The sequence below is a fragment of the Prinia subflava genome, chromosome Z (genome assembly GCF_021018805.1).
Source record: "Prinia subflava isolate CZ2003 ecotype Zambia chromosome Z, Cam_Psub_1.2, whole genome shotgun sequence".
Taxonomy (NCBI): domain Eukaryota; kingdom Metazoa; phylum Chordata; class Aves; order Passeriformes; family Cisticolidae; genus Prinia; species Prinia subflava.
Genome location: NC_086283.1, coordinates 38769498 through 38841586, shown reverse-complemented (window position 1 = coordinate 38841586; position 72089 = coordinate 38769498). Strand labels below are relative to the sequence as shown.

Sequence of the window (72089 nt, the reverse complement as noted above, 5' to 3'; positions counted from 1 at the left end):
TTCCTCTCCTTGAATCTCCTCTCCTTGAATCTCCTTGAATCTCCTTGAATCTCCTCTCCTTGAATCTCCTTTCCTTTCCTTTCCTTTCCTTTCCTTTCCTTTCCTTTCCTTTCCTTTCCTTTCCTTTCCTTTCCTTTCCTTTCCTTTCCTTTCCTTTCCTTTCCTTTCCTTTCCTTTCCTTTCCTTTCCTTTCCTTTCCTTTCCTTTCCTTTCCTTTCCTTTCCTTTCCTTTCCTTTCCTTTCCTTTCCTTTCCTTTCCTTTCCTTTCCTTTCCTTTCCTTTCCTTTCCTTTCCTTTCCTTTCCTTTCCCTTCCTTTCCTTCTTTCTCTCTCTCTCTCTTTCTCTCTCTTTTAATTAGAAAGTAAATGTTTAAAAATCATTTTTGCAAACTCTTTAGTCTTCAGATATGTGAGGGTGAAATGCAGTCTCTTTTTCCACAGCAAGGCAGTGAAGTTCCTTTCATGTGAGTACAGGGGTATGGTGGTAGAGCTGCACTGATCTCCCTCCCTTTTGCCTGGACAGGCTGAGGCTGCCTGTGGGATGCTGCTGCACACCAGAAATATTTATACAAGCTGAGGGAGACTTACAGCAATAGCACCAACATGCAGATGGGAAAAAAAGACAGGAAAAATTGTATTTATAGGTTGTACATATGACCTTGCTAAGAGCCCTACAAAACTTACTACAACACTGCTGGAGTCACTCACAAACTGAAGCACTCTACAAAACCTGTAGCTCTTCAATAATTCTGAATTGGTGTGAAACCCTTGTGCTCCAAACACTCATGCTCTATAAAGTATCTTTTAACCACTGTAGATTTATAAAAGGAATATTGCCAAAATTATGGTAATTCAACTTTCAATTGCAGGCATGAAATGAAATGGTTCCATATTTTTCTTTTATAGTTTTTGCTATTCACCAAGTAAAAAAGTAGACTATAAGATTAAAAAAAAATACTTTTCTGTATTAAAAAAAACCCTCAGTTATCTTATACAACATTGGCTAAGCTCTCATGAAATCTTTTTCTTTAGTTAATATCCACCTCACAAGCAAAAAAACCCAAACCATGAAAAGGTTGGGCAGTCTTCAGAGATTTTCCTTTAGTACTGAATGTGTTTTATGGTCAGAAGATGTATACTTGAAGCATGTTATGCTGGGAACTGAAAATATATTAGCAAATACATTAAGCTTACCACTTATTTTTCTATTACTCACACTACACAGCAGAGAGCAGCACTGAATTGTCTAGATCAGACATTTTTACCTAGGAAGTTGTGTGAATAAGGGTTTAGCTAGTAAAACAAAAGAATACTGGTGTGTGGGAGGAAAAATTTCAGAATAACTCAAAAGGACAGGAAAATTTATTCCACTTCAACTAATAAAACAATTCCAAAAACAGCCCAAACTCTTATTTAAGGATGGGAATGGAATAATTCACTTCTGCTTTGTAAAAAAAAAAATTAAAATATTCAGAAAATACATGTTTCCCTACAGTTACTAATTTAATTTACAAATATCTTCATTCCTTCAAGAGAGTGCTCTTTTGGATTTTGATTTTAATAAAACACCACTTGCTCTCATGCTGCTCACTGATGAAGTATAAACTTATCTTCCCAAGAAAATGCATTTTTGTTTACTCTGTTATTGCAAAATCTTCCTGTCTCTGTCCCAAGAAGAGCCCTGAAGAGACACATTTGCTGGAGCTGATTATCATGCAGTGGCATGGTGTATGAGCATTCCCACACTTAAAAGATGTAAAAAACCAGAAAAGGCTGCAAGAGAGAAAAATGAGTGCGTTGACAGAACTAGAAGTAACAACTGTTTTCTTTTTTGTTCCCCCCGTTTTTTTTTTAATTTTTTCCTCACTCCCCTCCCCATGTCAACTAAATTAATCACAAAAACTGGGTCAGCACAAATAAACAAGGTGAGCCAGCTGCAAACAAAATGGGTAAAATAGCAACAAGTGAGGTAGCTGTGAGGGCATATGCCCCAGAGTTGAAATTGCCAGGGAACAGCTTCATGCAGTTCTAATCAATTTTTAAATGTGTTTTGTTTTTACAAGTGAGTTTAAAACCACATATTTCACAACAATTTCTGAAATAGATCTTGAATCAAACAACATAATAGACCAGTCACTAAACTGCAAAAAACTTAAAAATTAAGTTTCTTGTCTCTTTCAAATTAATCAAAATCCATTTCTTCTGATTCAGCAGGGACTAAGAGAGCATCTGTCCTGGTCTGAAAGACAGGTGTCTATCAAGGAAGGCAGGAGTCTCCCCTGGAATGGAAAATGTAACCCCCTTCCCTCTGAAGTACTATAATTTTGAAATTAAGGGGCTTTCAGGCAGAGATAGGACAGTAGGAATAACAGCTCTTTACTGGTGTGTGTAACAAGGCAAACAACAGCAGCAGTGGCAGTGACAATCATCAGAACCACAAACGCAGTGACCCCTCCTCGGCCCCAGGCGCTCTTCCCTGGTGCAGTTCCGCTCACGGCCGGCAGGGGCGCTGGTGGCGCCCGGCGGGCAGGGCGGGTGCGGTGATTCCCCCGCGCCTGCAGGGGGCGCTGTGGGCAGGCGCGGGGAGCTGCGGAAATGGCGGACGGGCTGGGATGGGAAGGGGTGGAGGAGAGGCTTTGCTTCACAAACGCCTGGGACAGCTGATCCTAGTGCCCCAGTAGGACCCTCGGAAACAGCAAGCTGGGATGGCAGGAATGAGCAAAACTCCTGGGGTGGTGGACGAGATGTATCCGGAGCTCTGGAGCTGTGGTGGCAGGGGTGGAGCAGCGGCAGCCCGGCTCCCAGCAGGGCAGGGAAAGGCGGGCTCAGGATCCCTGGGTTTTCTCCTGAGGCACCCGAGCAGATGGTGAAAAGTCCCTCTTCTAGTGAGGTAGGGTGATCATAAGGTCCCAGTACAAAGGCAGAGCTCCACTCACGGTAGAAGAAGGGCAGCAGGAGATGGAACCCTGCAGTGCTGATGAATTCTCCCCACAGCGCCGCAGCCTCTCCCCTCTGAAAGCTGAGCACAGGGCAGCGAGGGGCTGCACCCAACCCCATTTTCCCAGTCCAAAACTCGCTGTACCTCCGCCGTTCACCAGGAGCCCCAGGTAAAGAGAGAGGAGCCAGCTGCAGCCCTCCCCTGAGCTGTGACACCTTCAGTTGTCTCTCTTAAGTGTCCAGTCATTATTGTCTAGCAACACTTATGGGGGAAATTCCTTAAGAGGAAATAAACAAAAGAACTCCTAAAACCCAACAGCATCAGTGCCCAGATTCCCTTAAAAACTTTCCACATGTATAGTCTGAAAAGCATGTATATTTACCAGTGAAATACAGGTTAAAAAAAAAAAATCCCAAACAAATAAAACTGCTGTCAGAACATGCCAATTCTCTTAAAGAGTAAGAAAAAGTACGGGATAAAGGAAGACCAGAACAGGAATCTTGCAGAAGGTTGCATACAAAAAGAAAATGCTGGCAAAAATAAACTACATGACATTCCTCAAGAGTTCAAAACCAGTTCTGTGAAAAAGGAACCACATGTGCTACATGAAATAGAAATTAAGTAACTCTCATGTAGTGATGGATTTCATACCCATTTCCTGAATTGTTCCTCATCTTTGGGGACATGCCCAGCCCTCACCTAAAGGGTGACTTTTCATGGGGGAAAACAAAGGAGAATTCAACTGTGATTTGCAGTGGGCTAAACACTGTTACATCTAAATCCAGTATCCATGTCCCTCTACTTAACCAACAGAAGACCAGTTAGACACAGCCCCAGTATAAGTTTTAGCAAAACAAGACCAGCGTTGGTCACAGGTTTAAGAGCTCACTCTAAGGTGGACAGGCTTGAACACTTCACCTTGTAAAACTCTCTCTCCATGTTTCTACGTACATAATGCTCTAACATTTATCCACTAAACAAACTATTTACATTGCTAGTTCAGATTCATTGCAATATTGCTTGTTAAGGAAGGAAACTTAATTTTAAAACCTTTTAAACTGAATGACCTGCTAGAAGTAATTTCATTATTTTAAAATTTCTTAAAAGAAAGGTCATTTGCATAGTGATAATTTTTCACATGCAAGACCAGTGGCCATTTTTCAGCAGTTTCCATCCCTTCCTTGCCACGTTACATTTAATTTTTACACCTGGTAGCAGACAGGTTTAAGAGACATGACAACCATAAAATATAGTCAAGTAACTTTAAAAAGAGTTTAAAACACAGTTTAAAAGCTAATTTTATTTTTAAAGTTGATGAGGCACTATCACCGTGGAGGCCTAGCCAGAAAACAGAATGGGGACACAGATCTGGGTGCAACAGAGCAGCAGGGCAGAAGCCCCGGTTTATTTACAAAAACCTACTTTTATACTTTTCCTATGAGGCCTGTGGATTGGAGGAAGGAATTCCCACCTCCCCACCACACTGGTTAAGGGGACTGTCACACAGTCTTGTTTGTCCCAGCAGGGAATGTAAAAACAATGGCTATGTTTATAGAACATAGCTGATGTTTACATTAAAAGAGCATGAGAAGGTACGGGCTTCTCCTTTAATATGAACGCTCAGCCAACCAGGAAAAACTCATGGCAACAGAGGCACTTTTATGTTGTCATTTTCTCAGATGTAAGATATAGTACATTGCATATATATCTATAAATAGACATATACATGTATATATATGTACAATATATATATATAGTATGTTGTCATTTTCTCAGATACATATATATGCTTCTCCCAATAAAAAGTTTGCCAAAAAGAAACCCTTTACTCTTCTATGTAGTTGAAAAAGGTACAGAAGATAGAAGTAAAAACAGGATTGTAGAGATTGAATGCAAATTGAGGCAATACATTTTATTTCAGCAGCATATCCTGCCCACTTCACAACTTTGTCCTCAGTATTTCAGGTTGATGTTTATCATAACATAATTTGTTTGTTGAACAGCAGAAATACTACTAAATCCACTTAAGCAAATAAAACAACTTTCAGGATACTTCTTTCTGCCCTGCTGAAGCACTGATCTATTTAGCATAGCTCTGCATGGCAGGCATCAGCTGACTTTGGGCACATTTGTTTCTATTTAATGTGCATCACAGATACTGCGTCCTTGACAAATGCTGCCTTCCTTAGTACAGCTCTGCCATGGAGAGAAAACATGTCCAAGATTTTTGCGTTGATTAGCAAGTTACAAGAACACAGGTTGAAAGCGTTGTGTTAATCAAAATCTGGTAAAATAATTGTAAAGCATGACTGAAGGAAAGTATTAATCATGTAACAAAAATCCTTTTTTTGCGAGTTTGGAATAGCTGTGATTTGTATAGATGCAAACATCAGGAACTCATGGAGCTGCCACAGATCAGATGTGTCTACAAAAGGCAGCAAACCTCGACCTTCTACAGTTTTCCCAAATGACAAATTCACTCTGCGGGGTGACAGGTAGTTTTTAAATCTTGCAACCGCCCTTTCTCTAAAATGTCTAAGAAAAGTAACTTTCCTACTGGGAGTGAAGAGAAGTGATAAATAACAGTAGATAGCGTGAAAAATGTGAAATGATTAATTCATGTTCTTATGGTAAATTGGAAAATTATAAAATTGTATAAAATTGCATTGGGTAAAAGTCTATGTTTTAGGAGATCTTGCAGCAGATGGTGAAACTAACAACCCTGAAAAAGCAGGCGCCTCCATTCAGAAAAGAGACAATAGGCTTACGGGAAACGGAACAGCCTCCTGGAGCACCGGCAGGAGACCCATCGAGATGAGGTGGCAGAAACATCAACGGTTCCTGACCACTCCCTCTCCGGTCATCACCCATATCTCGATCATTCATCAACCATAAGGATCCATAGAAATTGGACATTAACATATGAACTGAGAAAAGAACTCTTTCCAGCCTGGTCAGGGAAACTCCTGAATTTGTATAGCTGGTCAGGAAACAATGGGAAATACGGGGAAATATTGCCGAGGGCAGAATAAAGTGTATAAAAACCAAGCCCCGAACCGGGCGAATCTGTGAACCGTTGGGGGAGATAGCAGGCTGCCAGGCCCTGTATCTCACGGTTCACCCTTGGCATCTCCTGGGAAAACTATGTCAAGTGTCTCTGCTGTTGGTGGGTTTTCGAAATTCTGTGATTTGATCTTTATTAATAAACCAAATTATTATTTTGATTGGAATATTGTATTGGCATTTATAACAATAGGAAAAATAGTAACATGAAGAGAATCAGAACAAGAAGAGAGCTGGATTTTGTTCATAACTAAACTCAACACAAAAGCAGACAAACAGCACACAAATAAGAGAAAGCATAGAAAGAATCTACAACAGGAAGACAGGGAAAAAGCCAAGAAAGCTGAGAATGTCTAAGGGACAACAAAAGTAAGAAGGAAATTTTGTAGCTGTCATTAAGATGGAAATTAAACAAATATGCTGCTGTGATGACAGGATGTTTTTTTCCCTTTTCTTTCATATATCTTAATATAACTTTTATGTATCCTGAGTACTCTTAGCATGCATACTTCTTATTCCTTAAGTCTGATAACTTAGCATAGTCCTAGTATTTTGTTAGGCCAGGAGACCAAACATCCTAGAGGCCTCATAGTAGGAGGCTGGAAAACCCTATGCTATCTTGAGAAACCAAGATCTTCTCTAGAACATATGCTGCAAATCAGAGATTTGGCCCATCCAGGGGGAAATTCCTCAGGTGGGGGAATATCACACCGTTCATCCAGGCCTCACATTGGGACATCTTTGTTAGATATGCTAATTTGCAAGGTCTATAAATTGTATAGGTGATTGATCGTGTGGGTGCATTGCGGCACACCTTGGCGAAACTGTGCACCACAAGGATCCTTACTAAAATACCAAAGTAAAACCCCTTACCCCTTTAATGGCTCTCAATTATTTAAGACTGGGAAAAGGCATCAGCTGGAATACACTCGTGTGTTTTTCAAAATGGCAGGCCAGGATACAGGAAAAAAGACTAGGGAATATTAAGACAAATTAGATGTATAGATATAGTCAGGAATGCTTGAGCAAAGTCACTGGCTACCATGGAGCTGATGGTTATATATAAAAAGACATACATGCAAACTTACGTATAATACATGTGTGCATGCAATTCTGTGATAGCAACACATTTCAGTGTTTTCCTTAACAGCTTGGAGGCTGCACTAGAGGACCATTAAAGGTCCATTTTAGCCCAAATTATTCTATGACTGTAAGATCCTAGCATGTTTCTGTAGAAAACAAGGAAGTCTAACAGATCCAAATTAAAATTAGTCTGAATTGAAGTAACTTTGATGCATTGGAGAAATGGTCTAAAATTAGTATTTTTTTAAAGGAAGTACTCAATAAAGTGCTAAGTACTACATTTGATAAAAATGAAAACACATATACATACAAAAATATGGGAAACAGTTGTTTTGCAATTAGTACTGCCTAAAAGGAGCTGAGAATAATCAAATATCCAGGTAAGAATTAGAGCTGCACAGTTGTTGCAAAACAACAAATAAAGTTATGATTTGCCTTAATAAGGCTGCCTAATAAGCACTTGAGAGGTTATTATCTTGGCGGTAGCATAAGGGGAGGCCTGAAAAGACCACATAGTACTATTTTGTATGAGTATACACAGGGTGAGTAATAATTTTGTAAATCTGTAATTACAAATTCAAGTAGGAGCAATAATGCCTGGTGGCCTCTTTGTGGAGGAGGATAACAAGGGTATGGGATGCAAAGAGAAAGGGTAAGCAAGTGCCTGGACTGCCAAGCCCACTGCATCCATGGGAGGACACAGCTGTTACCTTTGGAGGTTGCTCCACTGAAAACACTCCTCAGCTAAAACTGTGTTCAATGGAGTTCAATTCAGCAGCATTTAGAAAATGAATTTTCATAGAATAGAAAGTTTGCCTTTTAAGATATTATTGTCTTTAGACAGAGCAAAACATTTGTATTATCTTACTTTATTTTCAAATTTATATTACCTTTTTACTAGATGTCAACAAAATCTTTTACCACTAAAACTTTCTGAAAGCATTAAAAGCAATACAATATTAAAAAATTACATATAGTCTGTGTTAAAGAAATTAGATTTGTGCCTTTAAAGTGGCAAACCAGCCAGCTATGCAAATCCAAAAGTTCCAAAATTCCCACTCTAAGAATAAAAATTGATTAAACAGTAGTTTAGTTGTTGGTCCCTGGTGCTCTAGTTTTCCCAGGTTTCCACCTGAAAAAACCCCACACCACCTCACCTTGCAGTTTTATGAAATTAATTGTATATGTTCTGCAGTATCATCTCCAGCTTGCCCCTTTTGTTTTTTAATGTGATACTCATTCCTCATACAGAGGATAGTGTCTAGCAGTATGCATTGACATGACAGAAAACACATCATATTTTCCTGTCCAGAAAAACTGCTTTGATTTTGTAAATTGCAGCTCAAATTCCTTGATATACAACTCAGCTGGAGTCCCTCCCATGTCCCCTTTCCCAATTCTGTGAGCTTGTGCTGTCTGTGAAATGACAGCAACAGCTTAATCCCACTCCATGAAGAGGAAATGGCAATCCAGAATAGATAGAGATACTTAGGCTGAATGTTTTTATATTTTACTCTTCTTGTCAGGCTGATACCAAAATACATGTTCACTCAAGGACAAAAACAGGTTATACAACCAAAACTTGGAGATTTGTCCTATTCACAATATAGCCCAAATGAATTAGAAGCAAATGGACATTGCTGATGCTCGAAGACCAACCGAACTCCAACTAAGAGCCTGGATTCTTTTAGTTTCTGACAACGCACAAATGCTACACAGTATACACTATGTATCTATAGAAATGACCACTTTGGGAAATTATACAAATTTCATACTTGTTAAAAACCTGCTTTAAAATTTGACAGGTGAGAGGAATGTGACAGGGGTTGGTTATCCAGAACCACTGAAAGTAGCTTGTAAAGCTCATAATTCAGAGAGAAAGATTCTTATTTTCCTGTTCTCTCTTTAAAGAGAGACGTGTCATGGTCTCATTTCATGAACTGAAAAGCTGACCTTCTGTCAGACTCCTTAGTGCTGCAACCCTGAAAAGCAAAACTCTAATCTCAACTCCAGAGTAAGTATAAAAAACCTACTTTCTTTTAATATGGAGTTAGATGGAACATGAATTTTCCTCTAAAAATTTTCTGGTCCATTTCACAGCTCAGGTAATAGCCTATTAAAGAGGCAAGCAACAATAATTATGTTGGATATTCTTTGTAAATTTGTCATAAAATCCAATCAAACCAGCGACATCTTCAACATTTTCTCAGCCCTACCTAGACCTGACAGCACTGGACAGGTACTAGATTCTTACCCTCCTGTCTGGAGGATACTTCCAGGCTTTCCTTTCCCACTGCACATACTCAGCTAAAATAGACATTTTAAAAAATTGAGTACTCCCTATGGACTGCACTGAATCATGTACGTTTCCACATGACAACAGAGGTCAGTGGAAGACCTTTTAAGTCCTTTGAGTTACACAGTGTGGACTTGGTGAATTTAAAGGCAAGGTTTCATACAACCCCTGAAATCCAAGGCTTGCTTTCATTCCAGAAGCATACTACCAAGGCTTTCATCATCGTATTTTGGGTTAAACCATTCTACTGCAAAGTCCTGGGGATTGTGGATTAAAGGCAGCTTGAAGCTTCGGGCTGCATGGAGAAAACAGGTAAGCTGCCTTCTGAGACATAGGCAGATGTCCCACTATAGCTCCTTTCTTTCCTCTTAACCTTTACTTTAAAGCTCACCTTTGTTAACACTTTCAGGAAGGGGTCCCCAGGTCAAATGCCTTGTAGACTTTCAAATCCCCATCCCAAATGTCACGACTGGCTTTTCTCAGCACCATGCTACACTTTGTTTCTGCAACAAAACTGATGGCCACTGCTGAAGGGGTCTTTGGTACCACTCTGGGTTTAGGCTAAAGGATGTTTTCTCAAGCATTTTTTCTACAGCTGTGGACCTATCTGAGCAATTTTGGCATAATTCACCTGCATTTGTTGCACACGCAGAATGAAAATGCAAGTGTAACCAAATCAGATATTCCAAAAGTCAAATTCAAGATCGTTACAAGATGTCATTAAGTATACACCTTCTTAGTGCTGCTAGGATGACACGAATAGGAGAGACCATGTAATGCTTTTAAACACATTTCTTTTTATAAGAAGCAAACACAACCCTTTCAAGTGATTTCCTGCTAGGAAGGGTGACAGATCCTCTGAGTGCAAAACTCAGAATTGCCTCCACTTACCGTGGTGCACAGCAAATCTTTCTCCGGAAAAGGTTCAAAAATTTTAATAGTGAAATACACAAAACTGAAAACACTCACATGAAATCTCTAATGGTTCTTTGTGGTTAAACTGCTGTTCATGTGAATAAGACACTACCTGCATTTATACTCAAAAATTATTTAGTCTGCTCCACCCAAAAGAAGGAGGGAATAAATGGTCTACTCAATTATTTCAAAAAGTAAACAATTTAGACTAGTAAAAAAACTGGTAAGAAGCCTGGTTATTGCATGCTCTTTGGAGATTTTGCAATTGATAAAAAGTAGTATATATCACACAAAGTAGGAAAAATAATCACACTGGTAGACAATGAACATTTATTGATCTTTGGCTTTAGAAACTGTCCTATTTTGGATATGGGAAATACTATATAAAATAATGGAAGGGTTTTTTAAACCTGAAGTACTATAAAACAGTCTATCCTTTACAGTGCACAAGTGCAAGGCATGCAGAATACATGTACGGATGCTAGAATACTATAGGAACATTACTGCAGTAGACATTATATGTCCAACATGGGTTAAGCTTTACAAAGGCAAGCAAGTTGATGGGGGCACTTCATAAAACGCAGATATCACAGTTTCTCTTAGATTTGCTGTGGTGTTACCATGAGCAACTAATAGACATAAATTTCATTTTAATAATGTGTGCATTATAAAAGCAGAGTTAAACTGCAACATTTCAACAAAATGAACAGGGAATAAGAAAGTATAACCTTGCTTCAATTTTGTGAAATTTACTGTTGTTAAAGAAATTTAGGCACGTAAATGACAAACCAATTAATTTTCACATTAATATAAAATGCTGCCTGAGCAAAGGCAAAACTAGCTTCTGAAATGCTCTACGTAGAAAATGTAACTTCTTACAATAGTGTAAGGAAATATTAGCAAGCTTACTGTACCAGGTTTTCCCAAACAGTGTACCATATACAGTACAGATTTTGATAGCCACTTGTTAGAGCTAAAAGCTCAACGTGCCTTCGTCAGAAGAAGGCTTCCTTTGGTAGATTTCAATCAGCAAGACCATCTCAACTAACAATCACTTCACATGCAGAACAGTTAACTCAGGAGCAGGGGTGTGTTGCTTCCCTCATTTTTTTTGAACTTCCTTGCTGAACCAGTCAGGTTCTACCTTCAGCTCTTGCATTCCTGAATGTGGACCAGCAGTTTTAAAATAAGCGTGGTTTCACTATTTAATACCCTAACAGAATTCTACAAAATTCTACAAGGTGTAACTTTCAGAAGCTTGGTGTCAGTCAGCTGTATCACATTTGGTACTCTCTGCTCCAAATCTAGAAGGATTCAGTGACCTCCAGTGCTGCCTTTCTGAGCCCAAGCAGAATGACCTACCTGGCTGAAGTCACCCATGTGCCTGCATCACTGGGGGATAATTAACATCCAGGTGTCACTACAAAACTTTTTAAGTCAATCCACTCCAAATCTTGTAAATACTCGTCCTCAGTCATAAAGAAATCAATGCAGAGGTGGCAGAGGGAGAGGTGTTAATTTAAATTAGGGGTATTCAATTATCAGTCAGGACAAATTGTTAGATTACCATTTAATTGTTAGATTATCACTTAAGTAAGAGGAATGGTAAATATTTCTTAAAAATCTTGTCTCCAATATGTAATAACACATAACCACACATGGAAATTACATCAGCCAAAAAATGTATGAAAAAAATAATTTCATAGCAAAACCCATTTCAAGGGCTACCAGAGTCACCCATGATTAGGCACTTTACAGTGTACAAAAATAATGCAATATTACTGGAGGTTGTTATTAGCTATACCCAAGTATTATCCATATCACTAAAAAAAACCCTCAAAACAATCAAAAAACATCCTGAAAGTGAGCTTTTTCAACCTGTGCTGTGCTCTTCTGAGCACAAATCCTGATGAACATCTAAAAGCATAGGAGCCAGTATGTTTTCAAACAGCAGGTAATGCAACACCCCTTGACACCATCCTCACTGTGAAGCAAGAGAGTCTTAGTACTTGTAAAGCTGTAACTATAAAAATCATATTTTAACAGTATTGTAGCAGTAAGAGGAAGCTAAAATTTACATGCATAACATCAGAGTCTTTTCCATTTGGCAAATACTGAAATGAAGGGAGGGGAGTCTTTTTGTCCTAGGTCTGTGTTCTAGAGTAGAAAGTATTATGTGCTTTTCACTTAAAAACAAAAAAAACTCCCAAAAAACTATTAACTGAAGAACAACACTGAATTTGTGTGTTCCCAGCAACAAAGAGACAAGTAGATTTAAAGTAAAATATTTACAACTTGGAGGATGTTCCCTGTGCAATTAGTAACATGTCTACCTTATGAGAAATTTTAGGCTAAAATTATTTAATAGCATCTTTACATTAATATTTACTCACATAAATGGGAAGACTTGAAACATTAGACAGCTTTCTGTAACTTCTGTTATGTAGTATTTTTCCAGGTATATTCCTCCTAGAAAACCTTATGTACTGTTAACAATAGAACAAAGGAATGACCAAAGATGGGAAAAATAAAAAGTGCTGGCATATCATCACAAGGGTATGAACTGACTTTATGAAATACAATTGTTCGTGCCTTTTTCTTTGTCCAATGCCTTTATCAAAAATACTGTGAAATGCATTCTGGAAGCTTAGAACACATATAGGAGGCAAAGTTATTATGAGCAGAGGAAGAGAGAATAAGGCTGACTTTAAGCACAAAAATTTTAAGCCAGGTTTTAAAAAATACGTTGCAGCACAATAAGAGTAATGACCTACTACTAAAGCTATTCAAAGCTCTTTTGAGATGTGTATTTTATAGATAGCAGGGTCATATGGATAGTATGTTGCTGAGAAAAAATGCTGCAAGTACAAAGTTTAAGGGTCTTGACTGATGTGTAATGACATGGGAAAAAACCTGGTATTTACAGGGGAATTGTAGACATTTATATAAAACTGCATGCCTGTTAATACTTCAGCCTGAACATAAATTTTTTTTAAAAAAATAGTGTAGAAGTTTTTGACTTCTAGTTGCAGGCACTGATATTAATTTAAAAAATGAAAATATGATCCATGGCATTAGGATTAAAAATAATTTCCATTAAAAACACCACTGAAATCAATGGTACAAAAATACATATACACTGGAATGCAAAACAACATCCAGTGCAACATTACTCTCCTGGCAGTCCACAGTGAGAGACTGGAAAAAGTTAAGTGCAGCATATACAGATGTCAGTAAAAGCAGCCTGGAAATGACATGTTGGCTTCATGATCTCACCTAGAGGAGGAAGACCTTTCAGTCTAGTACTCAGGAGTGCAAATGAGACATGCCATCTACTTCACTGCATGTGCTGCACAGGTCACAAAGCATGGCAGGCCTTCCTAAAGGAGTTGCACAAAAATCACTCTGAAGCACAGACAGACCAATCTGCATCAGCCTGCTCACTGAGATCAGACATCAGGCTTTTAAGCATCTGCTGCCTACATGCTCTTAAGAGTAGGTATCTGTGAGGTCAAAATATTGCTCTTTATTTACCATTTAGGATTTAGGCTATTTACCATAGGGATTTAGGCTGCAGTTGTTAAAAATAACAGTCTTACTCATAATGGTACAGATTCACATTTAATATTTGCTTTAGGATACAAGCAATCTGCTGTTGCCTTCCTCCATTACGATTTTGCTCAGCCGTAACAGATTTCTCCAAGAGAATACACAGTTTTCTTTGGCCTCATTCTTGTTCAATGTCTCCATTTTGTCTGGGCACTTAATTCTTAAACCTTAACTAAAACTATCTAGGAAGTTTATAGTGACAAAATAAACTGTGGGGTTAAATCTGGGTGTGGAGGGGCCATGTCAAACAAATAAATGTGCAAAATACGTCATGTGAAAAATCATGAAGTGTAGTGCTTAAAAACTGATCAAAATTATCTCTGTGGAAAGCACAGCTATTTGAGAATAGAGACACATAAGGCCTTTTACCTTGGAGAGCCTTCTAACAGCTTTAATTAAGATCAGATGTGCTCAATTTCTATGCGATATATCCAATATCCCCATTACCACTTAGCTGTAGTTACTGCAACAAAGTACAGTACTTTGGGTTGCTCCTTTGTAGTTAGCTGAAATTTCTGTACTTGCCAATCATTATAGAGTAAGGTTATACTGCCTAAATGTTGTATTGATGTCTTGGTAGTATTTTTTTTGTTAAGACAAATTTGACTTTACGATCCAGGGAAGAACTTTATCTCTGTCTAAACACTTTGCAGTACTTGTGATCTTAATCAGAACAATCGCAACAGAAATTGATTTTCTGTATGTATCTTCTGTACAAGGATGTTCTCTTGTACTGATGCTACTTTTTAATCTGTGGATCCTTTATGCACACAAGTTCTGGAAAAGACTACACAGCTAACAAAACCTCAGAAACTGGCATAACCTACAGCTTGAGAAGGAATCAAAAGAGGACAAATGCAGCCTGAGAATATCACCTACAAAGTGTAAGAATAGGCTTTCTATAATCTATTCTCCTGTTCTTAATCAACTTATCTTAGCTCAGAAATAGCCCAAGTGTAATGTTTGGACCTCCCTGAACTTGCTGGAAGACATGGATTTATCGCTATCTTAAATCTTTGTCTAAAGGGACCTACATAATAGAAGTGCAGAGTTTAAACAAATGTTAATGAGTTTATTCATGTTTCAGATGAGATTTGAAGTTATTTGAACTATTTAAAGGAAATAATCCTTCAAAAATAGATAAATTTAAACTAAACAGAAGTCAAAATACAATCTTAAACTAACTTAGCCTACTTGGTTCTGAGCAGGGAACACAGGGAAAGCGCTGTAGATCAGCAACGGAAGTCACATCACTAAGAGAGGAAGGGAGACCTGAATTTAAAAAGAAACAGACATGGATTCTTTGCCAAAGAAACATTTCCTAAAATCTCTCAGAAACAGGGAGATCTTACTGGGGCCTTCCAATACTTTAAGGGGGCTTGTAAAAAAGAGGGAAAATTTTTTGCACAGGCAGGGAGTGATAACACAAGGGGGAAGATCTAAACTAGAAAAGGGGATATTTAGATTAGGTGTTAGGTGGAGACTCTTGCCTGTGAAGGTGGTGAGGCACTAGATAAGGTTACCCAGAGAAGGTGTGGCTGCCCATCTCTGGAAGTGTTCAAGGCCATATTTGATGAGGCTTGAAACAACCTGGTCTGGTGGAAAGTAGTCCATTCCAGATCCATTCCAACACAAACCATTCTAAATTTTTTTGATTAAGTGGTGGGCAAAAAGTTAGACAAAATGTTTAAGAAACCTGAGTAACATCTACCAATCTTTCAGTCACATTTTGCTTGCTTTTCTATTTCTGCAAGATGCTTTCCTCCCATTGCCAGGTGCTGATAAAGGTCTCCACGAAACAAACAAAGAAAGCATTTGCCAGCTGCTGTTTTAAAGAAACTTACTACAGAAGTGAGCAGATACTCCTTTGAACCTCACACAATATACATGGAAGTCAGGACTATCAGGGTTGCTACTTTACTTTAAAACACATTTTTGATTGTATCACATCACAGTAGGAAGCACTGCTCACAACTTCAGCAATATGGTCCCTCTGGTTTCACTGTCACCACACGTTTCAAAGGCTTTTATTGCCATATTTTAGCTTTCCATAAGCCTTCTGGACTCGTGTTAGGATTAAATGGATCCGAAGAAAGACCATCTCCCACTCACCGCTAACCAGAAGGTCAACTATTCAATTCTGCAGAACCATGGTCTGTAAAACAATGGAACAGCACAGTGGATACAAGCACTGATCTTCATGTTTGTAACACCAGGTGCCTATTTTTCACCATGATCAGTGGTGATGTCTGAATAGTAAGGTAGCAGAGCTCTTAGGAAAAGCTTTGTGAAGTTCAGCTATGTGATCCAGTTATTACCTCTGCTGAATGCATTATTATATAACTACAGTTCACTTTTGCTTATGAGCTTTCAGAGTGACTATGCCAGCAGAAACTGTTGTTTAATATTACTCTGAAGTATTCTCAAGTATCCAAAATTTACTCCTTCAAATTGCAACAACAGGTTACATCTCCTATATAGTGAGCTTCATCAGGCAAGTTCACTATCAGAATCAAATTGTTTTGCATTGTTTTATTTTTCTGATCGAAATACTGGCACTGAACACCTAACTGTAACCTAAAAGCTGGCCTTATCAATTCTATTAGTAATGATGCATATTGTTGTAACGATATGTCTTGAACGATTACAAAAGTGGGTCCAGTATTGTTGGACCTGTCATATTTTGTCATTCAATTATTCATCTGAAAGATACTTCCTAGGAATGCATTGAGATTTGAAACTATGAGGTCAAATATTATTCTTTAGGCAATTCACAGTAAAGTCCTGTTAGTTACAAAAAGTTGGTGTGAAAACAACAAAGCTTGCAGCCCCAGTCACACCGAAATACTGCAATGAAACCAGTAGCCTCATGCAAGGTGTTCTCAGACATCCCAAACACAGTAGGTACTAGGCTTGTGTACACAAATCTTTCCCCAATAAATGCAACTTAATAAACTAATAAATAACTTAAAAGGCTTTCAACACAATAAGATAGTTTATCACCAGCTTAAAATCTTGATTTTCTGCATTCATTGAGTTTGTTTTCCCACATGGTAGGTTTGCTACATATTAAATATTTAGTTAAGCTTTTCCATTTATAAATGCTTATTATATGCCAAAGCTGTACAGAAATTCAAGGGAAAAAGAACAGTAACATAAAAACAGCTAGTATTAGTTAAAAAACCCAGTGACCTCTGCAAAGTGTAATATTAACTGTTTAAAAAAAGCTACTGCATATAAATCCCCATTCCTGTTTTGCAAATACACAAAACATCTGAAAAACTGTCAATAATTTTATGATTGAAATCTATCTCTCCAGTTAAGCAAAAACTGTAAAGTTAATACTTTGCTCTTTTTCTTATTACATAGCTGTTTTATTATACAGAAAATCTATTTCTGAAGCCAAGATATATTAATTATCATTATACGGTCAAGTTAGCACAGATTAAAGTGGCAAAAGATGATGATTTGACAGAGGAGAAATTTTAAGATTAACAGTTTAAGTAGATCTTTTCTTCCAAGACAGCGTAAGTTCTTTAGTATAGCTAAGTGCCTCTAAAGAGGTACAAAAAACCCAAATAGCCCTTTCAACTAAAAGAAAAAAAATAAAATAAAATAAAATAAAATTTAAAAGTTTCATTTCAAAAGGGAATCTTGAAATTACTAGATACACATACACCCCTCTCCCACAGCCCTGTAAGATACATTCAGGAATTTAAAATAAAGATTCCATATTTCATACTTTCATATATATTATATATTTAATATATAATATATATTTCTATGTACGTTACACATATACATACACTGTCAGTCAGCAGGATTAAACTGTTTTGTTTAGAAATGTTTGACTGGTGTCACTAATTATTTTCTATTCTTTTGTAAATTCAATGGAATTTATCTACTACCTCAAAAGAAGAAATTTAAAAGATCCAGATGCAGTCTGTGGATCAATACTAGCACCAATACAGATGGCCATTACTTTAAAATGACTGCAGGGACTGAAATAATATATTTGTTATAACTCTTTTCTTACCGCACAAGCACTCCTGCAAAATATGTAGGCAGCAATACCTGTCAGGTACATACATCTACTCCTGTTAAATTTATATTTTATACAACTCTTCTTACTGTAATATACAGCATCTCTTTTGTCCTGTTGGATTATTTCATTTTCCAAGGAGAAAAGTGATCAATAGCTATCCAACAGAATTTTTTTTTAAATCCCCTCTTTCTCCTTTCACTGTATGGCTCAGTTTCAAGACTTAATTGATAGGCAGCCACCACCACTATGTCCAGTACCCCTTGAATTCAGTCAGCGACTGTTGATGCTTAAAAAACAAATTTTTGAGTTTGGCTTGCTGTTTATGGAAACCAAGATACTCAGAGGTCACATCTTTTCAGCACGCTTACCACCATCTACACAACACAATTATGTCAGTCAGTCCCACAACTATAACTGAATTAGTTACCTACCATCTGGGTAACAAAAATAACAAACCCAGTTGCAAATTTAAACATTTTAAGATTATTCACCCTGAGAACACCAAGGAAGTGTTTAAAAATAATTATGATATGTTTTCTCTTCACATGTATAGTTTCCTTTTCTCGTCATCTCCTCTTGGGTGCCTGGGTTTGTATCTAGAATTTGACCTCACACTTGCTCTGTCAGTTGACTCGTTCATGCCACAGTCAGGTACTGGTGATAGAAGAGCCCAAAAAGGCTTGTAGAAAAAAGGCAAGCAGCAATCCACCAGGTGAGGAAAGACAGGAGTCCCCGGAACAGGAGAGGAGTGAAAATATTCTTTAGGCTTCCCAGAGCCATTGTTATTTGTACTACAGTTACTTTCATCTTTCCATCAGCAGGTGGAGACTCAGAATAAGCAGAATTGGGAAGCAGACTGTTTTCTACTGGAGTGTCAGAATTCAGTCCTGGGTAGATGCCCCAAGAATAATTACCTGTTAAAAAGAAACAAGTAACAGATTTTTGTAGAATAAAATGCAAGTTCTGTTAATTCAATGCTCTACAGATCATCTTTGATATATTTTTAATACACACATAAAAATGTTTTTATAACTTAATAAATACAAACTATATTCATCCGCATGACTTTCTGGTCATACCAGCAAGCTACTGGGATAGGATCCATCTTGTATTTTGACATCCTAATATCTACGTGTGATATAGCTGCCTTGAGATCCTTGGATGTCCTGGGTATGATTCATCTCATCAGATGGAGATGTCTACTCCAGGGTAGGTTGAATCACAACCTACTAAAGTCTACACTGCCTTTTAGCAAAGAAGATGACACAACTGCATGGCAGGCTATGAAAGACATGTCTCACAAGAAAGAAAAAAACCCCAAACCAGAGGGACTTCAGACCTCCCGCTAACTACATGAACCCCTTATCTCACAATTCCCATTCTAAAAAGTCTACTAAAGATAAAAAAGCTGAAAAAATTGCATTATGAGATGCTCATGAAATTAAATCAATCATGCTTTATACAGTTAACTTCTAAAATACTTCTAAAAAGACAAATATTTCAACAGAAGTAAACAGATTAATCAGTTACATTACACAATTTCTCAGAAAAAAACCAAGCAAATTAGCATGTATTTGGAAGATATCAAAAGCAGCAACAGAATTAACTACTTAAATGCCACATATGAATGTTTTAAAGTACAAGAAACTACAAGGTATTTTTGTATTGCAAGTACCCATGAATTGTAATTCTCTTTAGTCAGGTGAAAATAAAAAAGCCCCATGCAGAACAGATTAAACTATTGTCGATCCAATTTTGCCTACCTAGTGTTTTCAAGAGCAGAGTTGTGTGAAGGAGCATTACCATTGGTGCAACGTACTGCAGTGCAATTACACAGAGATAATAGAATACTCGAGCCACCTGGAAAAACAAAAGAGAGTAAAGTTCACAAGTCATGGATGATCAATGCAGACCTTTATGAACATGCCCAGAAAAAACAAATTATTAAAACTCCAGTACTTATACATTAAAGTAATTTTAAGAATTTTCTAGTAACTCTTGGCATGTGACATACTGTCTTCAAAAGACCTGAAGAAATCCCCATAATGAATTCTAGTTTCAGGGCATTTACAAATCTGAGAGCAAATGCTGAAAGGAAATGATTAAAAGCATCAATTCTGTTACAAAAAAGAGAATCAATTTTGCTTCTGCAAACTGCATGTCATCATTCAATGATTCCTATTATAATACACCAGAAACAAAAATAAATATATGTTTAATTTTTCAAGTTCCCAGTCATTTACAAACTAAATCCTATTTGAAAAATGAAGTAATAGTCAAGCCCAGAGCCCCATAAAAAGGAAATGAAAGCTTGGGTAATATTACAGTCCTTTTTGAAAACAGAGATGTTTTTAAGATTTCCAATTGAAAAACACTTGTACTTTAAAAACAATGAGGAGTTTTCATTAGATCAGTAACAGCATTTAAATGGTCTTTTCTTCAGTCATACACTGTGGTTCATTGAAATCCATTCAGATATATCCCTCCACCTGCTCTCCATCTGTTCCATTTTTCTCAAGATTGTAACATTATATATTTTATATAAGGTAAATAAAGACAGAAAAAAGTGATAAAATCAACAGCAATCAAGCAGTGAAATAAAACTACCTGGGTTTTAAAAAAGATCAGAATGCAGGGTGGCAAAAATGATGAAGGCAGACATGACAGTTTTGGGAATACCTCTCAAGCCTCCAAGGGCTTCTTAATGAGTAAGCATCAAAAAACTCACATGAGAAAAAAAAGTAGTAAGACACTGGTAGAAGAAAAAGCATGAGACAAAAATATTGTCAAAAATTGATGGAATATGACAAAAATAACAAATTAAGAAGTAATGATCACTGTGGAATGACAGACAGGAAAAAATTCACTGGCAGAAGTTCCTAAAAAGGTAAAGCAGATATGATTAGTAAAACAAGACAAGACTACATCTAGTGACTATGGCCTTCCTGAAGAGGATATATGAAGATACTGGAGAAATGGAATTAAGAAACCACATGAAGAAGACATTACAGTTTTATAGACAGAAATAAAATTCCCAGTACTAAAACCGTGCATTTATGGCAATTAGCACAGTTCCAACCTAACCAGATGCTACTACACGTATTTCCTCTTTTTTTTTTTTTCTGGAGCAAATTCCTAGCCACTTTGTAAATAACTACTGTACAGTTCACTTATGACCTTCAGACACTTAATGTAACTGCAAGTAATAATGACAATCCTGGAAGAGGAGTCTTTGTCTTATGGCATTCTTCAATATTCCTCCTGCAACAGACCCCAACTCAGCAGGACCATTAGACAGCACTACCATGCAACACTAGAAACTTAAGTTTATTTTGCAGACAACACACCAACAGCCATTCTACCTCCTCCATTTGTTCAAGGTATGCTTTACTACTTTTCCGTAAAAAAATGAATCCTCAGAAATATCGACTTGTCCACAACAAGATAGGCAATTTTTTAACTAGGCTGGTGCACTTCAAAGTGGTCTGGCAGAATTAAAGATCTGTCAGTTTATTCCAAAATATAACCATCTTATCATAAATTTTCCCTCAATTTAAAAATCATGGTTGGTAACAGTATTTTACCCTTCTATCAAAATTCAGTTTTTTCTTTCCCATGTTGTAGTTACAGATCACCACTCTTTGGAAGGGATCTTTTATAACAACTTCCAAATAAACAAGGACAAACTATCTGCATAATACAGATGATATATCTCTCCATATTTTGGTTTACAGAATTTCTCTGTAATTATGCTATTTTTATAGGAGATACAGTCTAGAAAGCTTCATTCAGATTTGAACTCTGCTGCTGTAGAAGACAACAAATTGGAAAAAAATCGTTTGCACAAAGTGCTACATACAACCTCAGTGCCACCATACTTACCATTTTCTGTAAATCAACCATACTTATTCTACCAGCTTCCTTTTTCATCTGATCCACACTTTTCTGGGCTAAATTCAGATAGGCCTGTAAATGGTGACGCATCATAGCCAACCGTAAAACACACAACAGGATTATAATCCACAATCTGACGGTATCAAATGTATCTTCTGACATTCTGTGGATAATAGAAAAAGGGTAATGCTGTTTTCCACAGACCATCTGCTGCTATGGTTATTTGTTTGTATCATCTGTAAAGTAATCTTGAGGGAAATTGTCAGAAGTAGTTAACACATAAACTATTGTTATGAAGTTCACATGCACGTAATATTTACTTTTGCCTTCCATTTCTCTTTCCTGCTACTTCTCAGTAGCCCTACAGAATTAGATCCAAATTATTATTTATTTTTCTGTAAAGAAGAGCAGTTCTTAAATGCTTAAATTCTGCGTAACGAAAGCAGGACACTAAAAACCAAGGTTGCTCAGATAACTGGACGTTTTCAGACACACAGGACTAGATAGTAAATAGTAGTAGATTGTAAAGGGATACTTCAATTGCCTGAGATACCCAGTAATACCTCAATCCTCGCTGTAGGACGAACTGAGGAACAAAAGATACACAAAATATGTATATCGGTCGTGTTATATGTAATAAAACACATCTGTTTTGCTGTGTAATAGCTCAATGATCACTTTAGAAGCTTATCTCACCCTCTAGAAAACAAGAAATATATCAGGCCTTTGTATCTGTTTCAAGTCTATTTTGAATGAGCAAGAGTAATTGTGACAGTGACAATCAACTATGATACTTTTACAGTATTTCAGATACCACTCTTCTTGGAAACTCTTTCTGGTTTTATATTTTAAATATTTTACCTATCAATTCAATACCACTTCATCAGCATGTACATCTTAAGACAAATTTCCTAGCTTAGTTCTCATATCAACTCCTGACTGTTTTCAGTGAAACTACTTCCCTCCTACACCAATATGCAAGATACAAGGTTCCAGCAGGTAGTAGTGAGGTGGTATTCCACTCCAACAAAAAACTAATTACTGCCAAGGAGACGTCAGAAGACAGCAGCTTTTTGGGAACCACCACCTTAACATTCAACATTCTGCAACAAGTTTTCATTCTTTTGAAATAACAGAAGCTCTGTAGAATTCAGCTGCACCTCACCTTCCACAATACCTCTTACAGCAGATGCTACTGAAGTCTTTCATGTTCCTATGACTTTTAAAGTGCTCTAAGACAATGTTTTGTTCTCAATGCCCCAGAAGGAACTTATAAGAAAATCTTACAAAGGAATGCTCTCTTTGCCCAAAGGTGGGCTCATAATGTAGTCCTTAGTGATTGGTTTTACCCATAGCAGAACCATAAATAAAGGCGCCAAGAAGTTTATATGTAGCAATGTTCTGAAAAAGAAAAAAAAGGAGGGAACTTAGTAAACAAAAACAATGACCATACTGTTGAAAGTGTATACAGATTCCAAAAGAGAAATATTAACTTTAAAATAGTTGGAAGAAGGATAAATAAAAAAATTACTTCACTATTTTATAGGTATGACTTACATTTCAACAGAATAGTGATATACTGTGAAATCACACTGGATTTTGGCTTTAAAAAGAACAGGAGAAACAGCTGTCAGAGATCAGATTTCACAGTTTAATGATGTACTTTATTTAGAAACCCTAATTAAATGAAACTTCATACTTAAATTCAATTAAAGGTACTCAGACCAAAAAAAATACTGTATGAAACTGCACAACAAAAATAAAAGTAGTACTCTTTAGCAATCTTTGAGTACAAACCCAGAAGAATTTAAAAAGGTGATCAATTTTTGGAGTTCTCCCTAAAATTAATATCCTTCTTTATTTCTGAATTTCTAAATTTCTTCTCTATTTCTAAACCCATTTTCCCAATCATTTTTCATTACTAAAATGAAATGAGAACAGTTGAAGGGATTTGGTTGTTTCATTAGTGCAGTATTTCAAATTATTCTAAAGAACACAAGACCTTCATGATTGCAAACTATCAAGCCTCCTAAAACCATTAAAATGTTTGCATATTACAGGAGCAGTCATCACACACAGATTTACATCTTTGGTTTCAGATGAAGAAATAAGCTCTGCTAGCTATTAAGTGGTGCTAGGAAATGCAACAGCATCAAGGATAAGTCCAAAGGATTTCATTAGATTGTGAAAGCCTTTTACCTGAGCTTCTACTTATTTAAGAGATCCTACTGAGTTAATGGACTGGAATGTGCCAATGAGTGGTTGGAATCACTTTTTTTTTTGGAACAGGCAGGAAAGCTGAAATACTCTTGATGCAGGCTCTGGCAAAGGAGGGAATGTGTATGGAAATTATACAGATTTGTTAAGAAGACTCCAAATATATCCAGGGAACGATACTACTGCCAAATAAAAAGAATCAAACCAGTTCTCAAAACCAAAAAGGGATGTTAGATGATTTTTATTCTATTTACCCAGAAGCAATGAACTTACTTCTTAAACTCATAAAAGAATCACACTAATAATTTTGAACATATTAGTGAAGTGGTACTTGATCATTAATTAACCTTTAAATTTGGGGGCTTTTTTTCATCAGTGTTCCCAGCAAGTTAAGTGTTCCATTCCACTGTGGAACAGATTTTGTGTTGGGCTTTTTTGGGTTGTTTTATGGGGTTTTAAGGGAGATTCGTGCATTTTGTGAGTCACTTAAGAGACGTGGGGGCTTTTGGTTTGATTATGGTTTTTCCTTTGGTTTTTGTTGTTTTTGTGTTTTGTTTAGTTAGTTGTCTTTCTTTTAGTTGCTTTGGTTGGGTTTTTTTAAGTAGAGTATGTATTTGACTGCAGAAAAAGACATGGTTTCAGCACCCAACTTAAGAGAACTTCGTATCAGTGCCATGCCATCCTCATTTACAACACCCCTTTATTCACTGTCAAACAACTGTAGTCAATAAATGATCTACTCATTGACAAAAATGCATCAGCAAGAACAAGTTATGTTCTACAGGTTTATTAGAAACTATCATTGGACAAATATTCTTTACAATGGCTTTGCCTTATTATATGGATACCTTATCAAGTTTTAATCCATTTAACGTAATTTTCACATTTTTCCACTTTAATAGTTCAAAGTATTGGTAGACTTTTGAAAATAGCTTGGTGGTGTTGAACAAAGTTATCTTCAACAACCAGTTCTAATATCATCTAAAGAAACTACAGAAGTTTTAATTTGCATAACCACATTTCTATGGATATAAATTGCCCTTTAGTTCTTGATTAATGGATTTTTGTTTCAGAGAGGTTATGTTTCTGTCTGAAGGTCATGTCCATTGATCAAGGAAGATGTTGGAATACTTACAGAAAAGACACAAGGAATTTTAAAATATTGAGAACCATAACAATTAAGAACAAAGTAGTTTATCTATCTGGAAAAAGCAGACTAGGAAGTGACTCAGTCACAGTCTACACACAAACAGAAATGTAACAGCAGATAAAACAAGCCAGTGGCTGGCTGCTATATGTGGACAACTACACTGAATGCAAGTGTACTTGCTTATAAATTTAACAAGACTGATGGACTCGCTTCAAAGAGATTAATTTTAAGCTAGCATTCCTGAAGGAAAAGAAAAAAAAATGGAGTTTGAACAAAATGATTTTCCTATTGGAAAACATAATGGTTCTCTTAGGAAATTTACCAGAATGACACTGCCCTACGCTGCAGAATCTGTCATTATCCTGTATTAAATAACAACAGTCAAGATCTCTGAAAGCCACTGGGAGTGTTACCCTCTCAACCAGAGAATCTCAAGAGGTATAGTTAAATTGGACAGAACATTTTACTACCAAATGGAAGGACAGCTGATAATGAAAATATTCCTTTAAATTGGTATTAACATATGACCCTTATTAAGTATTCTGGGTTATTTTTGCATTTTATCCGATGCTAAATTTATTAAAGGGATAATGCCCAGCTGAAAGTGTGGTTGGGAAGAAACAGTTTGTGGTTGTACTTGTACTTCCTGAAGGTTGTCTTAACTTCGGGAAAGACGTGATGGGGGAAAGCAAGCTGGACACAGAGACACTCATGGTGGAGCTCTTGCAGGAGGAAAGGAAAGCTCCTTTAATTGGGACTCTCAATTACAAGGCAAAGAATGTAACAGACTGGCAGAGCACAGGTTGAGCAGAAAGTAGCAGGTGGCAAATCTGCTCAAGATATGATAAGCAGGCAGCAACAGAAGTCTTAAGTCACTACCTTCTTGTTGGAATAGTTTGCTTTGTTTCTTTTTAGACATACAAGATTTAAGACTGAGTAGCATATACCTATTTGGATATATTTTCTCTTACTGTGTTATTCTTTCTGTAGCTAAATTCAGAGCATCCAGATGCATTTGAGCCAGTCGCAAGCCAGGGAATGTCAAAAAAGCACCAATAAGTGAACACAGAATAGCCAGGAACAATTTGAAGGTTAGTTTAGACACAGGACCCCTAAAAGAAAAGAAAGGAAATAAGCATTTTCCTGGGAGGAAGTTGGGGGACCGGGGAGTATCAGAGACTACTTTCAACCCAACAGTATCTAACATTTAATAAAAAAAGCCAACAATATTCTATAGGCTTCCTCTGGAATACTAGCATTATTAAAAACCAATCAGAAATTAAAATCTTAAAAAATACTTTCAAAACCAAACCAAGTCACCTATTTATTTCCTAGAAAAACAGAAAACCTAATTTACTGACTATGAGATATTAATTTGTTAGTAGAGAAGAAGAAGAAGAAAAAAAGAATAATTTTATATTGTAATTTTGAAAAATTATGTAACAGAAATAGAATGAATTTAAGGGTTGTGTTTTTAAGAGGAACAGATGTCTCATAAGTTTAACTGCTCAAAGACAAAACTGATAGTTTGTTCTACCATTATCCATTAAAAATCTCTATCAAACTGTTATTACTGCAGCTTTTCACAGATTTATCTGAAATGTACATGTCATTAATATGTCTCTTCCAAGTAATTAGCATTGTTCATAAAAAAACCTGTGTGAAACATACCCTAGATCAACAAAATCAGAGAATTAATTACATAATTAAACACAGGATTACACAAAGAAAAAGAAAGAACAAGACAAAACCCTCAAACAAACAACAAAAACATCACAATTACAGTGAAATGTAACTAAGATTAAAGAGGAACAAAACCAAATCTAGAGATTCAAATTAGTTTCAGATTCTTTCTTAACCTATGTCACCTAAACTATTGAGAGACACATCATTAACTCAGTTGCTGCTAAAAAATGCAAAGCACTGCAATAGTTTATAACTAAACAAACACTTAACATGAAAATGAATACAGAAGTTAGTGACCTCGCAACAGCTTAGGAAAGCAGATTAAAGAAAGGCTAGGAAACACAGTTACCAGTTTCCCACGAGTTTATTCATAAATTACTCTGATGTAGTTTGAGGAAACTTCTGTTCCTCAAAAATAATCTAGTTGGAGGAAACTTCTGTTTCTCAAAAATAAAGATACACCACAGCTTCTGCAAGACACTTAAGACCTACCAAGCAAGAAATTCAATGCTGTGCTCCCAGTGATGAAATGCTCCCTAAATTTTAGCACACATATATAAGGAACTGTAACAGAAATCCATTTTGCAATATACAAATGCTGCCTATGACAGTGTTTGTGTATTTCTGTAACATCACAAACTATGGCATGTTCCTTCAACAGTCTATGAGGCTTAGATGTCCTGTAGCAAGCAGTTGTTTTTGCATAACAGGAATACAGCTACAGCCTGAAAACAGGACTGAACAATACAGTTTATTCCTAATGCGAAGTTTAACACAAACTCCATCTTGTAGATTTTGCACACTCATCCTCTTGCATGCCACAGGAATGACAAGAAAATACTTATCTAAACAATCCTTGCTGAAGGGAAACACAGAAAAAAGTGTTTACAGTTTTGAACTATATTTTATGAACTACAATCAAAATGTCAGAAATTATCTCCAAATTAAAATGAAAAAATTAATGCAACTTCAGTTACTTGTGAGTACTTTCAGATCTTTTTATTAACATCTTTAAACTGTTGAAAGGATTATAACTATGTACAAAAGCAAAACATGCAAGACAAAGGCTTGCTAAAAAAATCCAAATGGTTCATAAATTCACATATAAACAGACAAGTGTATTTCCAGAAACTTACTGTGATTCCAAACCTTGTTTTTCAAGAAACTGCATAGCACTTTCTGAGAAATTCGAGAATCCTGCAGAGACACATATATTTATTTTATTACAGTACAAATGAAGAATTCCTTTTGTGAAATAAAATGCAGGGTAAGTCATCTTTTAAACAATCATTACAGCTGTTTCAAACACTAAGGAAAGGAGTTACCTGATTCCAATCCAAACTCTAGATAGTTTTCTGTCACAATGAGTATTGCCATTGCTTTCACAAAGAAGAAAAAACCAAAGGTGACACAGACTGATCTTTCACCTCCATCCTCAACTTTGAAATAATGGGTAGTCAATGAAAACAGTATCTTACTACATAAGAAATAGGTCAAGGAAAATTAAGTTTGTAAAGTAACTATAACTAAGAATTATAATCTTGTAATTTGGTCATCTACACCAGGGCTGTTCTGTGATGTGCATTTATTTCTTTTGAAGGTAATATGTGTTCAGCCAATTTCAGCTTAAACTACAGAACACATTAAAGCATAATAATCACATAATGCATAGCCTGGAATACTCTGGAGGAGAGTTTTGATCTAGGCTTACTTAGAGTAAGAAAGAAGACATACGAAAAGATGAACTTGTATTTCTCTCCTTTCAGATAGAATCATTTTGTTTGGAAAAGACCTTTAAGATCAAGTCTAACCATCAACCTAACACCAACAAGTTCACAACTAAGGCATTTCCTCAAACTATTCAACTATGCACACGCTTAAGACTTTTAGCTCAAAGAGAGTTGTAAGACAACAGCACACTGAGTCCTATCAAGGAAAGAAAAATCAATCCCATTTTCACCTTGGAAAAACAAAGTCAGTCTTAAACCCCGTCTGTGATCTGGTATGATGTATCAAATCCTTTTATCTAGCCCCACTGCCACAAAGATGAACATTTAAGATATCACCTGCTGTTTCAGGTTGTTGTAAAAATACTAAGTATTCTTTGTTTTTACATATTGCTAAATGAATTCTAAACTGAAACAGATTTGGATAAACTTTTCATGATACACTGTCAAATCTTACTACTATGATCTGCAGCTCATTATAATTTAAATGGTAGGCAATACCAATCCAGATTTAAATAAAGTATTTGGAGATAACTGCAGACATTACGTGATTTGAAAAATACAAAGACAAAAAGGAAAAACAGTATCTTAAGTGTAATCTGTACCACTTTTTTCTTACACTATGCAATAACATAGTCGTATTTGCTGATTTCTAATATGTAGAGTACATGAAAACATTTTTGGGGTTATCTATTCAGTAAAACACTGGAACACTCATCAGTCTCTCAAGAAACTACGATTATGCAATATCACACTTCAACAGGCAGCACACATTTAACACACACTGCTGAATTTCATGTATATGCAGAGAGATTCTAATATGCATAATGTGGTCTAAGGACAGAATCTAGTCATTCTAATCTCATACAGTAATCACCTTCAGACCCCTCTATACTTTACAGAAAGAACTGATACATCAAAAGAAAGACTTAACTCATCCCAAAAAGAAGTACATAATAGATCATTCCAGACTGTGTACTGTAAAGCTTTGTTTCTCTAACAATACATGCTTAAACCAAGGCTCTTTTTACAGCTAGGGACTGTAATTATTCATAAATTGAAAATACCCTGAAGTTGTACAAAGGACTTAGTAACAGTTTGTGATCAACAGTCCTAATCTATCATCAGATTTATGAGCCTTTAGATACATCATGACTTGAATTATGGACTGTGCCTGAAGGATTTGGAAAATCCAGGGAGGAAAAAGAAAGCATACTAGCAATTAATTACAATTATAGTGCAGATTCAGAACTCAATAAATTCATGATTATGCAAAATACACATGACTGAAACACTCTGTTAGTTAAACAATCACCACTGCTTCTATTTTTGGGTTGGAGGAAATTGAAGCATTTTGGTTTGCATCGTCATTTCCTTCCATTGCAAAACCTAATATTCAGGATCTAGTGAAAGAATAATTTGGGAGTATTTAGTGCTAAGTTAATAGATTGCCTGCACCAGCCCACCCTCTCCTTCAGTTTTTTTGGCCACAAAAGGCATTATAGAATTGTATAGTTTGCATATTGTATATAGTTGCAGGCACTGCAAAATTTATTGTATACGCTTTTACAAAAATAATTTTATTTTTTCAACTCTTGCAATTATGATATTCTTGAGTTTTATAGTTCATGTGGTTAAAGTAAGAAAGATCCATCTTCTGTTCCTACTAAGACACATGAAAAAAGTGAATTCACAGAGAACATTCCAAGTTGGATGAGACCCATAGGATCATCCAACTCCTGGGCCTGCACAGCAGTATCCCCAGGAATCATGCCATCTGCCTGACACCACTGTCCAAATGCTTCTTGAACTCTGTCAGGCTTGGCTGTGAGGACTTATCTGGGGAGCCTGTTCCAGTGACCAACACACCTCAATGTGAAAAACCTTTCCTAATATTCAATCTAAACCTCCTCTGACTTAACTTTATGCTATTTACTTGAGTCCTGTCACTGTTACCACAGAGAAGAGATCAGTGCCTGCTCTTCCCTCATGAGGAAGCTGCAGACTGCAGTGAGGTCTCCTCTCAGTCTCCTCTTCTGCAGGCTGAAGAGACCCAGTCACCTCAGCCACTCCTCACACAGCTGCCCCTCCATCATCCCTGTGGCCTCCTTTAGATGCTGTCTGACAGCTGAATGACTTTCTTAGTGCAGGACAATACCCTTCCTTGCTTGGCTGGCCATGCTGGGCCAGTTTGCCCTCCTGGCTGCCAGGGCACCGCTGACTCACACTCAGCTTTCTGTCAACCAGCAGCCCCAGGTTCTTTTCTATGGCACTACTTTCCAGACTCCTGTTCCCTGGTCTGCCCATACAACTAGGGTTGCCTCAACAGATGCAGAATCCAGCACTTTCCCTTGTTGAACTTAGTATGGTTGGAGAGTGCCCAGATCTCCAATTTGTTGAGGTTGCTCTTCAGGGCCACTCTGCCTTCAAGGGAGTCAACAGCTCCTCCCAGTTTTCTATCATCTGCAAACTTGCTTTGTATCCTTAGTACAGCTTTTCACCTCTTAACACACAGGCATGCCTGTTTCACACAGGCATGAAGCAGAAGAAACATTTATCAGCAAAACACAAGTTTGTTCTATATTTAACTTTGACACATCATGTTGACTGCTTTCCATCAAAAAAAAAAAAAATCTGAATCTTCCATTATCACAGAATCATTTCTGGTCTTGACATACTGGGTTAGTGACTAGTTGAGTAAGTTTTAAGCATTCTCTGATCCCCAAAGCCTGATGTCACAACACATGAATGAATCTCTTCTGAAATCTCATCTGACTAGGTTCCAGTGACCACAAGAATTGTTACCAGTACCTCTGTGTTGTACCTCCTTCACCCCAAAAGCTGTAATGCCTGGAATAAGTCATGTTAACATCGTTATGGAGCTATTGAGGCTAATATAAAGCTTAGGCTGTATTTCCTGGCACTGCATCCTTCTACATTCCCACTAACTCCTCATAACTAAGCACAGACTCTAACAGCTACTTGCACATTCACACTACTGAGACAAAAATCTTGCACTGACAGGCAATTAAAATATTTTTAGACGTTTTGCCCTGAACTGATGACCAAATGAAAGCAGTGATATGACAGTGTACAAAACCATGGTAAGTTACTGCAGTGGATTTTCCTATAATATATAATTCACAACTCTATTTCACTTAGAATTGCAATTACTATAGTGTTATTTAAATTGGCTACTCCTGAGATACAAGAGATGAAGCAAACAGGGCAGTCACCAATGAATCTAAAAGTACATTGTGGCTTTAGTATTAGTCTGGGAATACACATGACAGAGAGTCAAGCAGACTTGATTAGCATAGCTGGTTTGATAACCAAGATGCCATGGCAGGAACAAACAGAACTGTGAAAATTACAGGAGATGGGATTACACCTGCTTACGGGAAGAGAGAAGATTCAATCAACTTCTGCAAGCAAAGAATTGTTGTAAAATGCATGAGTTTTCTGTGTGATTTTTAACCTGATTATTGTAGTAGAAATCATTAACCTGTCTGAAATAGTATATAAGCTTTTGGGAAACCTAAGTAAAATTGAATTCTGATTACCGAATTAGTCTTCCCATCTCTCATCAGTCGCCAATATATTAGAAGCATGTTTTCCATTAGTTCTATTAAACTCCCCTATCATCCTCAAAATCAGAGTGAAAGGTGTTGGCTATCACTTCTGACTTTTGTAACAATAGCCACCTCTTTCTCCTTCCTTCTGCAAAGATTAAACTAAAATTCCCGACTTCACACCAAAAAATAAAACGGATGTGAGGTAAAAACTATATACTACCTATACTACAGCTATAATACAATTAAAAGGTGCACAAGAGCCAGACACTGATTTTCTTCTCACAGTACACTAATAAACTGACCTTTTGGACCATGGATCTGTTCACTGACATGTCCAATGGGAAATACCTGATCTGGAAGCAAGCTACTGCCATTCTTTTTTCCAGATGTGGGTTGCCTTTCTCTTCTAGCAAGTTTTTATACATTACAAACATAAATTCTGGAAAAAATCTATCATTTATACTTCAGTTTATTTAGAAAAGAATTCCTGTCCATACTATAAAGGCAGCACCTATTTTAATAATTATCAAGGACAGGCAAGCATGAAGAATATTCAGAACTCTTAGCCAAATATAACCAAACACTAGAATTCAAGGTTTTAGACACCACCACCAGCAACTGCTAATATATACTGCTAACCAACTGAACAAACCACAACACATTAGGAATCTCTAAAGAAGAATTAGATTTATACAGAGGAAACAATTTTGAATATTCAAAAGGTTTATCAACTGTACGTTAGTACTTTATCTGTTCTCAGCTGCTGAAGGAGCAGAGGAGATGTAGCAATTCACTTTCAAGTTCACCTTTCTATCATCTGCACTCTTACAAGCCCTTTCTCAATTCCACTGTTTTATCCCCTATCATATCTTTAAACTGCAATTTTCCTCCCTAAAGTGTGTATCTGGATTCATATGTCCAATGCAGTTAATTACCATGCAAGCATCTATGTTTGACACTGCCACAGTCAAAAAAAAAAAAAAAAATTAACTGTCTTCTCCATAACAAAACAAACATTTTATAGTTTGATAATGCCCATTTCCCAAATACTCCACTTCTGTTTCCCTCAGTTTCAGAGGTGAGTTTAGCTTTTCACAGAGCTCAGTTCCTACAACTCTACATACCTTACTTTCTGTACGAATGTCTTCAATGTATGTTAAAATTATGAATTCACACATGCATTTTTGCAATAAACTACTATACACATCACTGTACTGTTCTGGTGAGGAAGTACCATATTAAACACACAGAAAACAAAAAACACATACTAAATTTCCAAACTTCTTCAAAAGCTATACTTTCTTTACATGTAACTATTTCTGACTGCCGAACTGAGCAAAATCAAGTTAGGTTAGAACCACTACATACTACAGGTAAGCACTAACTATATTTGCATACATGTATTTTTCTCCTAAATGGTTTGGTATTAATGTTAACAAGCTAATGATAACAGCATTTACAAAGAGCCTGTACAGCATATATATTATTCAACAATGACATCAGCTTACAGGATTCTTCTTCCAAACACTAAATATTTTTGTATCCAGCCCACCAATGGCACAAATTTATACAAATTGCAGAATGATGAAAACTATTTGGAACAGGTAGAGGGGGATTCAACAAAACAGAAAAGGATACACTGCGAAAGCCAAGACAAGCAGACACCACACTATGCTGATATTCATTTCTTGTGAGGGCTTCATGATGCTGTAATAGGCTTCTGTCACCACATACACAACTGTAGCTGCAACAGTGAAATCCACCAACCACTGATATTCCGGAAAGTAATGCAATGCTGAAAAATATAAGTTTGTTATATAAGAATGTTAAAGATATGATTTAAGGTAGTTACTGATGTATATAGAATAGAGCAGCAATTAAAAGAGGTTTTCAATTGTGTATAAAGTGTATTAAAGCGAAGTTTAGGTAGACCCATATCAACCAAGTGAAATGCAACAACAATGAAAAAGTTACTCAACAACGTGAATGTCATTCTTTACTTCTGTCATCCAATACTTTGATTTGATTACTACTCTAATTTATAGGGCTACAAGGTTTTACTATTTTATCACCTCAGCTTTTATACATTTACATCTTAAATTCAAAAAGCATACTTAATTTAAATTTCACAACACAGAGAGTAAACCGCTTTCCAACTGAGTTTGGCTGCAATTCCATGTAAGAGGGTTTGTTTTGACCCTTTGTTAAAGATTAAAACCTCGCTGGTTTATTACAATATAAATAAACAGTCCTTTTTATTTTACAAACACCACCATCTAAGATACTGATGGGTTGCTCATCAAGATTTTATTAATACATTCTATAAAGCAACAATTATTGTGTAAACTTCACTGTAAAAATTCAGGGGATCATACTGTGTTGTGTAGAGGCTGGACGTTATGGACAGAGTTCCCATAGGTGTTGGAAACTGCAAAGAACCCTTTGAGACAACACAAATTGTCCCTCCCAAACACCTTCTCTACATTTATACAATTTGAAAGTGGAAAACCACTAATGAACGTTTGACTTCACTACAAGCTACCTGCAGTAGCAAAGAAATGAAATTGGGCAAACTTAGGTATTTCCAAGTCCTACACATATTTTGAAATAATAATCTGGTTAGATTTACAAACAATTTGTATGTATTACTTTTTAAGCACAGTCCAACTCGATCGTGTATCACTCAGGTTGACAATTAAATGCTATAATTTCAGGTAAGTAACACTAATTGAAACTTGTGAATGCTTTGTTTATTTACGTTAAAAACTTCATTTCTGTTACACAAATGCTGTCTCCTGCAATTTGAGCTGAGGCATCTCTTGCATAGGAATATGCATCCTTTCTTTCTGTAGTTATCCAGAGAGCACATAAATATAAAAACGTAAGTAGAAAGAAAGCACGTATCACATACATACTCATATGTGAACTTTCTGTAATAGAATGAATGATTATGATTTAATAATCAAAAATTACCATCTAAAAAAAATAGTACCTTCCAAAACACTTAGTGCTGCATATTTCTGTCACTTGCCATTTTTAAGCATTTTACCTGAATGCTTGAGACGTATGGTTGAAAGGGCTTAGGTTCCAATGCTACAGCACATTTCCTATTTCAGATGAGCAGAAAGTGTATGACTTGACATCTGCCAATTGTTATTTTCTTGTACAAAGCTAAAAACTCTATTTTGAATAGACTATGATGTGATTCTTTCAGTGTTGTCTTATATTGCTATGGATGCCTGATATCACAGTTGTACTTTATGCTGGATTTCACCTACTCATCCCCCTTCCACAACACTGCTATTAAATGTCTGTCACTCATGGAACATGAAAAGAGACTTAGCCCTACTACCTGCTTTTTCATGTATGACCAGTTTTGCTTCTATTCATTCATTGTCTACAAAAAAAAGATATTTCAGCATTAATTACAAATGAATACTTGACAGGAAGAATGAGGACATTTTGGAAATAATATATTATTGTTCGCATACTCTTACCAATAGTGTCCCTTTCTGTTACAGATTTTGTTTCCAGATGAAGATCAATATCTTTTGGAATGGTTAAGGGTTTGTTTTCAATATGACCATTATATTTTCTGTAAAATAAATAAATAAATAGACAGTACAAGCACACATATGACAAAATATATTTTTTCAATATATAATGACATTTCAAATTTTAGAAAAATGCAGAATGCTTTTTTTCCCCCAAATACAAATCTTTTTAGGTCTCCAGCTAAAAGCAGAACTTCAAGTTTAAATCTTGGAAAACAACCAGGTATATCAATGGCTCCCATCTGTAACTTGACAGACTCTGAGATACTACTGTGGTATGGATTTAAATGACTTCCAGATGCTTCAATCTGAGCATGTATTGGGTCAAGATCCAGGGGACAGTATTTATTTTGGCCCACTTATTTTCTCTATCCAGGGTTACAGGGTGTTCCCAAGGCCAAAAAAACCAAAAAACAAACTTGCATTAGTCTTTTTTGTCACAACACGCCGGTACACCACACGATCTCTAACCCAGATCCTTGAAAGGTCCAACCTACTAGACATCAAGTGATGGCAATTTAAGATATCTTTCTACTCTAAAATGGTCTGTATTTAGAACAAAAGGTGCTTTTCATCTGGAGCTCTCAGATTATATCAATATCATGACCTTGGCTTCCCTGAAGTTAAGTCACGCTAGCAGACTTCAAATTAAAAAACTAACTACACTCTTAAAAGAACATGAACAAAGCTAAAGAATTTGGTCTGGTAGCTGTGCATTACTAACTAACGTAAAACTTCCCTCTCCCACCATTAAAAAATATCATTAAAGAAGATCAGAAGATGTTTTATTAGATTAAAAAATCAAACCTGAAACTTAAAACCTCTAAAAGGCTAAAAGGAAACAAACTGCAACATTTTAGAATACCACCTCTGAAATGAGAATAGAGGAGAGGTGGATTTTCCATAAAAAACCAAATTATTTGGATGTAAGCATTAAAAAGAAACCAGATCAATCATGAACCTTGTTTTCAGGAGTGCTCTCAGCTCATACAAGAGAGAAAAATACAAGCAGAAAGCATGAATAAATTTTTTCAGGTAATATTAATGCTTAGTATAACCTGAAGCACAAGAATTTTAATGGACAGACTGTAGCTAGGAATCTAAACCATTACTCCAGAAATTCAGTTGTGCAAATATACACAAGAAGTCCCAAACACCCCCCAAGAACTAGACTACCTGCAAGCTCCTGCAAGTAATTCCCTGCCCTCAGCTGTGCTCCTAATCATTTTCCTACTGTCTGTATCCAGGAGTACTATCACCTTGAGTGAGATGTGCATTTTGACCACCAAAGCCATTTCAGATCAACCAAACTTAGTGTTCCTACGCTTCAATTATCCCAGGGGCCATGGGACAGATCACTGAATGCCTTAAGTTCAAAGTAACTCACAGTAGCTATGGATCTTTTCATTAACAATTTCATATAATACAAACTATTCTGAAACAGAAAACCTGCCTAACAGTCCTATATTCCTAAAGCCTACAGCATAATATACTGAAGTGTAATATGCACTGAATAAAATTAACTAAAATTTCACACTACAGCTGTTTCTAAGGCAAATTTTCGAGCAACTTCCTTGTATCTCCTTTAATCATTTATCTTTAAATTAGTTCAGACTGAGAGTGTATTTAAGGAGTAGGTATTACACTTTGCAAGACTATGGGCTTGACAGAGCAGATTCTTTATCTTGGAAAGTATTCTTTATCATGGGGAGTATCAAACAGATGCATCATTATTTCTCCCACACTACCGGTTTCACATCTCCTTGTTGAGGTGACTCAGAAGATATACATTCCATTTTATCCAATCTAAATCAGTAAATCCAAACCAACTCCACAGGAACAATCCCCACGTTACTGTGGTTCTCCCTGAACAAGAGTCACTTCTTTCAAGGACACAGAGGTAAGTTTATTCATTAAAAAATAATTTATTATTCATTCAGCTGTTAAACAAGCAAAGCAAAGAAAACGTCATTTAAGCCTCTACATTACCGATTTAGTTTCTCTGAAGTTTTATATTCCCCTATGATTAACATTCACCCTGGTAAAATCACCTACTACTACTACTGCAAATGACTGACAAGGCTGAGGAAAGGCAATAAGAGCAAAGTACAATCATTACTTGGCAGTGCAATTGTGTTTTTCAGTATAAGGCTCCTATGGGTGGACTTAAACTTATAATTACATAATTAAAGTTATTTCACATATGACTAAATATCACTGGCTAAATGCATAACTATAAATCACGATCTTATTCACAATTATTTTGTCTCATTCTTGTCACAGAAAACTGTTAAAATAAAAAGAGGTTCTTAATTTTAAGTAATGTTGCAAAAAAAACCCACTACTTTACAAGGAACAACTCGACCCAGAAAATGGCAGTGAGTGATGCTGCATCCAGCTGGGCCTTCAGTATTGGGCCCTATCCTGTTCAAGATCTTTACAGATTATCTGTACAAGGGGATGGAGGGCACTCTCAGTAGATTTCCAAACACTAAGTTGGATGGAAAGGTTGATCTCCTGAAGGGCAGGAAGGCTCTGCTGAGGGATCTGGACAGGCTGGATCGATGGATTGACACCAATGGCACGAGGTTCAACAAGAGCAAGGGCTGGGTCCTACGGCTGAGTCACCAACCCTGAGCAGTACTACAGGATGGGGCAGAGTCACTTGAAAACTGCCCAGCAGAAGAGGATCTTGTGCTGCTGGTAACAGTGGCTGAACATAAGCCAGCACAGTCCTAAGGGGCCAAGAAGACCAAGGATATCCTGGTTTGTGTCAGACATAGTGTGGGCAGCACAACCAGGGCAGTGGCTGTACCCTGTACTCAGCACTGGTGAGGCCACACCCAGAGTCCTGTGTTCAGTTCTGGGCCCCTCAAAACCAGAAGGACATTGAGGTGCTGGAGCGAATCTAGAGAAGGGCCATGCAGCTGGGGAAGGCTCTGGAGTACAAATTTGATGAAGAGAGGATGAAGGAGCTGGGGACACTCAGCCTGGATAAAAGGAGACTCACAGGGAACCTTCTTGTTCTCCACAACTGCCTGAGGGAAGGCAGTAGCCAAGTAGGGTATGGTCTCTTCTCAAGGTTAACAAGTGACAGGATAAGAGGATCTAGTTTCAAGCTGTGCCAGGGGAGATTCACAATGGACCCCATGAGGAATTCTGTCATGGAATTGGAATGGGCTGCCTTTCCTAGGCAGTGTGTGGTTGAGTCATCATCCCTGGAGGTCTTCAAGAAACGTGACTGGATGTGGCCCTTAGGGCCATGTTACAACTGACAAGTGATCAAAGGCTGGACTAGATGATCTTAGAGGTCTTTTCCAACCTAAATGAGGCAAATAAGATTGCTAACCATACTGCTTAAGAGCTAGGAAACAGGAGGAAAAATTACATTACAATTAACAGATTATGTAAGCAGTGCAGAGATTAATTCAAACCTTAAGACTTATAAGGGAGTTCATACTGGCATAGAATAAACAGAGGTAGAGCAAACTTCCTGTGCTGCCAAAAAGAAAACCAGAGCTGTTTGGTTCTAAGCAATGCCAATTTAGAAATATTTTCACCTCAAGATGTCTCAGGTATTGATGCAGCTGTACTTCTGGTATGGCTGTTCAGAATTTCATGAGTACCAGAAATCTATTTCCAGTTTAAGCTGATAGCCAGCTATTCCATCCCCTCGGTTGTCTTTCAAGAGATTTAACAAGCCCAGCTCTTTGAACTCCCTTGAGTAAGACAGACTTTGTTTCCTGCATGATCTTAGCAGCTCTGTTCACCCATTCACATACAAAATTAATTTTTCTTGAACACGAGTGATCGGAACTGTACACAGTAATCCAGAAAAAGTTCTACATTGGTGTCTTGTCCAAGAGGATCTCTCTTCACTAGAAGTATTTCACATAATACATCCTAGGAGCCCATTTACCTTTTTCACAGCTCTGTTAAAGAGTGGTGGCTCATAGAAATCCTATGCTGAACTAATACACTCAAATTTTTCTTCTCTTGCTTCAAGATGAAGAGCTCCAATCCTAAAATTTGTTTCCTCAGTTTTCATCTAAATGCATACATTCACTAAAAAAACTTTCCATCTAACTAGCATTTCACAGACCGTTTTGTGGACGGAAATTAACCAGTTCTGCACCATTTGGGAATGTCCAACTCTGTTAAACTAAAAGAACATGTTTTAGTAAAGAACTCTAACAGTTAATGCAAGCAATACAGTCACATGCAACTGGCAGTTTTTAATGGCTTTTAACTTTTTTTTTTACTCTCATGCTAAGACAAAAGTAGGCTGGCAAAGTTATTAGATGAGCCACATCGTGCTGAAAAAAACCCCAGAAGGTGGAGGAAGACAAGCTTAAAACAAGTATTTACCTATCTTTTTTACTCTTCCCTCTTTGCTTCCCTGCCAGAATCCGCAGTTCTTCTTCAGTGGGATGTTGATACCACCGTAAGCTAAAGAAAAAGAAAATCTCTAGTAAAGCAATACTATTATTAGCAATTTAAAGCATGGCTTTCAAAAAACCATACCACAACACAGATTTATGTACTTGCTAAGACACCTGTCATTTGTCACTCCTAAGCAAGGCAACTTTGTGTGGCAGCACCAACCCTGCCTGAACTGAACAACAGTTCGAGTTCAGTTCTCTTCAGTAAATAAGGCATTTATATGTAATTAGAAAGCTTTGCCACTTTGTCATTCATGTGAAAGCCCTTCAGTTCTCAAAACATCAACTTTTAAAGCAAACACAGTTATACAAGGTGGGAAAGTTCACTAGAATAATTATAACGCTACAGTTACTCACCAGAACCATATTCTAAACAACTTAAGAAAGTATATTACATCCCCTCCAAACCCAGAAATCTTCCAGAATCTGAAATAGATATTATCTAGTAATCATTACCAGTGCTTTTTCTTAAGCAAAGCAAATTGTAATATGAACATCCCTTTCCTTAAACACCTCCTCAGTGATATCTTCAACTTCCACTAGAAAAGGTGCTATTTAAAAAATCACTAATTTACACATAGTTGACCTACAAGTTTTTCCACTTTCACAAATCAGTGCACCATTCATTGCTCATTAACTTAAAAGGCACGGCAAGGAAATTCTGAAGAGCACAAACAGAGATGGTCAGGTGTCTAAGATGGTGTATTTTACTTAAATGTCTAAATATGGCAAAAACCTTAGTAGCTGAAACAAGGCCTTTTCCATATTCAAGGGAAGGTTACTGTCCAGATGCAGGAAGGATGTCACTATGATCTCCACTCTGAAATGCTGAGGCAAAGGAGACCAAGTATTAACAAGAACGGACTTGAGAAATTTGTGACAAAGTAGAAGGCCACTAATAGTCACCCATGGTGACAACAGATCAAAACAGAGATGATAAAGGAATCCACATGGAACCACCGTCTCACATAAAGAGAGCTTCACCAAGGAGGGCCATTCAAATCCATGTTGGTGAATTAGAGATGGTGTCCGATCCAATTTCAAAAAGTTAGCAAAGACAAATTTAGAGGGCATCAAAACGCAATCTCAAGCCATTTGATAACACTTGATTCCCAGCTCTGTTTTAGAAAGGCTTCCCTTCATCTTTGGAACTCTTCAAGAGAAAAGAACACTAGTACCCACCAACAGAACATCAAATTATTGCACACTACAAATTTCCATTGAAGGAATTCACTGCCAGTTCCAAAACTGAAAATGGCAAATATTACAAATTTTGCACAAACATAGTTTTGTACAGGAAAAAAGGAACTGAATTTTATATAAGTATTAGTAAAAGTTAAAGTTACTTCATTAATTTATTTTTATTATATGTGGTCCAGTTGAGGAATCTGTAATTTGCAAACTTTGCTGCAAAAGAAACTTCAAGATTGAGACATATATAAACCAGAGAAATAAGCTTTTCATCCAAGAAGTCAAACTGCTCTGGAGATGTTAATGTTGATCTTCACATGACCCAAAGCAACTGTGAAAAAGCAGAGATATATTCTCCTGTTTTGTCATTTACCACATCACCCTGATCTGTAATTAGGACACTAATGATGAAAGCCACCCATGTGGTAAAGAAATGTTACCAAATCTTTCCTCCGCAGACAGAGAAATAGTACCTAATGCAGCAGAACAAACAAAATTCTTGTTCTGTGTAGCAGGCTAACACAAATCAACCCACAAATTAGACCACAATTTGCTCCTAATTGCACTACAAAACAATGTTGCAAGTGATACCTAATTACAACTAATAGGGTAAGGAGTTTTGGTATTTTTCAGTTGATAAACCCTACACACCTTGCATTTAAAATCTCAAAACCAAGAGATTTGAACAAACATCTTCACAAAAATACTCTGATAAAAAGTAGTTTATGTATGTTTTAGCTTACATATGGCTTAAAACTGAAATTGCACAACTACCTTGTGGCTTTGACATATCTAAATCAGTCTGAATAGCAACAGACACACAGACATGCCCTAGTTAATTTGAATAAAGGTCATTAATGAATTCACAACAAAACATCCATTTTCTCATGTCTTCCTGACATGGCCTGAAAATACAGTAACTGAAATAGCTCAGCAACTTCAAAGCAATGTTTTGGTAGAGAACGTTTCATTAGTTAAAATAATACAAGGTTTACGCAGGAATTTAGGCTGCCAAATATTTCAATAAATCTATTTAGCTGCATCCAAACTCTGACAATAATACTGATTGAAAAAGTTTGTATTTCTCAACAAATTTATGTAAATTTCTTTTCATGAGTCAATGATAGCTATTTATTTCATTCACAAGTAGTTACCTTAAGTCTGTCTATCCTAACAATTCTTTTAGATTTTGAAAAGTCTTTGTTTCCTTCTAATGGACTTTCCATAGACACATATAGGCATTTTTAAACGAAGGGGTCACTTTATGTTTCTGTCTTGTCTGATAACATGTTTACCCTCCCTCCCATTTAGCAAGGGCTATCTACAGATATTTCAGATCTGTCTTGTCTGCCAATCCTTTGGAAGCAAGACATTCAAATATCTGAACTAAAAGACATTCAAATAAAGTCACTTAAAAACCACTGTTGAATATCAAAGACTAGTTGAATTTTACTAAAGGCAAGGAGGAGCAGGTGGTAATTTTTCCTTAGACAGCTTTAGGAGTGTACCTGTACCTGCACACTTGCATGTATAAAACCCTCTACCACCTCACCCACACAGGTCTGTCAAATACCGCTGGCAAAAAGACAGCACTACGGAGACATGGGTTAAAGATAAAAGGCAGTTTATGAGGTGAACTAAGAAAATAACTGCTTTTCTTGCTGCCATTAAAATTCAAATTCTTGTTGCAGTGAATCTTCTGACTTATTTTTATTTCCAGAACACAGGATTATTTCTGACTCTATACAATTCCTGTATGTAGGGAATTATTCAGAATGCCTGAAATTACAATGCACTAAAATAATTACCAGAGAAATAAAAGAAAACTGAAAAGCAACAATGAGTTCTCCCAGGCTACTAACATGGAAGGCAACAATAAGGCAGACTCCCACTGACTTCAGTAAGAGTGGGATTACCTAAGCACAAGTGCTGAAATCCTACTTTAAGGTATTTATCAATTTGCAGATGTGCAAAGATAAACAGAGAAATGGATTTGAAAAATATTTGAACAGCAAAGTTCTCCCTATTACTGGTACATGGCACACCTTAAAGCAAGGACACAGTGAGTGAAAACTTGACAAGAATGAAGCACATGGGCATAATATTGACAAATTATTTTACAAGAGCAATTAGATATTTAAATTTTCAAATAAAAGTTTAAATCCATCTTAGACATCAAAGGTACAATACGTAATTTGGATAATTGCTGATAAAAGGCTCTCATGGTGACACACCTTAAAAATAAATGGTAGGCAGTTTCATATTCATTAGCGTCATGTTCTTTTTGGAGCACAAGAATGATGATCAACACCCTGCCAATATGGTTAGCAGTGAAACTTTATACAACAATTAAGAGCATGATTCCTGTTTCATGTATCCACCTGACCATTACTGGTTTTTGTTATACCTAACACACATCTAAACAACATTTACTGTCACTTCTCATTAGTAACTTGATGGGTGACGAAATCTGGAATATTACAAAGGAAAAAGTTGATAACTATGAGATGCAGAGGGAAAAAGTCATTGGAAAAACTTCTTAATACTCCTGTGGAGTACCTTATTATTCAAGGATACTCCATCAGAAAGCAGGCAGTAAGGATTTTATAGACTCAAAATTTTAGGATTTTATAGACTCAAAATTTTAACAGTTACAAAGGACATCACACTACCTGCTAATCATACAAAGTGTTCTTCTTACCAAATGAAAAAATACAGTACCTATGATTTAATATTTAATGTACTGATTTATATTCAAAACAGCTGTTGTTTTCCATTGTTATTATGGATACAGTCACACAGGGAATGCTCCCCTTGCAACTCATTATGTCTGTTTGATCTATTGTTACAAGGAAGTAGTGTACTGAATTTTATACTAATCCTGTCCTTTGACGTATTAAAAAGGAATAGAATTTTTAATAGATACCTAAGCACTCTTCATATACAAGCCTAATCAGAAGGTAGATTATCAACAACGCAGAGGCAGCACAGAGGAAAAGAAAATCCTTTTATTCTTCAGTATCTTGTATTCAATTTAGCTTTTTAATATTAAAGGATGCAGCCTGTACCTTTAATATAAGAGCTGAACAACAATTAACTTTATGAGTGATACAATTAACAGCAACAAACATGGTCTTTTACACCAACACTGTCTTTTTTGCCTTGAGCCCACAAATCAGGCATAACAATGTTATGGTAATAAATTTAATAAAAGTCATTTACTTTAAAAAAACCAATCAGTATGTTTTACTGTTACTACTCTGACGCATAATTGTATTACAATGTTCACACTTATCTTACCTGCCACTACAGAGAAGCCAACGAGCAAGAGAATAGTGAGGTATGATCTTCTGTATGACACTAGCCATTACCATGGTAACCACCAACTGTACACCTATCACACCCTGTAGAGAAGTAAGTTAATAACAAGTCAGTATGTGTTTTAGAAAAACGGTGAAGTATCTCTAAAAAAACCCAGTTAAATTACACTGTATAACAGGCATGATACACTGGGGAGGAATGGGGGCAGGGTTGGGGCAGAATACTGTAGCAGTTAAACAAAATCTCAGAAACTTGCTATAATCACTTACAAACTTCATCAAAGGGAAAAGCCATTCCCAGCTCACCACAGCTAATCTCCCAGAAGAGGTCCAAGATCCTCCCCCTCATAATGCTGGCCTCATTATCTATGTAGAGATACATCTTCTTTGTTTACCTACACGTGTGGGTTTCTATTTTCTTTGATTAGTTGTTTTCAAGGACTCCTTACCACATCATCCTCACCCTTAGCTTACCAGCTCAGTCCACCACCTTTTCCTCTTGATTTGAGGGTTATCACCTCTTTCATCTCTAAGTCCTAGTCTAAATACCAGTTTGGCCAGACTACTGGCAAAAATGCTCTTGTTCCACTTGGTCAGATGCATACTGTTCTGTCTTAGCAGTCCTTGCATTTCACACAAGCCAAGTCCCTACTATCAACGCCTGCTATGCAATGAGCTGTTAACCTGCAACTCTTCATCAACCTCACCCCTACCTACCAGCAGTATAATGTTTCATCCTAAATAGTGCACTGATGAAAGTTCTACTCTTTTCTTCCTTCAATGCTTTCTCTTTAAGCAAAATAGAAATTGTGTCAATACTGCTTTTATTAAAAAACATAAGCAGATTAAATGTTTTGGATATACATTATCATCTGCAATTTAAGATGATTGAGGGAGATTGAGACAGCACAAATTATAACTGAAGTATTTTAAACACTTTCAATATGTTACCACATGTGTCATGAAAAAGTGCCATGTATCAATTAGAAGTAGGTGCTACCTTTTTTATACTTTGAAGTAACACCTTTTAAAGGGGGTCAGATACCACCAAGTTTCTTTGGTGCTCAAGTCTCTCCACCTTGTCCCTCCTTGGAATTTCTACTGCTCCTACACCTTGGTGCCATCAACTACTTGAGGTACCTCAAAAAGTAAAACTCAATTTTGTTTATGTTCTATTTCACTGGTATCAGGATCAAGAGCTGTACATATTTGAACACTCAACCTTTATTAAAGATTATGCATAGTTCTGCATGTAGATAACTCATACCAATTAGTCCCCTAGCTAAGGGAAGTGTACTTTTACAAAAGAAAGTGTTAGCAGCTGCATGAATAACATGTATGCCCATACTTACATCACTAAATTGCTAAGGAAGTATATACCCTTTGGGTACAAAATAAACCATTTTAAAATCAAATGTTTATTCTGACCATCTCACACTAAGCCCTAACCACTTCCATCCAATATAAGAGAGAAATCACTGTCCCCTCATCTAACCTCTCTACTAAGCCATTATTCTCAGAATTCACTCTCTCAGGGTGAACTTACATTAATATTTCTCTAGAATAATGTTTTTATTAGAAGCACATCCTGATCACATGCCAGTATGTCTCTTCATTTACTCCTAGAGCTATGTTTAAGGGAAAGAAATTGCCATAAGACAAGAAGAGGGAAAAAGATGCAAATCGAGGCAATTATTTTTATACAGGGTAGCGGGTCCACTAGCTAAACTAAAACACTTACAATTCAAGAGATTACCTAAAGGTTCACCAACAGAAATTCATTTCCCTACTCAACCAATGGCTGCACATTGTAACCCTTTACAAACAATTTCTCTTAGCCACTGAATGTCTTACTGCACCTTATCTACCCCTTTCCAGTAGAAATTTATAGTGTTCATTCCCACAAAGTTACTGCTGTATTTGATAAAAACAGAAATACCTACAAACCTTTCAGTGTACAAATGAAAATAACCTAGCAAGTTTTAAGCAACTTGAAAAAATAAACAATCAAACCTAAACCCCTAATGATATCTCTAAACTTAATTTTAACTTTGTGAAGGAAATATCCTAACATCCTTCTGGTATTTTTCCACACTTTAGGCGATTAAAAAATTATGTCTATATATGCCTTATATGGGCATTTTTCTTGATTCCTGAAGGTTTCAATCACAAGCAATATGCCAACAGAGAAAAGCTATCTCAAGAAATTTTAAAAAAATCCACTGCAATAATCTTCTTGCAACCTGCCAAGAACACTAGTCACAGGAACACAGTAGATGATACAGTGAGTCAAAAACATGCTGTGTGGACAGCACGACTTTTTGCAATTCTACCTTTTTACCTAGATGTGTTTACACTCTGCTTGTATGTTTACTAATGCACTCCAGAAAAATCTACAACTTCCCAAACCACCCCATATTACAACACTAGAAGACATTTTCCCTCCATCCACAAATAAAGGGTTCAATTCAGGCTCTGCCTAGATCCAGTCTCCCCCTGGCTTCTGAATCTTCACTTTACACTAATATCAATTTAAATTCAAAACCACTCATTTCAGAAACATAAATGAGGATTAGGGGTTGGTTTCCACCAACATCTTACGTCCTCCACTTGCACACTCTAAATTAGAGGACACAGGGTTTAGATTTAAATCAGAAATCTACAACTTTAAAAATCCAAAGTATGAGAACTAGAGGGGTTTGAGGGTGGAGATTCTCAATGGCAAACCTGACACCACAGGGAGTTTTGAGGACCTCCAGTAAACAAATCCTGGAACCCACCACCTGATCTGTGTTGAAGTAATTAGCACAAAATCAGTCATCAGGTTGACTCAAAACTAAGAGAAGCCTACTCACCTGTTAAGAGATTAACTGCTGCACAGATTATTAAATAAAGTGTCTGCAGTTATAGAACAGTCCGTGGAACTGAAACCACTTTATAAGGTCTTCAAAACTGATTTGATATACATCCATGTCCCTATCATGCTTCAGCTTTGCAGGTTAAAACCTGAAATCCACATTCAAGACACTAGAGAGAGAGGTCTGTATTCTGCTGATCAAAGACATTTCTGTCCATCTCTCTAATGCTGGGAAGAGAGATGACCAAAGCTGACTATGTAAGTCAGGTTTTCTGCAAAACGAGGGCTGGCAAGCAACCTCCTGGCCAAAAACGAGACTGAAATGGTACAGCCACGCACCAACAACATGGTCTGATAAACTACAGTCTGGCCGTGTTTCTGCCACAGAGGAAGACCTTTGATGAGAGGTGTGTCAGAAGTCTTGAGCACTGTATTCACTTCCTGATCCCCCAGCAACCATAGCGTTCCTACCTTTGTTTGAGTAACATAGCACACTTTACATAAGAGCTTTAAGTAAAACATGGCAGAGAACACACTAAGTGGTCCACAAGAATAGTTTTAGTAGTTATGTTAAAATGAAGATTGACAGATTTCCTTAAACTGGTAGAAAAAAGAATGGCAGTCCAAAAAGGCAAAAGCATAAGGTTGAATAAAGTATAACCTGGACTTTGGTTTTCACAGTCTTTTACACTACATACCTGGAGACAGAGTTGGTGATTAGTAGAAGGACAAAAACTAAGAATAAGCAATTAAGATAAAGTTACAATACTCTTATCTACACAATGAGTGTACTTATAAAAGCTATCTCAGAATAACAAAATAAACCCCAACAATTTTTAAAAATACTTCTACCTAAAGAACATTTTCCTTTCATCATTACATGATTCATAGAACATGAGGTACAAAGATAGACAAGGTTGATTGTGTTATGCAAAGACACCACTCCAGTCTCCTTATTTTGACCTTGCCCAAGGTTATTCCTCCTTACCTGTACTAAAATGGCAGGGTTTTCCATCTTTTCTTCCCTTTACCAGCTAATTACAAATAATTCAAATATCCAGCTTTACATAGGACTTTGAAATTACTTGTTCTCGACAGTATCTATCTCCTCCATTACAAGATGATGGCCTTAAGCTGAAGCCAACTGCTGTATGCACCAGGAATGCAGTAGGGATACAACTGTGTGACTGAAAAACATCTGGTAGAACCTCACTCACACTTTCACCTTCAGAAATTTAATGCCCACTGCTTACTTTCTGAAGTGGCAAGTATGGTAAAAACTAGATTTTAACACAACTCCACTTGAGTATTCCACAGATGTTAACACAGGGCATAACAATATCTTCAATGGTAGCACACAAACAGTATTCTAAAATTGCTGTGATTTTTCAAGTAACAAATTGAAAAGGTGTAACAGTAGTGGCCACCAAGATTCATAAGAGAATATAACAAATCCCCCTATCTCCTGCAATTTTAAATGTGCAGTGGTATTTGTGAAGTCTGGAAGATAAATCAATACAACGAATCAATACAACTTTGAAATGCCATTTAACAGCTGACACATTATTGCTTTTGCTGTAAATGAGACTTTTCCCCACATAATTTTTTGTCACATGCAAATTTTTCTCTGAATGTTTATGTCCATGCTAAAGCTCCAGCTTGCAAAAGCAAGATAGTGTTCTCCTGAAACATAAATGCAATTCAAAAATTGTTTCCTATACAGTAGAAAATGTTACATAGGATGGCCAAAGAAAAGTGAGCTTGCTGTGCAACATCTTAAAGTGAATGGTTCCTGTGAAAAGGACTACTTTCACAGAATACTTATAGTCAGCAATCTGAGCAAATCCTGTGAAAAGGACTTTCACAGAATACCTATGGTCAGCAATTTGATTTGTAAATATCAGACATGCATACAGCTAACTTTGGAAAAAAAAAAATCTATGCCAAGAGAACTCTTTAACAAATTCAGATTTTTACTTTTTTTCTAGTCTCATGACCAAGGCTTCCCTGAATTAGAATTTTCACGCACCTATCGTTGCTTACAACAAAAGGTGCATAAAGGCCACAAAGAATATGCAGGGTGTTCAACACTACCACCCAACTGCTCACCCTCCCTCACAGTGTCACTCACACCCAAAGGTCACTTCTCTCTTGACCAGTGTCTCTCCACAGAGTCAGAGAAAAGCCATCAACTGCTGCATGGAAGGACTCAGATGTGCATGACTCCCTTTAAAACAAGGTGACTTGTTTGAAACCAAAATGATGCTTTAGTCAGTGAACAGTATTTCACCTGACAGTCTTGCTTAATTTGTCACTGAGGCTCTCTAAGCACAAAGATTACAGAACTAGTGGTCATTAGGCAAGTCAAATTATTGCTATAGAAATCTCACAGATGGAAAAAGAGCATTTATAAAAATGCAAATTTATCATCATTACAAAAAGGCAGTACAGAATACCTGCCGCAGTGAACACAAATATATATGGATTAGATTACTGAATTATAAGTAAAACTAGTTTAGAGAAATTATGTACTACACAGGGAAAAGAAGGTTATATTCCATTATCGCTTTTCCAAGATTTTCAAAATCTAGTTTGTTCAATATTTCCACAAATAAGACAGGTAAGAATGACACAAGTTCCTACTCTTTTTAGAAAACTTGCTTTCTAAAGAACAGGCTCTGCCATTACAGAAATCATTACAAGTATAAAAAGTGAAAAGCATTTAACACCTCTGCTCAACAGTCAAAAATACCATGGTCTTACAAAGTATTAAGACACTTGTGCAGAGCTCAAAGTCACTGCAACTGCACAGGTGAGTCCTGACAGTCCAAGCTTGGCAGGCATTGACATTTATAACTCGATCTCTAAGCCTCTTGGTACAAAAGAAACTGATGTTTCATTCTCCTGTTGCTTTGAAACTGGAAAATACAGCTTCCAAACAGCATAGACCTTTTGCCTTTGCTTACATCATGGAATCACACACAAAGATTATTTGCCCACACTACCAGCACCCAGCAAAGAACACTGAACCTGATCTTTCAACCCATTAGGCAATACAAGCAGGCACTCAATTAACTTAAATAAGGACCTACACTAAAAGCAAAAACTTTTTTTGCTTGCCATTTTACAAATGTAGGTTCCAGCTTTACAGCACTCATGGACTCCTAAAAATGAGAGGAGCATTTCAAGGCCTTTTGAATAGATATGTTAACCCCTGTGAAAAAGGAAAAAAAAAACAAAACCAAAAACACTTCATGAGAAAAAAAAATCCTTCCATAAGCCAGAATTTACACAATAAAAAGTACTTTAGTGGAATAACATGATTAAACTTTTAAGTATGAGTTAAAAGGCAGATTTTATTAAAAATATACTTGTAAAGTGCATTTCTTAAGACCTAGATCAATTAACAAACACTGGTGCCATAGTTAAAGTGACATATTGACACTTGCATTCATAGGGAAGAGAAATATAAAATATTAATGATACACACAAAATACATTTTTTTAATCTGCAGACCCTGTTCCTTGTATCTCAAATACAAGTACGTTAAAAGCTGAGCCAATCAACTCCAGTGTTTTACGTGATAACTAAGACCTAAATACAAAATTCAGCATATCTCTACAGAGATATATCTTTATATAATTTAATATTTATTAAATACTCAGCCTGCTCTATTGAAACAACATATATCCAACAAGGTTACATCATCAGCAGGTATTAAGCCAATCTTTGTTCTTCTCCTACTATGTTACAAGGTCATTTATTCTGCACTTCATTTAGCCCAATAAATTGTAGCTGTGCTGAAATACTTGCTGTGAAAAGCAATTTGAGGTGGGACTTTTTTAATGAGATCTCTTCCAGCCCCAAATGTTTCGTGATTCTACAACATTCACATGCTGCCACAGCACCACCAGAGCACCTAGCATGAACTCGTGGCAAGGAGCAACAAAAGTGTCTGGCAAAGGTTTCTGGACGCATCCATGATCACATACACGCACCACTTACAGGGGATTTAAGAAGATCCAACAAAACAGTTCTACTCATAGAATCAATGTTGGAAAAGAACATAAGATTTACCAAGTCCAAATGTCAACCCAGCACTGCCACTGTAATCCCTGAATCACTGAAACAATTCACCGAGCACTGAAGTGTTTCTAAAACACTTCCAGGGACTGTGATTCCACTACCTCGCTGGGCAACTTATTCCGATGCCTGACCACCCGAAGAGTGAATTTTCTTTCTTCCAGTCTCTATCAATGACGTGGATCCATGTCTTACCTTGAGACCATTTCACTGCAGGCACGGTAGAACAGACCAGCCCCCACCCCACCACAACCTGCTGCCAGGCAGTTACAGAGAGGGAGAAGGATTCTATGCATTTATAAAGAGGCAGCCTAAGCCCGTCACACAGCACTGAGTGCAGTGGCTCGCTCTGCTTCCCAGTGGAAATGCAGCAGAGGGAAACAATCACTGGGCAGTGAAGCCGTGTCTGTGTAAGACCACGGAAGGCAGCAGACGCCGCGGTGCTCCATTCACGAGAGCCGATTACAGAGCTCGACGGTGTCACTCCGCTACCTCCCTGCCCCAGACGCGCCCAAACCCGCGAGCTGTCCCCACAGGCAGCGACCGCGGCCTGCAGCAGCTCAGCCCCGAGCCAGGGAAGGCAAGCGGACCCGGCCTCCCCGCTGCTCGCCACCCCGCTCACCATGGTGCCCACGCCGGCCCCGCCAGCCGCCGCTGCCGCCCCGCTCGGCCCCACTCCCGGCACATAAATCCGCCCGCCCGCCGCTCCCGACCAGAGCACGCCGAGGTCACGCCGGGATCCCGCCACCAGCAAGGCCCCCCTGGGCTGCCCAACCAGCTGCCTGCGCGGGCGGGGCCCCGGAGCGCTGAGACCGCGCCGCGACGGACCGCCCCGGCCTCGGCGCTGCACGCCCGCGGGATGGCGGCAAGCGCAGAAGGTAGAGGCGCCTAACGCGGCGCGCGGCCCGCGGGCCCCTTGGCGGCAGCCCTGTCAGGCGCCGCGGCGCCAGCCTGTCCCGCCCAGGGCACCTCCGCGACCCCAACCACGTGACGCGGGAGGTCGCCCCGAGCGCGGAATTTCCCCACCACCCCCGAGCCCCGCGTGAGGCGCGGCACCGCCGGAGCACCGGGAGAGGAGCGCGCCGAGCGGGTAGCCGGGAGTGGGCCCGGCCCGGCCGCGGGACGAACGGAGCGCGGCGGGGGAGGGGGTGGCGGAGAGCGCGGGGTGCGCATGCGCCGGGGTTCCATCGCCGTCCCGTGCCGGCATTGCGCATGCGCAGCGGGGCTGCTGAGGGCGGAAGTGCAGGTGGGGCTGTGGGCAGCCGGGGCCGGCTCGCCGAGGAACGGGGCGGAGTCGCTTGGCCCGAGAGAAATAGGCGTCCTCCGCCCGGAATACCCAGTACTGCGCACCGCCTGGATCTATTCGAGAGGGTCTCATCTGGATAGTCCGTCCCAAAGGAGCAGTGGGAAATAGTCGCGTCGCTTAACAGTTTAGTCGTAAATCGTGGGGTTTTAAATGCATTGCTGTGGTCCCTTATATGTGAACTGGAAACAAATAGGAGCATTTTGCTTGAACAGATAAATAGTATTTCCGTAGAAAATACCTGATATCTGTTCGTATTTGTCAAGCTTTGCCTGCCTTCTGAGAAACCCATGAGGGCAATTCACAGAATCACAGGATGGTTTGAGATTGAAGAAACTGTATGGATAATCTCATTCCAAGCCCATACCATGTCCAGGAACACCTTCCACTAGAGCAGGTTGCTCAGAGCCCTGTCCAACCTGGCCTTCCAGGGGTGGAGCATCCATCCAGTTTCCCTGGGCAGCCTGTGCCAGTGCCTCACCACCCTGACAGAAAGGAACATTTCCCTAACGTGTAAGCTAAGTCTCTCCACTTTCAGTTTAGAACTGTTTGTCCTGTCCTGTCCTGCCACTGTGCCTGATTAAAAACAGCCTTGCTCTTTCTTATAATGCCATCTTTAGATAAAGGGACTCTGAGGTCTCCCAGGAGCTTTCTCCTCTCTAGGCTGACCCTATCAGCCTGTGTCCTTAGCAGAGGTGCTTCAGTCCTGCGGTCACCTTTGCAGACCTCATCTGGACTCGCTCCAGCAGGTCCATGCCTCTCTTGTGCTGAGGCCCCCAGAACTGGACACAAAACCCCAGCTGGAGGTCTCAGGAGGGTCAGAGCAGAGGGGGAGAATCACCTCCTTCGATCTGCTGACCAGGGTGGTTAGGATGCAGCTCAGGACATCGTTGTCTTTCCAGGCTCCATGTGCACCTTGTAGGCTCGTGTCCAGCTTTTTGTCCACCAGAAACTTAAAAGTCCTTCTCTGTAGGGCTGCACACAGTGAATCTAAATCTTCCAAGCAGAGAAAGCTAATTTAGTAAAGTCGCAACAAATCCCTAGGAAAAACTAATTTAGTAAATGTTATAAATGCCAATCAGATATTCCAATTTTAAATAATAATTTGGTTTATTAATAACAAATCAAATCACAGAATTTCGATAACCCACCAACAGCGGAGAAACTTGACAGAGCTTTCCCGAGAAATGCCAAGGGTGAACCGTGAGATACAGGGCCTGGCAGCCTGCTATCTCCCTCAATGGTTCACAGATTCGCCCGGTTCGAGGCTTGGTTTTTATACACTTTATTCCGCCCCCGGCAATATTTCCCCATATTTCCCATTGTTTCCCCACCAACTATACAAATCCGGAAGTTTCCTCGACCAAGCAAAAAGAGTTCTTTTCTTAGTTCAAATGTTAATGTCCAATTTCAATAGATCCTTATAGTTGATGAGTGGTCGGGATATCGAAGATGTGGCTTGATGGTCCGCGAAGCTGACACCCAAGGTGTGAGTTGCTGGTGCCAGCTTATCTCCGGGGTCCCCTCCCTGGTGCTTGGGCAGCTGCGGGCTTTCCCGGAAAATCCCTTTGTTTTCTTATGAATGGAGGTGTCAGCGTTCTCAGGGCTGTCAGTTTTGCCGTCTGCTGCAAAGTTTCTTTAAAACATAAACTTCTACCTGATATCACATTATGCAACTTTATAAATTTCTAATTTATCATAAAAACATGAATTAACCATCTATATTTATAACAGTAAAGTCTCAACAACCATCAGGAAGAGTTATAAACTTTCTTTCTGGCATTTTTAGTTGTTCCTTTGAAATATGTTGCAGCTAAAAAAACAACAAAACCCACTCAAAATCACATTTCTAAAACAGTAGAACAAATAGATTTCAAAGGAAATCCTCTCAGATACCAGTGACTATAGTACCAAAGACAAGATGATTTGGACCCATTCAAACCATTTTTTAGTCAACAAGTAGGTCTCTGGCCTCCCAGTTTATTAATGCTAATTTGGTGATGTTTATGGCAAATTAAGCATTAAGAAAATTACAAATTCTAAAGGCATTTGTTCTACACCAGGCGTTTCTTGCAGTCAGAATACTAAAAATTAATAAGCTCTTTAAAAGGCAAAGTTGCAACAAAAAGGTGTCAGTCTTATTGTAGAGATGGTAAGAGATGAGATGCATGTGGAGAGCAACTAATTTGAGACATGTTTACTTGTGGAGGTAAGAGTCTCAAAAGTGTTTTAAACAAAATTCTTACTTGTAGAACTCTTTGACGTAAGATTTCATCACTGATAGGAATTAGTGGCATTTTATGAAAAATAATCAAAATCGGAAATGAGCAGAACTGTTTCATTAACTGAAACAAGAGTTGGTCAGTTTGAACTCTAACAGTCATGATTTCAGAGCTCTAGTATTTTAATTCTAGTGCTGTTTAAATTTGTGTTTCACACAAAGACAAGGCCAAAGTTGTTCTAATCACTGTGGAAAAATGGATTTTTTATTGTATTTATACGGGCTGAGTGGAACCTTTGCAGCAGCAAGGTAAATAAAACCGTCCCATGCGTTACTGCCACTGGTACAAACACCATGTAACCTGTGAAGTTAATCTCTTGAGCCCTCTTGTCTCAAACAGTGGGTAAGTTTTAAGAAACACTTTAGAGCAGACACGTTTTTACTGCCTGTGCCAGCTGGGGGCAAGGCTGTCTTGAGTTGGATTTATATGCCTCATTATTCAGAAAAGAGGCAAGGCTCCCCAAAAATACATTTCTAGACTGTCAAATGTAGTCTCAGCAGCCACAGTTGAAGCAGTTGAAACACTTAAAGATAATTAAGAAGTCTTCTAATGTAATGTTAAAGGGTATTGACCTGCTGAAGAAAAGTTTATTATAACACTGTCTACAGTCCCTAAATTACAGAAAGCGATTTTAGATCAACAAAGGCCAAGTCATCTAATACACGAAAACTTGCATCCTATATCAGTAAAAGGTTATTTATGAAGTGAACAACAGGATCACATCACTGCCATGTGTCCTGTTTATTTCTATCTTTCTGTTGTTTGAGATACTTTTCATTTTTGTAAGGCAAAGACTATTAAGAAATTCATTTAAAGCCTAATTTAACACATGAGAGGATACCAAAGAAAAATAGTGACAAAATCATCAAAGTATGTTCCAAAGAGGGTCATTAATTTCTTTTTTGGCAAGCAGCATGTCAGGCTGGAAATTTTCCATTTAAAGGTATAATTCTAAATCTTCCAACTACTATAGAAATATTTCCCAGTGTTTTAAAATGTAGTGACTGGACAAGGGGGACTGGCTTAAACTGACAGTGGGTAGCTTTAGATTAGATGTTAGGAAAAAATGATTCATTGTGAAGGTGGGGAGACTGGCACAGGTTGCCCAGAGAAGTTGTGGATGTCCCTTGCCTGGAAGTGTTCAAGGCCAGGTTGGATGGGGCTCTGAGAACCTTGTCTAGTGGGAGGTGTTAGACATGGGGTTGAAACAAGCTGACCTTCCAACCCAAACCATTCTATGGTGACTTTATGGTTTAGTATAAATATAAAAAGTGGGAATGGGTTTGCTTTGTGGTACTTTGGACTTACACAGCTGGCTGCTCAGCTTATTTGAAATAGTTCTGTGAATAGTGGAGCTAATGAAATTTGGCTTCCTGTGGATTTCTCTTACATAATTGTTAGATTAGAAATGCACATTTCTGTTTTACAAGTGTGTCTGCTTGGGGCATTTATGGTATCTTTGACCTACACACAGGCAGTGTAATTATAATCAAGAATTTCCTCTGAGAAATGCATTTGAAACAGGCCAGTGGGTTCTGAATAACCTGAAAAATAATTTACGAGCATAGAAGCAGACAGATTCAGAGATCCATAGGAATATACATATGGCTACACTGCAGCACCATATGCCTTATTTCTGTAAGTCATCAGAACAAAAGGAAAACACTTGTATCTCTGCCTGTAGTGTGTTTGTTTCACCTGTTTTACCATACCCTAAGCCAGAAAATCATGACCACAAAGGCAGTGGGTTCATTTTTGTGTTCATGTGGGTATGTCTGTGTTTACTAAGTTGCCTCAGGACCTAGGTCTGACCTGAGTTTTCTAGATACTAATCCCTACCCCCAGCCTCTCTATTGTGTTTTAAAAATATGACCAAATTATTTTAACTATGCATGAAAGTACATGTTTTTAATACATTGGTTCACACAGCTATGCCATGCACACAATATTCACATGTGCATATACATCTATACGCTTGGAAAACTTGTGCTGTCTAAATGTGCTGTTTCAAATGGAGCTCAGCTGGACAAATCAAATATATCACTGCTAAAACTAGGCACTCCTCATTTTATCTACTGTGACATTTCTGAAATCATTACTGTTCTGTTCAATTGACTTGAAATATGCTTTCTGATAGCACTTTTTTTTTTCCCCTAAAAAGTCAACTTACTGAGCAGAAAGTGCCTTCTTGCTGAGCAGTTTATTGCTAAAAAGGCCAGTGGTGTGTTGTGATTTCATTTAACCACTATGTGTTAAAAGAATTTAAAAATACGTCTCTGATGGTAATATTTCTTTTCAAAAAGCACTGAGTGGTTTTAATACTTGCTTTCTCTGTATTATATCTTGAGGTTTCATGTACATTTTTTAATATACAGTGAAGTATCTGAAAAACAAAGTCATAACAGCGTCATCAGAACATAACTATATCAGCAATGGGCTAGTACATGCTGCAGTGTCTCAGAGTGGCATTTTTGTGTAAAAAATCCTGTCCTGAGTCAATAGGCTAAAAATTGGCAAAGCGTTCCAGATGTGTAATGCAAAAAAAGGGAAAGTTCTTTGGTGTGTTGGTGTTAGACCCAGCAGTAGATGATGTGGACTGGATCAGTGGACTGGAATCTGCAGTGAGTGGGGAAAAAATAAGGAACTGGACCACTGAAGGTCTTGCAGATCAAAAGCAGAATTTTGAAATTAATCTTCTGGTTCTCAGAGAAGCAAGTGGGCAGAGCAACTGTGGTATGTGAGGCTTGGAAGCAAGCTAGCTACCTGTTAGGAACATTCTTTAAATACTTGGGGGCAGTGCCACAGGCCTGTACTCCGTGTCTCCTTTCCTTGGGCATTAGGAAGTGTATCCCAAGCACTTGTGTTACAAGCATATGTTTAAAAAACAAACAAACAAGCAAATGACACACTGGCTATGATAATATTCTTCTCCTTCTACAAATCAGAATATAAAGACAGCATTTGTAAAACTCAGGACTAGGAATTCTCCAGCCCCTCTTGATGCTCTGATCACATGGCTCTCCGTTCCTCACAAGAATGATGATTTGTGGAGCTCTAAACTGCAGCAGGAGCCCAAATAGACCATGGGTGGGTGGTGATCAGGTAATTACTTATTCTAGTCCCATGCTGTCAAAGGGGAGATAAGGGTCAGAATGCAAGTTCTCCCCCTCTCTTAGTCCCTCTGCTATTCATCAACGTCAGTGATGAATTTTTACTTTCCTGTGCTGTCAAGGAAGGGAACAGGTCAGGCTCAGTCAGCTTTGTACAGAGGGCAGCATGCACAGAAAACCAAGCAGCCCCTCATTTTTATTTGTTGTCTCTATCTACCTTTCCAACACATAAACAGATTATACATGCAATCCTTTCTTCAGAAAAATCCCCAAAAGGATTGGGAAAACTGTCACACAGTGGGCCCTGAAGAAGTTAGCTGTTGTCATAGTGGAAAGCACTACTGCTGTCTAATAAGTGAGAGTTAATAAAATGAAGTGGCAAACCAACGTGTGAGTTATGAAGATCTTCCTTCACTAATGGGAGTTATCTAGTGTCCCATAGATGCTCATTATGTGTTGTTTATATCCAATAATAAAATCTTATGTTGCTTCAGTGGCATTAACTAGAAATGGTGCTCTGTGATCATAGAATAAAAGCTGTCAAGGAGTTTTGTTGCTGGTACTTCTCTCTCAATTTTTTTCTTGCTCGCCTCTGTTCTTCCTATCGGAATGATATTTATAGGAGCAATTCTTCAATCAGTTTAAAATAAAATCTTAAAACCATACAGGCTTAGTATGAAGACACAGGGATGTTAGCAGAAGAGGCCAAACTAATCCCCAATGTAAATCTATTTTTTTCAACACAGGATATATCTGGGTCAAAAATATCCAAAAGAAATGTAGTCATGATGTAAGGCCCAAATTAAAAAGCGCAACAGAACAAAGCATCTGTTGAGTGTTTTCAAGTGTGTCCTTGTGTGCCATATTGTGATTCCAACATTCCATTTTTACCCTGGGGTAAAAATGCGAAGAATTCTTCCATTCTTCTGTAATGTGAAGTGTCACAGAGGCAGAGTTAGCACTAGGTCTCTGGTATGCTAAGGAGAGATTGATTAATTTTATAAACTGGCTGTGGATAAATGATGCTGAAACAATCATTGTGTTTTTGTGTTATTGGGGACTATACAGTTTTGAATGCCACGATCCTTAAATTTTGGGACATATTGGAAAAAGCTGATTGTTTTCAGTTATGCCCTTCTGTTTCTCTGAGACTGAAGGGAATAATAAATTAAAATTTGAAAAATATTTATAAAGAAAAAATAATTATTCTGTCAAACTCTTATAGTGCTCTAAAGTGATTCTCCAACAGCCTACCATACTGTGGGGAATAGGAAGACTCATACATACCAGAAGTAGACATATTTTTACATCCTTAAACATTTCAGTCTGTTTTCTAAGGAATTCTGCTGGTTTTAATCATTCTATATTTATTTTTATGTGAGTATGTGCGTGGTAAGTTTCAAAGTCATTTCACCTAATTACTTCAGGCCTGGTTGTCCAATTCCTAGCTAACCAGCCTGAAAGACACTAAGTTCCTACAAGTCTGATGAACCCTGGGGATTGTCAAGAGATGTGTTAGTTTTACATGGCTCGATTTTTTTGGTGAGGAGGGAAGAAGCCAGCCATGTGTGAAAAAGGCATATTGTATGTGTGGCTCTACGCAGATATTTACTATATGTAATCTGATAGAAAAGTTATACTATATTAACATTAGAATAATGTAAGTGAATGTAGTTTTGTAATTAACAATGTCATAGTACTATAGAAGCTGTGTATGTGTGTTATATTTTTTTTGCTCAAGAAGAGAAATTCCTCAGCACAGAGATAACATTCACAGAGGCCCCTAAATCTTACAGAGGCCCCTAAACCTTCTAGTGAAGAAGAATTTATGGCCTCTTATCCACAGAACCTAACTTTCTCAAGGACGTATGCTCTCATGCGTTCTTTTAATTAACAGAAAACTTTTGTGACAAGAAACAGCTGAAAATTACTCGTTTTACGTAAGATATGAATAGTCATAAACTGAAGGCTTAAAAAAGAAGACTTCTCTTTGTTCGGGGCCCTTCTCCTTCCTAGCCTTTGTCTGGGAGGGAGGGGGGACAAAAGCCCGGGCTACCTTCTTTGCTCTTGTTGTCTCATTATTTGTCCTGTCTCTGAAAACTTTTTTTAAACTTTTATTATTGTATTAATATTTTTGTAACCAATTTTTATTCTTTATTAAATATTCATAAATTTCAAAAAACGAGTGATTGGCATTTATCACAATTTGGTAGCAGAGGGATGGTTTAAAATACCCCACTGTGGGTGCTGTGGGAGGATTAGAGACCAGGAAGACGCGTCCCGCCTGCATTAGGCGGCCTCGGCTCTGTTCCTCGCAGAGTACCCCAGAAAGGGGTAAGATCCAAGGACAAAGGGAGACGATAAGGCAAAGAGAAGGGAAAGAATTCCCTAAAAAAAAAACCGCGGTAACCAGCTCCTAACATCAAAGTGTGCACGAAGAATAAAGACCCAAGGACAACAGAGTGGTAAGAATTGCTGGGATTGGGGGGGGCAGCGTTTGGCGCGGAACGGGGGCTGAAAGTGTGTGACTGAGAGGCGGGCTGGGGTAACACCCGGACCTTCCAAGCGAGAGCGGAGTCCCCTACGCTGCGGTTCCGTTGTCCCGCGAGGGAGACGGCCAGTACGGGGACGAAAGTGAATGGTAAAAAGGAGTGAGAGAAACCCCCCCAGGGAAAAGGTAAAGTGTGTGAAAAAGGGGACCCTAAAAAACTTTTGCTGGGATTGAGGAATTATTCCAAGAGCACCCAGGGTTGATAACCAGCTGGATTGGAGGAAGCAATTCCGAGACATCCAGGGTTATGTTAAATTCTGCAGAATCTAGGAAATAAACCCAAGAGCACCTGGGGTTGGGAGGGGAGAACCCCCAACACTGCCAGATTGAGGGTTTGTGAAGGGCATTGATAACCAGCTGGATTGGAGGAAGCAATTCCGAGACATCCAGGGTTATGTTAAATTCTGCAGAATCTAGGAAATAAACCCAAGAGCACCTGGGGTTGGGAAGGGAGAACCCCCAACACTGCCAGATTGAGGGTTTGATAACCAGCTGGATTGGAGGAAGTAATTCCGAGACATCCAGGGTTATGTTAAATTCTGCAGAATCTATAAAATAAACCCAAGAGCACCTGGGGTTGGGAAGGGAGAACCCCCAACACTGCCAGATTGAGGGTTTTGATAACCAGCTGGATTGGAGGAAGCAATTCCGAGACATCCAGGGTTATGTTAAATTCTGCAGAATCTAGGAAATAAACCCAAGAGCACCTGGGGTTGGGAAGGGAGAACCCCCCAACACTGCCAGATTGAGGGTTTGTGAAGGGCATTGTCTGGCCAGGTTAAAGAGTGTAAAAGTGTGTGGAAAGTAAAAGGTACCTTGTAGTTGTGATTGTTTTGTTGTGTGTGAGATTAAGTGAAAAATAGAGTGGAGTGAATGTGGACGAATGAAAGTATAGAAAGTGTAGATTTTTTATTTTAAGCTTTATTATAGTTCCTCAGAGAAGGTAAATTGTATTAAGAAATAATGTGGGAGAAAGGAGAAAAGTAGTTTTTGTGTGGGGGTAAAAGGGAAGGTGAACAGAGACAGGGATGGGTAGAATAGAGAAAATTTTGAAAGAAAAGGGATAGAAGTCCAGTGGGGAGAAATCATCAACAGAGATACCACCCTAAGATCGTCCCCTGGGAGCTGCATTGCCGGCTCCGGTGTTGGTGCCTGTCTCAGTCCCTGTGCTTGCCCCAGGTTCTGGCTTGTCGCTTGTTTCTGCCCCAGTTTCTGTCCCAGGCACGAGTCCGCTGTTCGCAGCGGCAGCCCAGCCGGTTTCCCCCCTGCCCCCCATCGCTGTTCGCAGCGGCGGCTCAGTCGGGACCGGCACCCCCCCGGTCCCTCCGCCCGCTGCTTCGGGACCGGCTGCCGCTTCTCTGCAGCGACGGTACCCGGCCCCCATCCCGGTCCCTCTCGCTATTTTCCCGCAAAGGCTTTTTCAGCCTCATTCCCAGTATTTTGTTTGTTTGCTAGTTTGTTTTGGCAGCGCTGAGCGTTGCCGCCACTGCCTTGCTTTTGTTGGAAATGGCGAGTACGGTCGCCATGAGCCACGTGGGGGGTGGCCGCGTGGTGGCTTAGCCGACCCTGGAGGGTCCCCCCCCCCCCCACGGCGGCGGGTGGCGGCAGAGCGGCCGGTTCCCCTCCCTCCTCCCCCCAGCAGCGGCGGTGAATCCCCCTCCGCTTGCGGCGCGAGGGGGGGGGGCTTTTCCCTCTCCCCTCCCCCCCTCAGCGGCGGCGAGCCCCCCCTCCGCTTGCGGCACGGCGGCGGCAGGGCGGCTGGTTCCTTCTCCTCCCCCCCAGCGGTGGCGGGTTCCCCCCCACCCCGTTCGCGGCGGCAGCGGAGCGGCTGGCTCCCTCTCCTCCCCTCCTCCCCTTAGCGGCAGCGAGGTTCTCCCCGCGTTCGCGGTGGCGGCGGGGCAGCGGGCTCCCCCTCCCCCCTTCCCCCCTTCCCGGCGGCAGTTCCTCCGCTGTCGGTGTGTAGCAGGTTGGTCCGGTCCCTAGCTGCCTCAGTAGCGATTCCAGCTCCGGTGGTGCTGGGCGTTGACTGCCGGAGGCGGCTGGACCCGCCAGCGTGGGCCATGCGGAAAGCGCGGCCGCATGGAGGAGACCGGAAATTACTTCCCCTTCGGGAATTCCGGTGGCAGACCCCGCCCATGCCCCGTCCTTGGAGGACCAAAACTCAGTGATCAGTCCTCCAGAGCTCCCCACTTCCTGTTGGGGAAGCCGTTCCCTTGGAAACCGCAGTCAATGCAGATCTTCTCAGGAAGAAAGGGAGACGGGCGGCCGCACAGCCGTGCCATGGCAGAGGGGCTGCCCGGTGGAGGCGGCGGCGCCGAGCCGCGCGTGGGACGCGCAGCTCCCTGCCTGCCCCTCCTCCAGCTCGCTTATCAGCGCCCACAGCTGCCCTTTTCCTTATGACCGAGTGACTCGGGTCATAGAAGTTTTAAAGATTTTTTCAGTATTTCTCATGCGCTGGCCTTCAGTTTCTTTTAAATCGGTAGCCTGTAAAATTCAGACAGCGTGCATGTGTTCTGGGATGTTTTAGGAAGGACTTGTGGTTTTTTTTAGAGGAAAGGAGACAGTGTCTGAAGCTGTGCTTTTTTAAATGACTGCTGCTTGATGTGCTAACATTTTTTTTTCAAGCGTTTTTCACTTGGTGAGAGAGAGCTTGGCCATGTGAAGTCAGTGTTTAGTGCTTTTTAAGTGTCTCTTCTACAGTTGATGAATGAATGTGTATGAAAGTTGAAGGAGGAGGAATGAAGAAAGAGAAGTATTAGTGTTCACTGGATTATTTGCTTAGTCTATGTTATATTTTAGAAGATGCAGACAAGAGGAAGAGTTGGAATTTGTGGAAGGTACAAAAGCAAGAAGAATTTGTTTGGTAGATATTTCAGAGAGGCATGGTGTAAGTAAAGATGTGATGGAGTGCAGGAGCAAGAAGAGACTTTTGCCTGTCATCAGGGATGTGGTGATATAGAAAGATACCAGAATTTAGATAGGAGATGTTTAGTTAGTCCCAGGAACAAGGAGTAATTTGTTAAGATGAGAATTACAAGTGAAATTAGAAATAAGAGTGGCTCCAAAAGATGAAATAATTTGGCAGACCAGGAAGCTAAGGTGCAGCAGAGAATAAAGCTAAAAGGGTCATGTTAATATTAACTCCAAATAAGGAAAATTGAGAACTACACTGGAAGGTAAGGAATTAGCCTTTAGACCATTTCAAAGTATCCAAGTAGATTTTACAGAACTTCCTCAAGTTCAACGATGGAAATAAATATTAGTAATAACAGACCATTTAACTCATTAAGTGGAGGCAGTTCCCACTGCCAAAGCTACTGCTAATGTGGTAAGTAAAACCCTTTTGAAACAAATTATTCCAAGATATGAGATAGTTAATAAAATAGATTCAGACAGAGGAACACACTTTACATCAAAAGTGTTACAACAATTAATTCAAGCTTTGGGGACCCCAGGCCCAGCAGCTCTGGCTCTGTAGGAAAACCCTAACAGAAGCTGTGAGGCAACTGCACCAGGACCCCCCTGACCTTGGGCCCCTCTGGGCATTGGGGTCTAAGAAGAGAATGAATGTCTTTGTCCCCAAGAGGGAAATCCCAGAAGCCCCAGGGTGTCCTTGGGGAAGTGTTCCTGAGTTCTGCTTCTGTTTGTTATTAATGCTGGGGTTGGTGTTGTTTGTTAACCTGTGTATATACACCAAAAAGGAACTGTTATTACTGTCCCCAGATCTTCGCCTGAGAGGCCCCTAATTTTCAAAATTATAATAATTCAGAGAGAGAGAGTTTGAATTCTTCATTACAAGGGTGGCTCCAGCTTTTCTGTGGCAGATACCTGTCTTTCAGACTAAGACAGGACCATTTTTTTAGTTATCCTATAAAACTTAGGTGTGATATTTATAACAGTATTTTAGCATTGTGCAGCTTGTATTCCAAGATTTTGTTAAAACCTATGATCAATTTAATATGCTGCCATTTCTGTCAGCTATATAGTGCACACACAGATAGATTATGTTGTGCCAAAATGCAATTCAAAGGAATTATAAATTGCACCATATCAAAATTGTTGTGATTAATATCTCTAACTCCAAAATGAGAAAGTCCTTTTCAGGTATTGCTGACTGAGGCGGCGATCCAGATCAGGGAATGAAGATGAATTCACCAGCAGAGCAAAAGGACCTGTGGAAAAGCCTAAGGAGTGGACAATATCACCAGAACCGAGTAATACAAAATTAACTCTTAAACGGGAATGAGTAGTAATGAACTGGGGAGATCCACATGATCCAGGAAACATACGCAGGATCACACCTGACTGGAAACTTAGACTGAGTTTTGCATCAGTAGTTTCAAATACCACCTGAGAAAACTTTAAGACACCTCCAGTACCCTCCATGGGGAGGATACTGCCACCGCAGACAGGAAGATCAGAAATGTTTCGGACAGAAAACCCCTGTAATTTTTGGCCTTAGCCTGTGATTTATATAAAGAGGAGGGTGAATTACAACCTCATATATTGCCAAGCCAAATACCCTGTTTGATTCACCCAAATACTGGACATGCTGGTTGGTTTAAATGTGTTTGAGCTGTGGGAAAAATTGGTACTGTAGTTCACACAAAAGACACTCTCGTTGCATGAAGTGTAGAGTGTCACCTGAGCCCCCTATCCAAGCAGAACTTGGAGCTACTGAAATAATAACTTAGTTGTGTGGTTGGGAGTTATTAGTGCCTCTTGAATGGGAGATAGCTGAGAAAAAGTGGGAGACCACCATTAAAGAGTGTCAGAAACTATATGCCTGGAAATTAGCCAAGGGAAAGTGACAATAGACGAGAGGGCAAGACCAGATTGGCCTCTATAATCGCCACCGAGAAGATCACATACACCTGCTGTGGGCTGCAACCCCATAGGCATGGGAGGTGGGAGTATAAGCCATACTGGACCTCTCCTTTTTCTGTCACTCCTTTTCTGTTTCTTCATTTTTGAAATATTAACCAGGCCATGCTATATGGAAAGACACCGAGGCTCCTTCTTTATTTCTCATACTCATGTCAACAGTCACTGTTATAACCCTTCCAAATTGGGAAACTACATACACAATGAGAAAAAGTATTAAATTGCTGAAAATTTAAGGGGAAGTGAATGTGCAAAAGGGGAGAAATGGATGTGTTTCACCCACATTACTAGAAATAAAGCAAAGAATTTGGTATACAGGAAAAATCCCTATGTTAGCCTCCCAGAGATTTCTAAATTTTGGGAGAATATGGATGAGCAAAAACTGAATTATTGGAAAGCACCAGACGGTCTGTTCTGGATATGTGGAAAAAGGCATACCCAAAACTCCCCCCACAAGTGGAAAGAGAGCTGTACTTTGGGTGTCATACAACCAGGATTTTTTCTTTTGCCTGGACCTGAAGGGGACCACTTAGGGATACCAGTTTATGAGGATCTAAAAAGAAACAAGAGAGACCTAATTGGAGGATTCCAAAAATGGGGAGATGATGAGTGGCCCCCTGAACGAATACTAGAAACGTATGGGCCAGCCACCTGGGCACAAGACGGGAGTTGGGGATATCGAACTCCCATTTATATGTTAAATCGTATCATAAGGCTTCAGGCAGTCGTAGAAATAATAACAAACAAAACTGGTCTGGCCATGGAATTAATATCCAGGCAACAAACTCAAATCAGAGCCGCAGTGTACCAAAACAGATTAGCACTAGATTACCTATTAGCTGAAGAAGGGGGCGTTTGTGGAAAATTCAATACATCAGATTGTTGTTTAAAAATAGATGATAATGGAGATGCTATCCTGGATATCGTCAATGATATCAGAAAAATCGCCCATGTACCAGTTCAAAGGTGGGAATCCATGCTCAGTTCCAGCTGGTGGGATAATGTGCTGGGAGTAGAGTGGTGGAAGAAACTAGGTTTTTTCCTCTTGTGTGCTACTGCTGGTTTAATATTCCTCCCTTGTCTAATTCCTTGTTTCATTCGTCTTATCACTAGTGTAGTTCAAAGTATGCAATTAGTGACGATGGACCAAAAGATGGATACGACAAAAACGGTGCAGAGGATTATGGTACTAAAGAAACAAAATAGAGTAGAAGACTCCCTTCAGGAAGCTAGGCTGATTTATGAAGAAAATGAACGTAAACTGGAGGCAAGAACTCAGTAAATACTGCTCGAGCCAAAGTTATTATAAAAAAAGAAAAAGGGGGAAATTGTGAAAAAGGCATATTGTATGTGTGGCTCTACGCAGATATTTACTATATGTAATCTGATAGAAAAGTTATACTATATTAACATTAGAATAATGTAAGTGAATGTAGTTTTGTAATTAACAATGTCATAGTACTATAGAAGCTGTGTATGTGTGTTATATTTTTTTTGCTCAAGAAGAGAAATTCCTCAGCACAGAGATAACATTCACAGAGGCCCCTAAATCTTACAGAGGCCCCTAAACCTTCTAGTGAAGAAGAATTTATGGCCTCTTATCCACAGAACCTAACTTTCTCAAGGACGTATGCTCTCATGCGTTCTTTTAATTAACAGAAAACTTTTGTGACAAGAAACAGCTGAAAATTACTCGTTTTACGTAAGATATGAATAGTCATAAACTGAAGGCTTAAAAAAGAAGACTTCTCTTTGTTCGGGGCCCTTCTCCTTCCTAGCCTTTGTCTGGGAGGGAGGGGGGACAAAAGCCCGGGCTACCTTCTTTGCTCTTGTTGTCTCATTATTTGTCCTGTCTCTGAAAACTTTTTTTAAACTTTTATTATTGTATTAATATTTTTGTAACCAATTTTTATTCTTTATTAAATATTCATAAATTTCAAAAAACGAGTGATTGGCATTTATCACACATGGAAATGATTTTTTTCTGTGCGAACCTGCTAGAAGCTTCATCCGTCATCCCACAAAGCCAATTCCAGACTGGCTCTGAAAATAAACATGCTGCCAAGCCAATTAAGATGGCTGGTAATGCCTCTGTGATGACATATTTAAGAAGGGAAATAACGTGTGCAATTCCTCTTTCTTCCCCTCCTCCCAGGGTGGCCGCTGGGCCCTTCCTGGTGCGGCTGGGACTGTGTGGCCGGGCCGTCTCAGCACAGTGCTGCTTTTGACTCCTCTGACTCGCCGTGCCGAGGGCAGGAGGGCAGGGGCTGCAGCAGCAGCTTCTCCTTCTCAGTGCCCGCACAAGGAGAGGCACCGAATGGAGCCAGCACCACCTGAGGCAGCCGGCAGGGCCCACGTGGGACAGCGAGGGCCATGACGAGCCATTCCTGATGAGAGCCCAGACAGGATCAACCTTTCAGCACTGCTAAACCCTGCAAGGACTTTTCAATTGATAGAACTTGGGAACATCAAACCTATGGACACCAATTCTCTCCTGAGTCAGGGAAAAGGAAAAGGCGAAGACACGTGAGGAGAACAACACGGCGACACCAAGGTCGGTGGAAGGAGGGAGGGGCAGGAGGTGCTCCGGGTGTCGGAGCTGAGATTCTTCTACAAGCCATGGTGAGGACAACAATACAACAAACAAATGTTTCCCTGTAATTCATGAAGTGCGTGGGGGGATGCAGAGATCCACTCACAGCCCATTAGAAAAGGAGTTCGCGTTGGAGCGCCTGGATGCTGGAAAGCTGTAATCTAGTGGGAAACTCGAACAGAGAGAGAGGATAGAGAAAGAAAAGCCTTGCTTCCAAGCCAGAGCAACTCATCCTTAAAAAACTATACCCCATGAACTAAACTGACCCATGCCATGTAGTTTGAGGAGACTATTCTGCCCGTGAAAGGGACTCAAGTTACAGCAGGTTGGGGCAGGACTGCTCCTCCTGAAAATTAGAACCACATTGGAGAAGTCCATGTCCCTTCCCCTTCCCCTTCCACCAGTACTGGTGAGTATGGCAGATAATGCTATATTTAAAAACCATATTGTGAAAGACGGGAGGGAATTGGAGAATACCACCTTTAAACACATGGAAAACATAAAGATATTCACCCACTACTGTCCTATTTTCTTCTTGCTGTCCATGTCTCAGGATTGTTTATAGTTTTTGTCTTGCCTGCACAAATGCTTATGAAATATTTATTTGTCATGTACCACTTAAAAAATCGTGAAAGTTTTTGGGTTCTTTTAGTAACAGCACATTCTTGATGCTTCCCTTGTGCTGAAAATTGCAATAGTTTTAGACATCATTCTTCCTTGTGTCTTTCATTATAATATCCTGAGAAGGAGACCTAATAACTAAGAAGTAATTGTTGATACAAATAGAACTGTAGCCCTGGGAATTTTATCATAATCTCTTGTGGGTGGCTCAATCTCTAAACTCCCTCTGTTAAACTCCCTTTTTCTTTCTTCATCTGTCATACTCAATCATCATTTTAGTATAAGTTTAAAAAAATAATTTTCAGTAAGAAAATGGATATAACCAGAGCAAATACCTGTCTGAATGTTACACAATACAGGAGAAGTGAAGGTGACATGCTGCCCTTTTGATATGTCTATTCAATATTTACTGTCAACTTCAACTAACATTTATATGATATGAATATTTTAAAACAAACTCATTACTACACCCAAGTACTTACTGAGTAAATATGCAACAATCAGTTCCACCATCCCATATGCCTTTAAATACTAGTGATTTGTCTATACAAGGAAAAGCAGAAAATGAGGATATAATGGAAAATGAAATTGTTTTGATAGCTGTGATTTGACACATTGCTTATTCATAGCAAGAGTTGATCCTCTTTGTTTATGAGCAGAGTTATCTTTAGTATTGCCTTAATGGTCAGAATTGGTACTTCTAAAATTATGATCTATTTACAGTTATTATGTGATCATTTCACAGTTTTTATTTAAATTTCAGATGAAGCATTTTGATATACAAGTAAGATAAACTCAAAACAGTAGAGATTATCAGCTGAAGGACTGAGGTAGTTCCAAGAATATTTAAGGATCGTGTCTATACTTTCAAAGTGAAGTTGGTAGTCAGTATAAAGATGGAATTATAAATCCTAAAGATTATAATATGTACCTAAACCAGCTTGATGTTTTGGCATGTATTTTTTCCTCTTTTCTTGTACAGGGCTGAATTTTTGGAGGCTAGCTGAGACATGGGGTGGCAGCTGACTTCTTATATTTAGCATCAAGATTATGTTTTACTCCAGTTCAATAACCTGTGTTGACCAAAACTGACTCTTACCATGGAATATGCTATTGGTATATAGAACTAGTGAGTTTAGCGTGTGTCACTGAGACATTCAACATTAGGCCATCTTCATATATTCATTATTTGTGGGAATGGGGTTTGTTTTGGGCGGGGGGGATTTTGTGGGGGGTTTTTGTTTGTTTTTTATTGTTGTGGTTGGTTGGTTTTTGTTTGGTTTTGGGGTCTTTTTTCTGTGTGTTTTTTTTTTTAGCTGTATTGCTATTTATTTGCTTCCCTGGTTTGTTTGTTTAGCCTGTACTGAATGGACATCCCAACCCCTAAAGCGTAATGGCTGTGATATGTCATGGAGTATGAGAACACAGTAGAACACAGTGAGCTTCTGCTGTAAACATCACCTACATAAGGTGGCTCTGAGGGGTAAGGAGTGTACAAATGTGGAGCCTTATTAAAATAGGTAGCAAGAGGTACTCAGGTAACCATTTGGAGGACAGTCACTGATCATGAGCAGGCTCTTGATATATTTTTATGTGTTTACTATGGGCATGAACGTCTGCCAGCATTTTTCCCCTCAGTGAAGAAGGAATACATGGCCTTTAGTGGGATAAGTCAGAAATCCTTAGCTGATGCTATAAAAGAGCAGGGAAAGCTAAATATCAATTTCTGCACTGGTCAGGAGGGAGCTGGGAGCTGGGTCAAGCTGCAAGGAGCCTACCAAGCCCACCAAGAGACTTGTGGAGATGAGTGTAAAGTAGCTTTTGGTGTTTCTAAGAGGAGGAATTTATTTTGTTTGCAATCTGTTCACTAGTCCTGGAAAGTTGTTAGCCAAACAGCTCTCAGGTTATATTGAGAAGAGTTGCCTGTGTATCTGCTCAGATGGATTGAGGAGATTGCTGCTGGTCGGGGGCTCTCTTGCTGAAGAGACATGCTCATGCACTGTTGTTTCCTCTGACTGGACATGGTTAAAGCCTTTATGCCATATGCATCAAAAGTGCAAATTAGGGACCTACTGCTCTGCAAGCTCCCTGTGAATTACTCAGAAAATGTGAGTCACTCTATTTTTTTAAGTTTGAAAAGTTAATGTGTAATTTTGGTTATATGTACCCACATTATTTCCCCAGCCCCCAATTGCCAGAGACCATCAGTTGCAAATAAAGGAAATACTTCTAATAGAAGGAAGAAAAATTGCATTAGAATAGGACTGGTGAAACATTACTGCTATTTTTATAAGGTTCTAGTTAGTTTATAAGAAGGTTACTGAGAAGTCAAGTAACCTTTTATTCAAACCTGATGTCCTCACCTGGGAAGAAACACAGAAAACACGACAAAATTATACAGCTAGAGATGCGTATCATTCCTGGAAGAGAAATAATCACATACTACTCATTCTATTTTCATAGTATATAGGAAAACTGAAGTTCAGATCCAGCCTGAGAAACTTTATCTGCAATGTTTATAGGGTCCAGAGACTTTGTATGGACAAACTTCTGTTTGAGAGGATGTCTTTAGGGGTTCTCTGCTGCCTAGCTGCACCTGTTACAAAAAGAGAGCCAAAAGATCTCCCTTCACAGGGGAGGAAAAAAATGCCCAAATAAACAAAAAAACCCAAACCAAACCCACAAAAACCAAACAAACCAATCAATCAAATAAACCCCCACAAAACCCCTAAGAGAAAAGGGATTTTGGAGTGAAACAGAATTTTAATTTTTAAGACTCCTCAAAAGATAGCTGCAACACCTGGAGGATGCAGAGCATCTCCCCTGACCCTGCCGGGGTCCCGCAGTCGCCGTGAGGAATTGAGCAGCCTCCCCAGTCCAGGGCTGCAGGGAGCAGCTGCCTCGTCCCATTTAGAGGGAGCACGATCTGAAAGCTGACCCCAGGTGTATTGATTTGCAGGATTCAGCCGTGTTCCGGATGGACAGAGCTTGTTTTTCTCCTGCAGCGTAAGTTGCGCCGGTGTTTAAAGACTAATGCAGCAGGGGAGGGTCGGAGGGTCTTGAGGGAGGAATGAAAACAGAACAGCACAGAAAACAAATTA

General features: G+C 38.8%; 1 protein-coding gene across 1 annotated transcript; it reads right to left on the bottom strand.

Annotated features, from left to right (window-relative positions):
* Positions 1-11849: 11849 nt before the first annotated feature.
* TMEM161B (transmembrane protein 161B) lies at positions 11850-52407 on the bottom strand. The gene is made up of 12 exons (XM_063421851.1): positions 52267-52407; positions 44685-44788; positions 40120-40200; positions 35695-35792; positions 33836-33992; positions 28221-28372; positions 28032-28092; positions 26181-26321; positions 23130-23243; positions 21831-22005; positions 19712-19808; positions 11850-18862 (listed from the first exon to the last, which is right to left on the bottom strand). The coding sequence occupies exons 1-12, from the start codon at positions 52267-52269 to the stop codon at positions 18585-18587; spliced, it is 1461 nt and encodes a 486-aa protein (XP_063277921.1). The 5' UTR covers positions 52270-52407; the 3' UTR covers positions 11850-18584.
* Positions 52408-72089: the final 19682 nt, after the last annotated feature.

What these genes read in the sequence shown, in the direction of transcription:
- TMEM161B (XM_063421851.1), bottom strand. An exon ending in AGAGTTTGGATTGGAATCAG is followed by an intron (nt 28,093 to 28,220) that starts GTAACTCCTTTC and finishes GTGTCTCTGCAG; the next exon opens with GATTCTCGAATTTCTCAGAA. An exon ending in AAACAAGGTTTGGAATCACA is followed by an intron (nt 26,322 to 28,031) that starts GTAAGTTTCTGG and finishes CTTTTCTTTTAG; the next exon opens with GGGTCCTGTGTCTAAACTAA.